Source organism: Cololabis saira, unplaced genomic scaffold (genome assembly GCF_033807715.1).
Source record: "Cololabis saira isolate AMF1-May2022 unplaced genomic scaffold, fColSai1.1 scf163, whole genome shotgun sequence".
Classification (NCBI taxonomy): Eukaryota; Metazoa; Chordata; class Actinopteri; order Beloniformes; family Belonidae; genus Cololabis; species Cololabis saira.
Window position 1 is genome coordinate 1 of NW_026906327.1, and position 61,976 is coordinate 61,976.

Sequence of the window (61,976 nt, forward strand, 5' to 3'; positions counted from 1 at the left end):
GAACAGGATAGAATATTAAAGTATCATCTACATGAACCCTCTCTGGCTTGTTCCTTATGAACAATAAGTTGTTTTTTTAGATATTGGATACAAATTCGCACATAATGACGTCACACTTAATTTGGATGTGAATTTGAAAATTGTGATATGATTTTTTTTTTTCGTTGTCTCAGGTAATCTACAGAAGTTTCATGGTGATTAATTTACTTTTTTTTGCCCTGTTCAGCAGTAATGCATTGCCAGTGGAGTTGATATACTTATTTCTCTATATTGAAGCATTTCAGCAGATTTGAATTCAGCAATACTGAAGAGACTTAACACCCAGATGTTGTATTTACCATGAGTTTTATTCTCCATTCATTAATACATCAATTATCATTAATACATAATTTGCAAAGACTCCACACACGTCTGAATGACCCCTGAAGCGCTTCTTCATCTTTGCCACAGCCTGGGATCGAACCCGCGACCTTCTGCTTCACAGCTCCACCGCTTGGACACCTCCATCCCCAGGATCACCAGGATCACCCACACCCCAGGTTGACCATAGGGACTTGGGGGGGTCATGAGCCATTCCCAGGCGGTCTCCCATCCAAGTACTAACCAGGCCCGACCCTGCTTAGCTTCCGAGATCAGACGAGATCGGGCGCATCCAGGCTGGTATGGCCGTAAGCAGAAGCTGTAGCTTGAAATACCTCTTATATGGAGTTGAAGATAAGTCATAGAATATAAGTCATTGATCTGTTGGTTTTATTTGTTGGAGTTAAAGTGCCTTAACCATGTGCAAAACACTTTAGGACGTGAGCTGTCGCTGTTACCACGTTGAAATATGTGTGGGTAGATTAAGCGAGAGCGCTCTCTGCTGGTTGAAAAAGCTTACAGCACCTGGTATTCCCAGGCGGTCTCCCATCCAAGTGCTAACCAGGCCCGACCCTGCTTAGCTTCCGAGATCAGACGAGATCGGGCGCATCCAGGCTGGTATGGCCGTAAGCTGAAGCTGCAGCTTGAAATACCTCTTATATGGAGTTGAAGATAAGTCATATAATATAAGTCATTGATTTGTTGGTGATAATAATTTAGAAGCGCATATTTGTTGGAGTTAAAGTGCCTTAACCATGTGAAAAACCCTTTAGGACGTGAGCTGTCGCTGTTACCACGTTGAAATATGTGTGGGTAGATTAAGCGAGAGCGCTCTCTGCTGGTTGAAAAAGCTTACAGCAACTGGTATTCCCAGGCGGTCTCCCATCCAAGTACTAACCAGGCCCGACCCTGCTTAGCTTCCGAGATCAGACGAGATCAGGCGCATCCAGGCTGGTATGGCTGTAAGCAGAAGCTGCAGCTTGAAATACCTCTTATATGGAGTTGAAAATAAGTCATAGCATATAAGTCATTGATTTGTTGGTTTTATTTGTTGGAGTTAAAGTGCCTTAACCATGTGCAAAACCCTTTAGGACGTGAGCTGTCGCTGTTACCACGTTGAAATATGTGTGGGTAGATTAAGCGAGAGCGCTCTCTGCTGGTTGAAAAAGCTTACAGCACCTGGTATTCCCAGGCGGTCTCCCATCCAAGTACTAACCAGGGCCGACCCTGCTTAGCTTCCGAGATCAGACGAGATCGGGCGCATCCAGGCTGGTATGGCCGTAAGCAGAAGCTGCAGCTTGAAATACCTCTTATATGGAGTTGAAGATAAGTCATAGAATATAGGTCATAGATTTGTTGGTTTTATTTGTTGGAGTTAAAGTGCCTTAACCATGTGCAAAACACTTAAGGACGTGAGCTGTCGCTTTTACCACGTTGAAATATGTGTGGGTAGATTAAGCGAGAGCGCTCTCTGCTGGTTGAAAAAACTTACAGCACCTGGTTTTCCCAGGCGGTCTCCCATTCAAGTACTAACCAGGCCCGACCCTGCTTAGCTTCCGAGATCAGACGAGATTGGGCGCATCCAGGCTGGTATGGCCGTAAGCAGAAGCTCCTGCTTGAAATACCTCTTATATGGAGTTGAAGATAAGTCATAGAATATAAGTCATTGATTTGTTGGTTTTATTTGTTGGAGTTAAAGCGCCTTAACCATGTGCAAAACACTTTAGGACGTGAGCTGTCGCTGTTACCACGTTGAAATATGTGTGGGTAGATTAAGCGAGAGCGTTCTCTGCTGGTTGAAAAAACTTACAGCACCTGGTATTCCCAGGCGGTCTCCCATCCAAGTACTAACCAGGCCCGACCCTGCTTAGCTTCCGAGATCAAACAAGATTGGGCGCATCCAGGCTGGTATGGCCGTAAGCAGAAGCTGCAGCTTGAAATACCTCTTATATGGAGTTGAAGATAAGTCATAGAATATAAGTCATTGATTTGTTGGTTTTATTTGTTGGAGTTAAAGTGCCTTAACCATGTGCAAAACACTTTAGGACGTGAGCTGTCGCTGTTACCACGTTGAAATATGTGTGGGTAGATTAAGCGAGAGCGTTCTCTGCTGGTTGAAAAAGCTTACAGCACCTGGTACTCCCAGGCAGTCTCCCATCCAAGTACTAACCAAGCCCGACCCTGCTTAGCTTCCGAGATCAGACGAGATCAGGCGCATCCAGGCTGGTATGGCCGTAAGCAGAAGCTGCAACTTGAAATACTTCTTATATGGAGTTGAAGATAAGTCATAGAATATATGTCATTGATTTGTTGGTGATAATAATTTAGAAGCGCTTATTTGTTGGAGTTAAGGTGCCTTAACTATGTGCAAAACACTTTAGGACGTGAGCTGTCGCTGTTACCACGTTGAAATATGTGTGGGTAGATTAAGCGAGAGCGTTCTCTGCTGGTTGAAAAAGCTTACAGCACCTGGTATTCCCAGGCGGTCTCCCATCCAAGTACTAACCAGGCCCAACCCTGCTTAGCTTCCGAGATCAGACGAGATCGGGCGCATCCAGGCTGGTATGGCCGTAAGCAGAAGCTGCAGCTTGAAATACCTCTTATATGGAGTTGAAGATAAGTCATAGAATATAAGTCATTGATTTGTTGGTTTTATTTGTTGGAGTTAAAGTGCCTTAACCATGTGCAAAACACTTTAGGACGTGAGCTGTCGCTGTTACCACGTTGAAATATGTGTGGGTAGATTAAGCGAGAGCACTCTCTGCTGGTTGAAAAAGCTTACAGCACCTGGTATTCCCAGGCGGTCTCCCATCCAAGTACTAACCAGGCCCGACCCTGCTTAGCTTCCTAGATCAGATGAGATCGGGCGCATCCAGGCTGGTATGGCTGTAAGCTGAAGCTGCAGCATGAAATACTTCTTATATGGAGTTGAAGATAAGTCATATAATACAAGTCATTGATTTGTTGGTGATAATAATTTAGAAGCGCTTATTTGTTGGAGTTAAAGTGCCTTAACCATGTGCAAAACACTTTAGGACGTGAGCTGTCGCTGTTACCACGTTGAAATATGTGTGGGTAGATTAAGCTAGAGGGTTCTCTGCTGGTTGAAAAAGCTTACAGCACCTGGTATTCCCAGGCGGTCTCCCATCCAAGTACTAACCAGGCCCGACCCTGCTTAGCTTCCGAGATCAGACGAGATCGGGCGCATCCAGGCTGGTATGGCCGTAAGCAGAAGCTGCAGCTTGAAATACCTCTTATATGGAGTTGAAGATAAGTCATAGAATATAAGTCATTGATTTTTTGGTTTTATTTGTTGGAGTTAAAGTGCCTTAACCATGTGCAAAACACTTTAGGACGTGAGCTGTCGCTGTTACCACGTTGAAATATGTGTGGGTAGATTAAGCGAGAGCGCTTTCTGCTGGTTGAAAATGCTTACAGCACCTGGTATTCCCAGGCGGTCTCCCATCCAAGTACTAACCATTCCCGACCCTGCTTAGCTTCCGAGATCAGACGAGATCGGGCGCATCCAGGCTGGTATGGCCGTAAGCAGAAACTGCTGCTTGAAATACCTCTTATATGGAGTTGAAGATAAGTCATATAATATAAGTCATTGATTTGTTGGTGATATTAATTTAGAAGCGCTTATTTGTTGGAGTTAAAGTGCCTTAACCATGTGAAAAACACTTTTGGAAGTGAGCTGTCGCTGTTACCACGTTGAAATATGTGTGGGTAGATTAAGCGAGAGCGCTCTCTGCTGGTTGAAAATGCTTACAGCACCTGGTATTCCCAGGCGGTCTCCCATCCAAGTATTAACCAGGCCCGACCCTGCTTAGCTTCCGAGATCAGACGAGATCGGGCGCATCCAGGCTGGTATGGCCGTAAGCAGAAGCTGCAGCTTGAAATACCTCTGATATGGAGTTAAAAGAGGCTTGGACATTAAAATAACTGAACAGTGGACACAGTAGTAAATCACAGGAACGGTGATCAGGATGAGTGGACTGGACACGTGTACAAACATACATGCTATCTGGACTGTGAAGGATGAAATTAGACAAATTGCTATGTGGTAAACTATGTATCTTACTGAATTCTGTTGTTGATGTGATCATGAATCTTACATAGAACGGGGCGGGACTTTGATAAGCGTCAGCTTCTCCCGTACCCTTTTCGTCATGTGCTGAGTATGCAATGTATAATGTTCTGGAGATGAAATGTGTCTATATAAACATGCCGAAATAAACGAAAAAATAAAAAAATAAAATAAGATAAGTTATATAATACAAGTCATTGATTTGTTGGTGATAATAATTTAGAAGCGCTTATTTGTTGGAGTTAAAGTGCCTTAACCATGTGCAAAACACTTTAGGACGTGAGCTGTCGCTGTTACCACGTTGAAATATGTGTGGGTAGATTAAGCGAGAGCGCTCTCTGCTGGTTGAAAATGCTTACAGCACCTGGTATTCCCAGGCGGTCTCCCATCCAAGTACTAACCAGGCCCGACCCTGCTTAGCTTCCGAGATCAGACGAGATTGGGCGCATCCAGGCTGGTATGGCCGTAAGCAGAAGCTGCTGCTTGAAATACCTCTTATATGGAGTTGAAGATAAGTAATATAATATAAGTCATTGATTTGTTGGTGATAATAATTTAGAAGCGCTTATTTGTTGGAGTTAAAGTGCCTTAACCATGTGAAAAACACTTTAGGACGTGAGCTGTCGCTGTTACCACGTTGAAATATGTGTGCGTAGATTAAGCGAGAGCGCTCTCTGCTGGTTGAAAATGCTTACAGCACCTGGTATTCCCAGGCGGTCTCCCATCCAAGTACTAACCAGGCCCGACCCTGCTTAGCTTCCGAGATCAGACGAGATCGGGCGCATCCAGGCTGGTATTGCCGTAAGCAGAAGCTCCTGCTTGAAATACCTCTTATATGGAGTTGAAGATAAGTCATAGAATAAAAGTCATTGATTTGTTGGTTTTATTTGTTGGAGTTAAAGTGCCTTAACTATGTGCAAAACACTTTAGGACGTGAGCTGTCGCTGTTACCACGTTGAAATATGTGTGGGTAGATTAAGCGAGAGCGTTCTCTGCTGGTTGAAAAAGCTTACAGCACCTGGTATTCCCAGGCGGTCTCCCATCCAAGTACTAACCAGGCCCGACCCTGCTTAGCTTCCGAGATCAGACGAGATCGGGCGCATCCAGGCTGGTATGGCCGTAAGCAGATGCTGCAGCTTGAAATACCTCTTATATGGAGTTGAAGATAAGTCATAGAATATAAGTCATTGATTTGTTGGTTTTATTTGTCGGAGTTAAAGTGCCTTAACCATGTGCAAAACACTTTAGGACGTGAGTTGTCGCTGTTACCACGTTGAAATATGTGTGGTTAGATTAAGCGAGAGCGCTCTCTGCTGGTTGAAAAAGCTTACAGCACCTGGTATTCCCAGGCGGTCTCCCATCCAAGTACTAACCAGGCCCGACCCTGCGTAGCTTCCGAGATCAGACGAGTTCGGGCGCATCCAGGCTGGTATGGCCCTATGCAGACGCTGCAGCTTGAAATACCTCTTATATGGAGTTGAAGATAAGTCATATAATATAAGTCATTGATTTGTTGGTGATAATAATTTAGAAGCGCTTATTTGTTGGAGTTAAAGTGCCTTAACCATGTGCAAAACACTTTAGGACGTGAGCTGTCGCTGTTACCACGTTGAAATATGTGTGGCTAGATTAAGCAAGAGCGTTCTCTGCTGGTTGAAAAAGCTTACAGCACCTGGTATTCCCAGGCGGTCTCCCATCCAAGTACTAACCAGGCCCGACCCTGCTTAGCTTCCGAGATCAGACGAGATCGGGCGCATCCAGGCTGGTATGGCCGTAAGCAGAAGCTGCAGCTTGAAATACCTCTTATATGGAGTTGAAGATAAGTCATAGCATATAAGTCATTGATTTGTTGGTTTTATTTGTTGGAGTTAAAGTGCCTTAACCATGTGCAAAACACTTTAGGACGGGAGCTGTCGCTGTTACCACGTTGAAATATGTGTGGGTAGATTAAGCGAGACCGCTCTCTGCAGGTTGAAAAAACTTACAGCACCTGGTATTCCCAGGCGGTCTCCCATCCAAGTACTAACCAGGCCCAACCCTGCTTAGCTTCCGAGATCAGACGAGATAGGGCGCATCCAGGCTGGTATGGCCGAAAGCAGAAGCTGCAGCTTGAAATACCTCTTATATGGAGTTGAAGATAAGTCATAGAATATAAGTCATTGATCTGTTGGTTTTATTTGTTGGAGTTAAAGTGCCTTAACCATGTGGAAAACACTTTAGGACGTGAGCTGTCGCTGTTACCACGTTGAAATATGTGTGGGTAGATTAAGCGAGAGCGCTCTCTGCTGGTTGAAAAAGCTTACAGCACCTGGTATTCCCAGGCGGTCTCCCATCCAAGTACTAACCAGGCCCGATCCTGCTTAGCTTCCGAGATCAGACGAGATCGGGCGCATCCAGGCTGGTATGGCCGTAAGCTGAAGCTCCAGCTTGAAATACTTCTTATATGGAGTTGAAGATAAGTCATAGAATATATGTCATTGATTTGTTGGTTTTATTTGTTGGAGTTAAAGTGCCTTAACCATGTGCAAAACACTTTAGGACGAGAGCTGTCGCTGTTACCACGTTGAAATATGTGCGGGTAGATTAAGCGAGAGTCCTCTCTGCTGGTTGAAAAAGCTTACAGCACCTGGTATTCCCAGGCGGTCTCCCATCCAAGTACTAACCAGGCCCGACCCTGCTTAGCTTCCGAGATCAGACGAGTTCGGGCGCATCCAGGCTGGTATGGCCCTAAGCAGAAGCTGCAGCTTGAAATACCTCTTATATGGAGTTGAAGATAAGTCATATAATATAAGTCATTGATTTGTTGGTGATAATAATTTAGAAGCGCTTATTTGTTGGAGTTAAAGTGCCTTAACCATGTGCAAAACACTTTAGGACGTGAGCTGTCGCTGTTACCACGTTGAAATATGTGTGGCTAGATTAAGCGAGAGCGTTCTCTGCTGGTTGAAAAAGCTTACAGCACCTGGTATTCCCAGGCGGTCTCCCATCCAAGTACTAACCAGGCCCTACCCTGCTTAGCTTCCAAGATCAGACGAGATCGGGCGCATCAAGGCTGGTATGGCCGTAAGCAGAAGCTGCAGCTTGAAATACCTCTTATATGGAGTTGAAGATAAGTCATAGCATATAAGTCATTGATTTGTTGGTTTTATTTGTTGGAGTTAAAGTGCCTTAACCATGTGTAAAACACTTTAGGACGGGAGCTGTCGCTGTTACCACGTTGAAATATGTGTGGGTAGATTAAGCGAGACCGCTCTCTGCAGGTTGAAAAAACTTACAGCACCTGGTATTCCCAGGCGGTCTCCCATCCAAGTACTAACCAGGCCCAACCCTGCTTAGCTTCCGAGATCAGACGAGATAGGGCGCATCCAGGCTGGTATGGCCGAAAGCAGAAGCTGCAGCTTGAAATACCTCTTATATGGAGTTGAAGATAAGTCATAGAATATAAGTCATTGATCTGTTGGTTTTATTTGTTGGAGTTAAAGTGCCTTAACCATGTGGAAAACACTTTAGGACGTGAGCTGTCGCTGTTACCACGTTGAAATATGTGTGGGTAGATTAAGCGAGAGCGCTCTCTGCTGGTTGAAAAAGCTTACAGCACCTGGTATTCCCAGGCGGTCTCCCATCCAAGTACTAACCAGGCCCGATCCTGCTTAGCTTCCGAGATCAGACGAGATCGGGCGCATCCAGGCTGGTATGGCCGTAAGCTGAAGCTCCAGCTTGAAATACTTCTTATATGGAGTTGAAGATAAGTATATAATACAAGTCATTGATTTGTTGGTTTTATTTGTTGGAGTTAAAGTGCCTTAACCATGTGCAAAACACTTTAGGACGAGAGCTGTCGCTGTTACCACGTTGAAATATGTGCGGGTAGATTAAGCGAGAGTCCTCTCTGCTGGTTGAAAAAGCTTACAGCACCTGGTATTCCCAGGCGGTCTCCCATCCAAGTACTAACCAGGCCCGACCCTGCTTAGCTTCCGAGATCAGACGAGTTCGGGCGCATCCAGGCTGGTATGGCCCTAAGCAGAAGCTGCAGCTTGAAATACCTCTTATATGGAGTTGAAGATAAGTCATATAATATAAGTCATTGATTTGTTGGTGATAATAATTTAGAAGCGCTTATTTGTTGGAGTTAAAGTGCCTTAACCATGTGCAAAACACTTTAGGACGTGAGCTGTCGCTGTTACCACGTTGAAATATGTGTGGCTAGATTAAGCGAGAGCGTTCTCTGCTGGTTGAAAAAGCTTACAGCACCTGGTAATCCCAGGCGGTCTCCCATCCAAGTACTAACCAGGCCCTACCCTGCTTAGCTTCCAAGATCAGACGAGATCGGGCGCATCAAGGCTGGTATGGCCGTAAGCAGAAGCTGCAGCTTGAAATACCTCTTATATGGAGTTGAAGATAAGTCATAGCATATAAGTCATTGATTTGTTGGTTTTATTTGTTGGAGTTAAAGTGCCTTAACCATGTGCAAAACACTTTAGGACGGGAGCTGTCGCTGTTACCACGTTGAAATATGTGTGGGTAGATTAAGCGAGACCGCTCTCTGCAGGTTGAAAAAACTTACAGCACCTGGTATTCCCAGGCGGTCTCCCATCCAAGTACTAACCAGGCCCAACCCTGCTTAGCTTCCGAGATCAGACGAGATCGGGCGCATCCAGGCTGGTATGGCCGAAAGCAGAAGCTGCAGCTTGAAATACCTCTTATATGGAGTTGAAGATAAGTCATAGAATATAAGTCATTGATCTGTTGGTTTTATTTGTTGGAGTTAAAGTGCCTTAACCATGTGGAAAACACTTTAGGACGTGAGCTGTCGCTGTTACCACGTTGAAATATGTGTGGGTAGATTAAGCGAGAGCGCTCTCTGCTGGTTGAAAAAGCTTACAGCACCTGGTATTCCCAGGCGGTCTCCCATCCAAGTACTAACCAGGCCCGATCCTGCTTAGCTTCCGAGATCAGACGAGATCGGGCACATCCAGGCTGGTATGGCCGTAAGCTGAAGCTCCAGCTTGAAATACTTCTTATATGGAGTTGAAGATAAGTATATAATACAAGTCATTGATTTGTTGGTGATAATAATTTAGAAGCGCTTATTTGTTGGAGTTAAAGTGCCTTAACCATGTGCAAAACACTTTAGGACGTGAGCTGTCGCTGTTACCACGTTGAAATATGTGTGGGTAGATTAAGCGAGAGCGCTCTCTGCAGGTTGAAAAAGCTTACAGCACCTGGTATTCCCAGGCGGTCTCCCATCCAAGTACTAACCAGGCCCGACCCTGCTTAGCTTCCGAGATCAGACGAGATCGGGCGCATCCAGGCTGGTATGGCCGTAAGCAGAAGCTGCAGCTTGAAATACCTCTTATATGGAGTTGAAGATAAGTCATAGAATATAAGTCATTGATCTGTTGGTTTTATTATGTTGGAGTTAAAGTGCCTTAACCATGTGCAAAACACTTTAGGACGTGAGCTGTCGCTGTTACCACGTTGAAATATGTGTGGGTAGATTAAGCGAGAGCGCTCTCTGCAGGTTGAAAAAGCTTACAGCACCTGGTATTCCCAGGCGGTCTCCCATCCAAGTACTAACCAGGCCCGACCCTGCTTAGCTTCCGAGATTAGACGAGACCGGGCGCATCCAGGCTGGTATGGCCGTAAGCAGAAGCTGCAGCTTGAAATACCTTTTATATGGAGTTGAAGATAAACATAGAATATAAGTCATTGATCTGTTGGTTTTATTTGTTGGAGTTAAAGTGCCTTAACCATGTGCAAAACACTTTAGGACGTGAGCTGTCGCTGTTACCGCGTTGAAATATGTGTGGCTAGATTAAGCGAGAGCGTTCTCTGCTGGTTGAAAAAGCTTACAGCACCTGGTATTCCCAGGCGGTCTCCCATCCAAGTACTAACCAGGCCCGACCCTGCTTAGCTTCCGAGATCAGACGAGTTTTGGCGCATCCAGGCTGGTATGGCCCTAAGCAGAAGGTGCAGCTTGAAATACCTCTTATATGGAGTTGAAGATAAGTCATATAATATAAGTCATTGATTTGTTGGTGATAATAATTTAGAAGCGCTTATTTGTTGGAGTTAAAGTGCCTTAACCATGTGCAAAACACTTTAGGACGTGAGCTGTCGCTGTTACCACGTTGAAATATGTGTGGCTAGATTAAGCGAGAGCGTTCTCTGCTGGTTGAAAAAGCTTACAGCACCTGGTAATCCCAGGCGGTCTCCCATCCAAGTACTAACCAGGCCCTACCCTGCTTAGCTTCCAAGATCAGACGAGATCGGGCGCATCAAGGCTGGTATGGCCGTAAGCAGAAGCTGCAGCTTGAAATACCTCTTATATGGAGTTGAAGATAAGTCATAGCATATAAGTCATTGATTTGTTGGTTTTATTTGTTGGAGTTAAAGTGCCTTAACCATGTGCAAAACACTTTAGGACGGGAGCTGTCGCTGTTACCACGTTGAAATATGTGTGGGTAGATTAAGCGAGACCGCTCTCTGCAGGTTGAAAAAACTTACAGCACCTGGTATTCCCAGGCGGTCTCCCATCCAAGTACTAACCAGGCCCAACCCTGCTTAGCTTCCGAGATCAGACGAGATCGGGCGCATCCAGGCTGGTATGGCCGAAAGCAGAAGCTGCAGCTTGAAATACCTCTTATATGGAGTTGAAGATAAGTCATAGAATATAAGTCATTGATCTGTTGGTTTTATTTGTTGGAGTTAAAGTGCCTTAACCATGTGGAAAACACTTTAGGACGTGAGCTGTCGCTGTTACCACGTTGAAATATGTGTGGGTAGATTAAGCGAGAGCGCTCTCTGCTGGTTGAAAAAGCTTACAGCACCTGGTATTCCCAGGCGGTCTCCCATCCAAGTACTAACCAGGCCCGATCTTGCTTAGCTTCCGAGATCAGACGAGATCGGGCACATCCAGGCTGGTATGGCCGTAAGCTGAAGCTCCAGCTTGAAATACTTCTTATATGGAGTTGAAGATAAGTATATAATACAAGTCATTGATTTGTTGGTGATAATAATTTAGAAGCGCTTATTTGTTGGAGTTAAAGTGCCTTAACCATGTGCAAAACACTTTAGGACGTGAGCTGTCGCTGTTACCACGTTGAAATATGTGTGGGTAGATTAAGCGAGAGCGCTCTCTGCAGGTTGAAAAAGCTTACAGCACCTGGTATTCCCAGGCGGTCTCCCATCCAAGTACTAACCAGGCCCGACCCTGCTTAGCTTCCGAGATCAGACGAGATCGGGCGCATCCAGGCTGGTATGGCCGTAAGCAGAAGCTGCAGCTTGAAATACCTCTTATATGGAGTTGAAGATAAGTCATAGAATATAAGTCATTGATCTGTTGGTTTTATTATGTTGGAGTTAAAGTGCCTTAACCATGTGCAAAACACTTTAGGACGTGAGCTGTCGCTGTTACCACGTTGAAATATGTGTGGGTAGATTAAGCGAGAGCGCTCTCTGCAGGTTGAAAAAGCTTACAGCACCTGGTATTCCCAGGCGGTCTCCCATCCAAGTACTAACCAGGCCCGACCCTGCTTAGCTTCCGAGATTAGACGAGACCGGGCGCATCCAGGCTGGTATGGCCGTAAGCAGAAGCTGCAGCTTGAAATACCTCTTATATGGAGTTGAAGATAAACATAGAATATAAGTCATTGATCTGTTGGTTTTATTTGTTGGAGTTAAAGTGCCTTAACCATGTGCAAAACACTTTAGGACGTGAGCTGTCGCTGTTACCGCGTTGAAATATGTGTGGCTAGATTAAGCGAGAGCGTTCTCTGCTGGTTGAAAAAGCTTACAGCACCTGGTATTCCCAAGCGGTCTCCCATCCAAGTACTAACCAGGCCCGACCCTGCTTAGCTTCCGAGATTAGACGAGACCGGGCGCATCCAGGCTGGTATGGCCGTAAGCAGAAGCTGCAGCTTGAAATACCTCTTATATGGAGTTGAAGATAAACATAGAATATAAGTCATTGATCTGTTGGTTTTATTTGTTGGAGTTAAAGTGCCTTAACCATGTGCAAAACACTTTAGGACGTGAGCTGTCGCTGTTACCGCGTTGAAATATGTGTGGCTAGATTAAGCGAGAGCGTTCTCTGCTGGTTGAAAAAGCTTACAGCACCTGGTATTCCCAGGCGGTCTCCCATCCAAGTACTAACCAGGCCCGACCCTGCTTAGCTTCCGAGATCAGACGAGTTCGGGCGCATCCAGGCTGGTATGGCCCTAAGCAGAAGGTGCAGCTTGAAATACCTCTTATATGGAGTTGAAGATAAGTCATATAATATAAGTCATTGATTTGTTGGTGATAATAATTTAGAAGCGCTTATTTGATGGAGTTAAAGTGCCTTAACCATGTGCAAAACACTTTAGTACGTGAGCTGTCGCTGTTACCACGTTGAAATATGTGTGGCTAGATTAAGCGAGAGCGTTCTCTGCTGGTTGAAAAAGCTTACAGCACCTGGTATTCCCAGGCGGTCTCCCATCCAAGTACTAACCAGGCCCTACCCTGCTTAGCTTCCAAGATCAGACGAGATCGGGCGCATCAAGGCTGGTATGGCCGTAAGCAGAAGCTGCAGCTTGAAATACCTCTTATATGGAGTTGAAGATAAGTCATAGCATATAAGTCATTGATTTGTTGGTGATAATAATTTAGAAGCGCTTATTTGTTGGAGTTAAGGTGCCTTAACTATGTGCAAAACACTTTAGGACGTGAGCTGTCGCTGTTACCACGTTGAAATATGTGTGGGTAGATTAAGCAAGAGCGTTCTCTGCTGGTTGAAAAAGCTTACAGCACCTGGTATTCCCAGGCGGTCTCCCATCCAAGTACTAACCAGGCCCGACCCTGCTTAGCTTCCGAGATCAGATGAGATCGGGCGCATCCAGGCTGGTATGGCCGTAAGCAGAAGCTGCAGCTTGAAATACCTCTTATATGTAGTTGAAGATAAGTCATAGAATATAAGTCATTGATTTGTTGGTTTTATTTGTTGGAGTAACCATGTTCAAAACACTTTAGGACGTGAGCGGTCGCTGTTACCACGTTGAAATATGTGTGGGTAGATTAAGCGAGAGCGTTCTCTGCTGGTTGAAAAAGCTTTTTCAGCACCTGGTATTCCCAGGCGGTCTCCCATCCAAGTACTAACCAGGCCCGACCCTGCTTAGCTTCCGAGATCAGATGAGATCGGGCGCATCCAGGCTGGTATGGCCGTAAGCAGAAGTTGCAGCTTGAAATACCTCTTATATGGAGTTGAAGATAAGTCATAGAATATATGTCATTGATTTGTTGGTTTTATTTGTTGGAGTTAAAGTGCCTTAACCATGTGCAAAACACTTTAGGACGAGAGCTGTCGCTGTTACCACGTTGAAATATGTGCGGGTAGATTAAGCGAGAGCCCTCTCTGCTGGTGGAAAAAGCTTACAGCACCTGGTATTCCCAGGCGGTCTCCCATCCAAGTACTAACCAGGCCCGATCCTGCTTAGCTTCCGAGATCAGACGAGATCGGGCACATCCAGGCTGGTATGGCCCTAAGCAGAAGGTGCAGCTTGAAATACCTCTTATATGGAGTTGAAGATAAGTCATATAATATAAGTCATTGATTTGTTGGTGATAATAATTTAGAAGCGCTTATTTGATGGAGTTAAAGTGCCTTAACCATGTGCAAAACACTTTAGTACGTGAGCTGTCGCTGTTACCACGTTGAAATATGTGTGGCTAGATTAAGCGAGAGCGTTCTCTGCTGGTTGAAAAAGCTTACAGCACCTGGTATTCCCAGGCGGTCTCCCATCCAAGTACTAACCAGGCCCTACCCTGCTTAGCTTCCAAGATCAGACGAGATCGGGCGCATCAAGGCTGGTATGGCCGTAAGCAGAAGCTGCAGCTTGAAATACCTCTTATATGGAGTTGAAGATAAGTCATAGCATATAAGTCATTGATTTGTTGGTGATAATAATTTAGAAGCGCTTATTTGTTGGAGTTAAGGTGCCTTAACTATGTGCAAAACACTTTAGGACGTGAGCTGTCGCTGTTACCACGTTGAAATATGTGTGGGTAGATTAAGCAAGAGCGTTCTCTGCTGGTTGAAAAAGCTTACAGCACCTGGTATTCCCAGGCGGTCTCCCATCCAAGTACTAACCAGGCCCGACCCTGCTTAGCTTCCGAGATCAGATGAGATCGGGCGCATCCAGGCTGGTATGGCCGTAAGCAGAAGCTGCAGCTTGAAATACCTCTTATATGTAGTTGAAGATAAGTCATAGAATATAAGTCATTGATTTGTTGGTTTTATTTGTTGGAGTAACCATGTTCAAAACACTTTAGGACGTGAGCGGTCGCTGTTACCACGTTGAAATATGTGTGGGTAGATTAAGCGAGAGCGTTCTCTGCTGGTTGAAAAAGCTTTTTCAGCACCTGGTATTCCCAGGCGGTCTCCCATCCAAGTACTAACCAGGCCCGACCCTGCTTAGCTTCCGAGATCAGATGAGATCGGGCGCATCCAGGCTGGTATGGCCGTAAGCAGAAGTTGCAGCTTGAAATACCTCTTATATGGAGTTGAAGATAAGTCATAGAATATATGTCATTGATTTGTTGGTTTTATTTGTTGGAGTTAAAGTGCCTTAACCATGTGCAAAACACTTTAGGACGAGAGCTGTCGCTGTTACCACGTTGAAATATGTGCGGGTAGATTAAGCGAGAGCCCTCTCTGCTGGTGGAAAAAGCTTACAGCACCTGGTATTCCCAGGCGGTCTCCCATCCAAGTACTAACCAGGCCCGATCCTGCTTAGCTTCCGAGATCAGACGAGATCGGGCACATCCAGGCTGGTATGGCCGTAAGCTGAAGCTCCAGCTTGAAATACTTCTTATATGGAGTTGAAGATAAGTATATAATACAAGTCATTGATTTGTTGGTGATAATAATTTAGAAGCGCTTATTTGTTGGAGTTAAAGTGCCTTAACCATGTGCAAAACACTTTAGGACGTGAGCTGTCGCTGTTACCACGTTGAAATATGTGTGGGTAGATTAAGCGAGAGCGCTCTCTGCAGGTTGAAAAAGCTTACAGCACCTGGTATTCCCAGGCGGTCTCCCATCCAAGTACTAACCAGGCCCGACCCTGCTTAGCTTCCGAGATCAGACGAGATCAGACGAGATCGGGCGCATCCAGGCTGGTATGGCCGTAAGCAGAAGCTGCAGCTTGAAATACCTCTTATATGGAGTTGAAGATAAGTCATAGAATATAAGTCATTGATCTGTTGGTTTTATTATGTTGGAGTTAAAGTGCCTTAACCATGTGCAAAACACTTTAGGACGTGAGCTGTCGCTGTTACCACGTTGAAATATGTGTGGGTAGATTAAGCGAGAGCGCTCTCTGCAGGTTGAAAAAGCTTACAGCACCTGGTATTCCCAGGCGGTCTCCCATCCAAGTACTAACCAGGCCCGACCCTGCTTAGCTTCCGAGATTAGACGAGACCGGGCGCATCCAGGCTGGTATGGCCGTAAGCAGAAGCTGCAGCTTGAAATACCTCTTATATGGAGTTGAAGATAAACATAGAATATAAGTCATTGATCTGTTGGTTTTATTTGTTGGAGTTAAAGTGCCTTAACCATGTGCAAAACACTTTAGGACGTGAGCTGTCGCTGTTACCGCGTTGAAATATGTGTGGCTAGATTAAGCGAGAGCGTTCTCTGCTGGTTGAAAAAGCTTACAGCACCTGGTATTCCCAAGCGGTCTCCCATCCAAGTACTAACCAGGCCCGACCCTGCTTAGCTTCCGAGATTAGACGAGACCGGGCGCATCCAGGCTGGTATGGCCGTAAGCAGAAGCTGCAGCTTGAAATACCTCTTATATGGAGTTGAAGATAAACATAGAATATAAGTCATTGATCTGTTGGTTTTATTTGTTGGAGTTAAAGTGCCTTAACCATGTGCAAAACACTTTAGGACGTGAGCTGTCGCTGTTACCGCGTTGAAATATGTGTGGCTAGATTAAGCGAGAGCGTTCTCTGCTGGTTGAAAAAGCTTACAGCACCTGGTATTCCCAGGCGGTCTCCCATCCAAGTACTAACCAGGCCCGACCCTGCTTAGCTTCCGAGATCAGACGAGTTCGGGCGCATCCAGGCTGGTATGGCCCTAAGCAGAAGGTGCAGCTTGAAATACCTCTTATATGGAGTTGAAGATAAGTCATATAATATAAGTCATTGATTTGTTGGTGATAATAATTTAGAAGCGCTTATTTGTTGGAGTTAAAGTGCCTTAACCATGTGCAAAACACTTTAGTACGTGAGCTGTCGCTGTTACCACGTTGAAATATGTGTGGCTAGATTAAGCGAGAGCGTTCTCTGCTGGTTGAAAAAGCTTACAGCACCTGGTATTCCCAGGCGGTCTCCCATCCAAGTACTAACCAGGCCCTACCCTGCTTAGCTTCCAAGATCAGACGAGATCGGGCGCATCAAGGCTGGTATGGCCGTAAGCAGAAGCTGCAGCTTGAAATACCTCTTATATGGAGTTGAAGATAAGTCATAGCATATAAGTCATTGATTTGTTGGTGATAATAATTTAGAAGCGCTTATTTGTTGGAGTTAAGGTGCCTTAACTATGTGCAAAACACTTTAGGACGTGAGCTGTCGCTGTTACCACGTTGAAATATGTGTGGGTAGATTAAGCAAGAGCGTTCTCTGCTGGTTGAAAAAGCTTACAGCACCTGGTATTCCCAGGCGGTCTCCCATCCAAGTACTAACCAGGCCCGACCCTGCTTAGCTTCCGAGATCAGATGAGATCGGGCGCATCCAGGCTGGTATGGCCGTAAGCAGAAGCTGCAGCTTGAAATACCTCTTATATGTAGTTGAAGATAAGTCATAGAATATAAGTCATTGATTTGTTGGTTTTATTTGTTGGAGTAACCATGTTCAAAACACTTTAGGACGTGAGCGGTCGCTGTTACCACGTTGAAATATGTGTGGGTAGATTAAGCGAGAGCGTTCTCTGCTGGTTGAAAAAGCTTTTTCAGCACCTGGTATTCCCAGGCGGTCTCCCATCCAAGTACTAACCAGGCCCGACCCTGCTTAGCTTCCGAGATCAGATGAGATCGGGCGCATCCAGGCTGGTATGGCCGTAAGCAGAAGTTGCAGCTTGAAATACCTCTTATATGGAGTTGAAGATAAGTCATAGAATATATGTCATTGATTTGTTGGTTTTATTTGTTGGAGTTAAAGTGCCTTAACCATGTGCAAAACACTTTAGGACGAGAGCTGTCGCTGTTACCACGTTGAAATATGTGCGGGTAGATTAAGCGAGAGCCCTCTCTGCTGGTGGAAAAAGCTTACAGCACCTGGTATTCCCAGGCGGTCTCCCATCCAAGTACTAACCAGGCCCGACCCTGCTTAGCTTCCGAGATCAGACGAGTTCGGGCGCATCCAGGCTGGTATGGCCCTATGCAGACGCTGCAGCTTGAAATACCTCTTATATGGAGTTGAAGATAAGTCATATAATATAAGTCATTGATTTGTTGGTGATAATAATTTAGAAGCGCTTATTTATTGGAGTTAAAGTGCCTTAACCATGTGAAAAACACTTTAGGACGTGAGCTGTCGCTGTTACCACGTTGAAATATGTGTGGCTAGATTAAGCAAGAGCGTTCTCTGCTGGTTGAAAAAGCTTACAGCACCTGGTATTCCCAGGCGGTCTCCCATCCAAGTACTAACCAGGCCCTACCCTGCTTAGCTTCCAAGATCAGACGAGATCGGGCGCATCAAGGCTGGTATGGCCGTAAGCAGAAGCTGCAGCTTGAAATACCTCTTATATGGAGTTGAAGATAAGTCATAGCATATAAGTCATTGATTTGTTGGTTTTATTTGTTGGAGTTAAAGTGCCTTAACCATGTGCAAAACACTTTAGGACGGGAGCTGTCGCTGTTACCACGTTGAAATATGTGTGGGTAGATTAAGCGAGAGCGCTCTCTGCAGGTTGAAAAAACTTACAGCACCTGGTATTCCCAGGCGGTCTCCCATCCAAGTACTAACCAGGCCCGACCCTGCTTAGCTTCCGAGATCAGACGAGATCGGGCGCATCCAGGCTGGTATGGCCGTAAGCAGAAGTTGCAGCTTGAAATACCTCTTATATGGAGTTGAAGATAAGTCATAGAATATATGTCATTGATTTGTTGGTTTTATTTGTTGGAGTAAAAGTGCCTTAACCATGTGCAAAACACTTTAGGACGAGAGCTGTCGCTGTTACCACGTTGAAATATGTGCGGGTAGATTAAGCGAGAGTCCTCTCTGCTGGTTGAAAAAGCTTACAGCACCTGGTATTCCCAGGCGGTCTCCCATCCAAGTACTAACCAGGCCCGACCCTGCTTAGCTTCCGAGATCAGACGAGTTCGGGCGCATCCAGGCTGGTATGGCCCTAAGCAGAAGCTGCAGCTTGAAATACCTCTTATATGGAGTTGAAGATAAGTCATATAATATAAGTCATTGATTTGTTGGTGATAATAATTTAGAAGCGCTTATTTGTTGGAGTTAAAGTGCCTTAACCATGTGCAAAACACTTTAGGACGTGAGCTGTCGCTGTTACCACGTTGAAATATGTGTGGCTAGATTAAGCGAGAGCGTTCTCTGCTGGTTGAAAAAGCTTACAGCACCTGGTATTCCCAGGCGGTCTCCCATCCAAGTACTAACCAGGCCCTACCCTGCTTAGCTTCCAAGATCAGACGAGATCGGGCGCATCAAGGCTGGTATGGCCGTAAGCAGAAGCTGCAGCTTGAAATACCTCTTATATGGAGTTGAAGATAAGTCATAGCATATAAGTCATTGATTTGTTGGTTTTATTTGTTGGAGTTAAAGTGCCTTAACCATGTGCAAAACACTTTAGGACGGGAGCTGTCGCTGTTACCACGTTGAAATATGTGTGGGTAGATTAAGCGAGACCGCTCTCTGCAGGTTGAAAAAACTTACAGCACCTGGTATTCCCAGGCGGTCTCCCATCCAAGTACTAACCAGGCCCAACCCTGCTTAGCTTCCGAGATCAGACGAGATCGGGCGCATCCAGGCTGGTATGGCCGAAAGCAGAAGCTGCAGCTTGAAATACCTCTTATATGGAGTTGAAGATAAGTCATAGAATATAAGTCATTGATCTGTTGGTTTTATTTGTTGGAGTTAAAGTGCCTTAACCATGTGGAAAACACTTTAGGACGTGAGCTGTCGCTGTTACCACGTTGAAATATGTGTGGGTAGATTAAGCGAGAGCGCTCTCTGCTGGTTGAAAAAGCTTACAGCACCTGGTATTCCCAGGCGGTCTCCCATCCAAGTACTAACCAGGCCCGATCCTGCTTAGCTTCCGAGATCAGACGAGATCGGGCGCATCCAGGCTGGTATGGCCGTAAGCTGAAGCTCCAGCTTGAAATACTTCTTATATGGAGTTGAAGATAAGTATATAATACAAGTCATTGATTTGTTGGTGATAATAATTTAGAAGCGCTTATTTGTTGGAGTTAAAGTGCCTTAACCATGTGCAAAACACTTTAGGACGTGAGCTGTCGCTGTTACCACGTTGAAATATGTGTGGGTAGATTAAGCGAGAGCGCTCTCTGCAGGTTGAAAAAGCTTACAGCACCTGGTATTCCCAGGCGGTCTCCCATCCAAGTACTAACCAGGCCCGACCCTGCTTAGCTTCCGAGATCAGACGAGATCGGGCGCATCCAGGCTGGTATGGCCGTAAGCAGAAGCTGCAGCTTGAAATACCTCTTATATGGAGTTGAAGATAAGTCATAGAATATAAGTCATTGATTTGTTGGTTTTATTTGTTGGAGTTAAAGTGCCTTAACCATTTGCAAAACACTTTAGGACGTGAGCTGTCGCTGTTACCACGTTGAAATATGTGTAGGTAGATTAAGCGAGAGCGCTCTCTGCTGGTTGAAAAAGCTTACAGCACCTGGTATTCCCAGGCGGTCTCCCATCCAAGTACTAACCAGGCCCGACCCTGCTTAGCTTCCGAGATCAGACGAGATCGGGCACATCCAGGCTGGTATGGCCGTAAGCTGAAGCTGCAGCTTGAAATACCTCTTATATGGAGTTGAAGATAAGTCATATAATATAAGTCATGATTTGTTGGTGATAATAATTTAGAAGCGCTTATTTGTTGGAGTTAAAGTGCCTTAACCATGTGCAAAACACTTTAGGACGTGAGCTGTCGCTGTTACCACGTTGAAATATGTGTGGGTAGATTAAGCGAGAGCGTTCTCTGCTGGTTGAAAAAGCTTACAGCACCTGGTATTCCCAGGCGGTCTCCCATCCAAGTACTAACCAGGCCCGACCCTGCTTAGCTTCCGAGATCAGACGAGATCGGGCGCATCCAGGCTGGTATGGCCGTAAGCAGAAGTTGCAGCTTGAAATACCTCTTATATGGAGTTGAAGATAAGTCATAGAATATATGTCATTGATTTGTTGGTTTTATTTGTTGGAGTTAAAGTGCCTTAACCATGTGCAAAACACTTTAGGACGAGAGCTGTCGCTGTTACCACGTTGAAATATGTGCGGGTAGATTAAGCGAGAGTCCTCTCTGCTGGTTGAAAAAGCTTACAGCACCTGGTATTCCCAGGCGGTCTCCCATCCAAGTACTAACCAGGCCCGACCCTGCTTAGCTTCCGAGATCAGACGAGATCGGGCGCATCCAGGCTGGTATGGCCGTAAGCTGAAGCTGCAGCTTGAAATACCTCTTATATGGAGTTGAAGATAAGTCATATAATATAAGTCATTGATTTGTTGGTGATAATAATTTAGAAGCGCATATTTGTTGGAGTTAAAGTGCCTTAACCATGTGAAAAACCCTTTAGGACGTGAGCTGTCGCTGTTACCACGTTGAAATATGTGTGGGTAGATTAAGCGAGAGCGCTCTCTGCTGGTTGAAAAAGCTTACAGCACCTGGTATTCCCAGGCGGTCTCCCATCCAAGTACTAACCAGGCCCGACCCTGCTTAGCTTCCGAGATCAGACGAGATCGGGCGCATCCAGGCTGGTATGGCTGTAAGCAGAAGCTGCAGCTTGAAATACCTCTTATATGGAGTTGAAAATAAGTCATAGCATATAAGTCATTGATTTGTTGGTTTTATTTGTTGGAGTTAAAGTGCCTTAACCATGTGCAAAACCCTTTAGGACGTGAGCTGTCGCTGTTACCACGTTGAAATATGTGTGGGTAGATTAAGCGAGAGCGCTCTCTGCAGGTTGAAAAAGCTTACAGCACCTGCTATTCCCAGGCGGTCTCCCATCCAAGTACTAACCAGGCCCGACCCTGCTTAGCTTCCGAGATCAGACGAGATCGGGCGCATCCAGGCTGGTATGGCCGTAAGCAGAAGCTGTAGCTTGAAATACCTCTTATATGGAGTTGAAGATAAGTCATAGAATATAAGTCATTGATCTGTTGGTTTTATTTGTTGGAGTTAAAGTGCCTTAACCATGTGCAAAACACTTTAGGACGTGAGCTGTCGCTGTTACCACGTTGAAATATGTGTGGGTAGATTAAGCGAGAGCGCTCTACTGCAGGTTGAAAAAGCTTACAGCACCTGGTATTCCCAGGCGGTCTCCCATCCAAGTACTAACCAGGCCCGACCCTGCTTAGCTTCCGAGATCAGACGAGACCGGGCGCATCCAGGCTGGTATGGCCGTAAGCAGAAGCTGCAGCTTGAAATACCTCTTATATGGAGTTGAAGGGTTAGGGTTAGGGTTAGGGTTAGGGTTAGGATAGGGGCTGAGTGCCACTTTGGAATCTTTGATTCGACCCCCTAAACAGTGGATCATTTGCTTGACACTTCGGCTACCCCCCCATTTTCATGTACCCTGATTCCAGGAATACTAATGAGGAAGGGGTGGGACCTTGTCTTCTCGTCCAATCAGGGTTAGGGTTAGGGTTAGGGTTAGGGTTAGGGTTAGGTTAGGGTTGGGTTGGGTTAGGGTTAGGGTTAGGGTTAGGGTTAGGGTTAGGGTTAGCTTTTTCAGGTTTCTCGATGATCCCCCCACCTCGTCCGTCGACTCGGTGGTTTACAGGGACCAAAGGCAATGCACAGGCCGGCGCACGTCGTCATAGCTCTCTTGACCGTACTATCCACTGAAAGTTAGATTAATAGTGGAGACAACAGGTCAATGAACAGTTTAAGTTTGATTAGTAGTAGAGACAAAAGGTCAGTTACAGATTTGGGTGAGAGGGGTCAGGACCAGGAAGAGTTGCCTTATAGGGGCAGGTCTCTTCCCCGCCTTGACGGGCCGTTATCCTGCCCCTCTCACACTCCCACGCAGAGCGAGGGAGTAAAAGAAGGAGGAGGTGATGGGTGGAGTCATGAATGTCCTCGTAGATCCAGGTTGGGATGGGATCAGGTCCAGGGCGGGGATGAGGAAGCTCCACATCTGGTTGAGAGAGTTCCACATCTGGTTGAGAGGGCTTCACATCTGGTTGAGAGGGGACAGGACCAGGGAGAGTTGCCTTATAGGGGCAGGTCTCTCCCCCGCCTTGACGGGCCGTTATCCTGCCCCCTCTCGCTCCCACGCAGTACGAGGGAAAGAGAGAAGGAGGAGGGTGGTGGGTGGAGTCGTGAACGTCTTCGTAGATCCAGGCTGGGATGTGGTTGGGATAAGGGTTAGGGTCAGGGGTTAGGGTTAGGGTTAGAGTTTAAGGGTTAGGGTTAGGGTTAGGGGTTGGGGTTAGGGTAAGGGTTCTGGGTTAGGGTTTAAGGGTTAAGGTTAGGGTCAGGGGTCAAGGGTTAGGGTTAGAGTTTAAGGGTTAGGGTTAGGGGTTGGGGTCAGGGTAAGGGTTCTGGGTTAGGGTTTAAGGGTTAAGGTTAGGGTCAGGGGTCAAGGGTTAGGGTTAGAGGTTGGGGTTAGGGGTTAAGGGTTAAGGTTAGGGGTCAGGGGTTAGGGTAATGATTAGGGTTTAGGGTTAAGGTTAGGGTTGGGGTTAGGGTTTAGGGTAAGTTGTTGAGGTTCCCTCGAAGAATCCCCTCCTTCATCCAACGACTGGGCAGCTCCACGGCTCTTCTGATCCATTTCTTCACCATCCATTTCAAAAATAAAGTTCATAAAGAAGTGGAAATTCCCTCAGAGTTCTGGAAAAAATCCTTTGTAAAAATGTGAGAATGTCCCTTTAAGTTCTGGAGAAAAAAGTTTCATGTGTGTTTGTAAAATCGTGTGAACCTCCCTCCAGGTTCTGGACATAATATGTGTTTGTAGAAATGTGGGAACCTCACTTAGAGTTCTGGAAATAATGTGTTTGCAAAGATGTGGAGACTTATAATATGTGTTTGTAAAAATTGTGGGAACATCCTTTAGAGTTCTGGAAATAATGTGTATATGTGTTTGTAAAAAAGTGGGAAGCACCATTAGGTTTCTGGAAAGAAAACTTTATTTTTTTATTTTTTCAAAAAATTCAAAAAATTCAAAAAATAAAAAATTAAAAACAAAAAAATATATAGAAAAATATATATAAAAAAATAATAATAAAAGAATTCTTTGTTTGTGAAGCTGTATGAATCTTCCTTGGAGTTCTGGAAAAAATGGCAGCATTTCCTTGTATTTTCAGCATTTCATTGTTGGAAAGTTTTTTTTGTTGTTTAAGTATTGTAACTCTCCACTAAGATAAGGTGGAAAGTTTGTTGTTGTAGAGGTTAGTTTCTTTAATTGTCTAACAATCTTATTTTAAATTCTATTTTATGTCTATTTTAAGTCTATTTATAGGACACATCATCAGTAGTGAACCCCGGGATCACGGGGTGTTTCGGCCATTACCACTAGACACCCTCACCACAGGGTGGGCCCCGCCGGGATGATCAGTTCCCAGGGTGTGTCCATTTTAGTATAAAGATAAGTTAAAATCTAATTTTATGAGTTAATATTACAGAGTTAAAGTTATTATAATTACGGTAGGAAGGCTATGTTTTTTTATATATTATAAAACTTATTATATAATTATTATTATATTTATTATTATTATGAATTTAATTATTATAATTATTATAATTATTATAATTATTATTATTATTATTATTATTTATTTAAATAGTATTATTATTATTATCATTTTTATAAAACAAGGTGAATTTTTCATGAAAAAGGCATACTTACCATTGAATTCCAGCATAGGAGAGTGTGTGACATCACAAGGCAGCCCCCACCTTTTTTTTGGAGCAGGGTGATGAAGAGGAAGGATGAAGAATGGTCCTCTTCACCCATGGCAAAGTAGTTCTGTGTCTCATAAACCGTATGACTACAGAATTTGTGAAAACTCGTTTTTTAGACTGGGCTGTGAGTGGAGGTCATATTTCTTACAGTCCTACTCCGTTATGGTTTCAAAAAAAATGTTCTAAAAACCCTATAATTAGTAAGATCTCATTAAAAGCTGTCCGAAAATACCCCATATGTCCATATTTTTATTTGTAATTACAGAGCTATTAAGATAATTAGGTCCCCCGTAGGTTTACCCAGAATTCAACTGGGTTTTCTAATCGTCTAATATGGTAAAAGTAAAATTGAAATTACTCGGCTCCCCTTACTGCTAGATATTTAAAATTAGGGGGGTCTCTTTGTTATGGAATAAGGGTCCTAATTAAGGCTGTTATGCCCGCTTTTAACCACTAGGGAGTGTTTAATCATTAAAGAACCCCCTGTATTTTTCCACCTTTGATTAAATCTTTTTCTTTTTCTGTTGTATCCAGTTGATCCGGTAATTAAATAAGCATGTTATATATGTATATATTTATTTATTAATTAAAATAATCGCCTGTATTTTCTATCCTGATTAAGTCTTTTCTTTCTCCTTGTATCCAGGTGATCCGGTGAAATTTAAAAGTCTAAATAATCATGTTATATATGTATATATTTAATTATTAAGATAATAAAAGTTCAGTTATTGTTGATTCTTTAGAGACGTAATTATTTTTAGTTCATATTCTGGTCAGGTTAATGACATTAAGCCGGAAAAACGTGGCATGTTTAGGATAGTATAATGGTGGTCCCTATAAAATAGATTCTTTTAAAAAAGACTCTAATTAGTAAGACCTAATTAGTAAGATCTCATTTAGATCTGTCAGAAAATACCCTATATATCTACATTTTCTTCTGTATCCGGGTAATCCGGTGAGATTTAAAAATCTAAACAATCCTGTTATATATGTATATATTTAATTATTAAGATAATAAAAGTTCAGTTATTGTTGATTCTTTAGAGACGTAATTATTTTCAGTTCATATTCTGGTCAGGTTAATGACATTAAGCCGGAAAAACGTGGCATGTTTAGGATAGTATAATGGTGGTCCCTATAAAATAAATTCTTTTTTTTAAAAAAACTCTAAATAGTAAGACCTAATTAGTAAGATCTCATTTAGATCTGTCAGAAAATACCCTATATATCTACATTTTCTTCTGTATCCGGGTAATCCGGTGAGATTTAAAAATCTAAACAATCCTGTTATATATGTATATATTTAATTATTAAGATAATAAAAGTTCAGTTATTGTTGATTCTTTAGAGACGTAATTATTTTTAGTTCATATTCTGGTCAGGTTAATGACATTAAGCCGGAAAAACGTGGCATGTTTAGGATAGTATAATGGTGGTCCCTATAAAATAGATTCTTTTAAAAAAGACTCTAATTAGTAAGACCTAATTAGTAAGATCTCATTTAGATCTGTCAGAAAATACCCTATATATCTACATTTTCTTCTGTATCCGGGTAATCCGGTGAGATTTAAAAATCTAAACAATCCTGTTATATATGTATATATTTAATTATTAAGATAATAAAAGTTCAGTTATTGTTGATTCTTTAGAGACGTAATTATTTTTAGTTCATATTCTGGTCAGGTTAATGACATTAAGCCGGAAAAACGTGGCATGTTTAGGATAGTATAATGGTGGTCCCTATAAAATAGATTCTTTTAAAAAAGACTCTAATTAGTAAGACCTAATTAGTAAGATCTCATTTAGATCTGTCAGAAAATACCCTATATATCTACATTTTCTTCTGTATCCGGGTAATCCGGTGAGATTTAAAAATCTAAACAATCCTGTTATATATGTATATATTTAATTATTAAGATAATAAAAGTTCAGTTATTGTTGATTCTTTAGAGACGTAATTATTTTCAGTTCATATTCTGGTCAGGTTAATGACATTAAGCCGGAAAAACGTGGCATGTTTAGGATAGTATAATGGTGATCCCTATAAAATAAATTCTTTTTTTTAAAAAAACTCTAAATAGTAAGACCTAATTAGTAAGATCCCATTTGGATCTGTCAGAAAGTACCCTATATATCTACATTTTGATTTATAGTTTCAGAGCCATTAGGTCAATTAGGTCTCATGTAGGTGCACTCAGAGTTCCACTTGGTTTTTCTAGTTGTCTAATTGGTTAAAAGTAAATTTGAAATTACTCGGCTCCCCTGTTTGCTAGGTTTTCTTTATATATAAAAAAATCTCTTTGTTTAAGGGATCTAGGTCCTAATTAAGGTTGTTGTGCCTGGTTTTACCCGCTAGGGAGTATTTAATCATTAAAGGCACCACATGTAATTTTTCATCCTTTGATTAAATCCTTCTTTAGAGATGGAATTATTTCCATTCTACATTCTGGTCAGGTTACTGACCTCGTGCAGGAATAGAGCGGCCTGCTGTGGATAGTACATAGTGGTCTGTTGTAAATAGAGCTAGGCTGTCCGAAGGCACGGGCTAGGGTTAGCTTTTTCAGGTTTCTCGATGATCCCCCCACCTCGTCCGTCGACTCGGTGGTTTACAGGGACCAAAGGCAATGCACAGGCCGGCGCACGTCGTCATAGCTCTCTTGACCGTACTATCCACTGAAAGTTAGATTAATAGTGGAGACAACAGGTCAATGAACAGTTTAAGTTTGATTAGTAGTAGAGACAAAAGGTCAGTTACAGATTTGGGTGAGAGGGGTCAGGACCAGGAAGAGTTGCCTTATAGGGGCAGGTCTCTTCCCCGCCTTGACGGGCCGTTATCCTGCCCCTCTCACACTCCCACGCAGAGCGAGGGAGTAAAAGAAGGAGGAGGTGATGGGTGGAGTCATGAATGTCCTCGTAGATCCAGGTTGGGATGGGATCAGGTCCAGGGCGGGGATGAGGAAGCTCCACATCTGGTTGAGAGAGTTCCACATCTGGTTGAGAGGGCTTCACATCTGGTTGAGAGGGGACAGGACCAGGGAGAGTTGCCTTATAGGGGCAGGTCTCTCCCCCGCCTTGACGGGCCGTTATCCTGCCCCCTCTCGCTCCCACGCAGTACGAGGGAAAGAGAGAAGGAGGAGGGTGGTGGGTGGAGTCGTGAACGTCTTCGTAGATCCAGGCTGGGATGTGGTTGGGATAAGGGTTAGGGTCAGGGGTTAGGGTTAGGGTTAGAGTTTAAGGGTTAGGGTTAGGGTTAGGGGTTGGGGTTAGGGTAAGGGTTCTGGGTTAGGGTTTAAGGGTTAAGGTTAGGGTCAGGGGTCAAGGGTTAGGGTTAGAGTTTAAGGGTTAGGGTTAGGGGTTGGGGTCAGGGTAAGGGTTCTGGGTTAGGGTTTAAGGGTTAAGGTTAGGGTCAGGGGTCAAGGGTTAGGGTTAGAGGTTGGGGTTAGGGGTTAAGGGTTAAGGTTAGGGGTCAGGGGTTAGGGTAATGATTAGGGTTTAGGGTTAGGGTTAGGGTTAGGGTTAGGGTTAGGGTTAGGGTTAGGGTTAGGATAGGGGGGTTTAGCCACTTTTGAGCCGGCTCAAAGTTAGCTTAGCCTAGCTTAACAAGCTATAACTTGCTAACCAAGCTATAACTTAGCTTAGCAACGTATATATACGGCTCCTAGGTGACAACTACTTCCAAAATGGTGTCGTTTTCGCGATTGGAGCAAAGGATCATGGGTAAAAAGTGTTTTTTTTGAATAACTTTTGATAGGAAGGTCCTAGAGCTTCGGAACCTGCTCGCGTCAGACATAATTAGGGGTCTAGCTTTCCAACGAGCCCACCCTCGACCTTCTACGACTTTGGGAAGTGGGAGAAAAGGGTTAGGGTTAGGGTTAGGGTTAGATTTTTCAGGTTTCTCGATGATCCCCCCACCTCGTCCGTCGACTCGGTGGTTTACAGGGACCAAAGGCAATGCACAGGCCGGCGCACGTCGTCATAGCTCTCTTGACCGTACTATCCACTGAAAGTTAGATTAATAGTGGAGACAACAGGTCAATGAACAAGTTTAAGTTTGATTAGTAGTAGAGACAAAAGGTCAGTTACAGATTTGGGTGAGAGGGGTTAGGGTTAGGGTTAGGGTTAGGGTTAGGGTTAGGGTTAGGGTTAGGATAGGGGGGTTTAGCCACTTTTGAGCCGGCTCAAAGTTAGCTTAGCCTAGCTTAGCAAGCTAAAACTTGCTAACCAAGCTATAACTTAGCTTAGCATGTATATATAGGGCTCCTAGGTGATAGCTACTTCGCAAACGGTGTCGTTTTCGCGATTGGAGCAAAGGATCATGGGTAAAAAGTGTTTTTTTTTAATAACTTTTGATAGGAAGGTCGTAGAGCTTCGGAACCTGCTCGCGTCAGACATAATTAGGGGTCTAGCTTTCCAACGAGCCCACCCTTGACCTTCTACGACTTTGGGAAGTGGGAGAAAATAAAAAAAATAAAACGAAAAGGGTTAGGGTTAGGGTTAGGGTTAGGGTTAGGGTTAGGGTTAGGGTTAGGGTTAGGGTTAGGATAGGGGCTGAGTGCCACTTTGGAATCTTTGATTTGACCCCCTAAACAGTGGATCATTTGCTTGACACTTCGGCTACCCCCCCATTTTCATGTACCCTGATTCCAGGAATACTAATGAGGAAGGGGTGGGACCTTGTCTTCTCGTCCAATCAGCGAAAAGCAAGTTCAAAGGTCTGTAACTTTTGCTAGGAGTGGATCATTTGCTCATGGCTGGTACCGTTGGAAAGCTCGTGGTCGTATTATGTTCGACGGAAGCAGTTTCCAAGTCTCTACGACCTTCCGTTCGGAAGTTATGACCGGAAATGTGTATCGCATTGAAAATGAATGGAGTGAAAATTTCCTGAAATTTGACTAAGTGTTTTGGTGAAAAAGGTTCACCAGAAAGTAGTTAGGAGCACGTTTCAGGCCATTGGAGTCGATAGGTACCTATATTAAACAAACTTCTTTTGGGGAAAATACTTGTAAATTTTCTAAGATTTTCACTAAGTCAACTGTTTGAGTTCAGGCAAGTCCCCAGGAGATGGTTAGGTTCAGTACAACTGCACAGGGAGAGGTTAAGATAGGGTTAGGGTTAGGGTTAGGGTTAGATGTTTGAAGCTCTCTCGATGAACCCCCTGCTTCGTCCGACGACTGGGCAGTTTGCAGGGTTCAAAGGCAATGCACTGGCCGACGCACGTCGTCCGCATCTCTCCGTTCCATTTTCGCACCATCCCTTAGTTGAAACAAAGTTCATAACAAAATGGAGACTGCCCTCAGAGTACTAGAAAAATTATTTTGTAAAAATATGGGAACTCCCCTTTAAGTTCTGAAAAAAATGTTTTGTGTGTTCCTGTGTGTTTGTAAAATTGTGGGGACCCCCTTAGAGTTCTGGAAATAATATGGGTTAGGGTTAGGGTTAGGGTTAGGGTTAGGGTTAGGGTTAGGGTTAGGGTTAGGGTTAGGATAGGGGCTGAGTGCCACTTTGGAATCTTTGATTGACCCCCTAAACAGTGGATCATTTGCTTGACACTTCGGCTACCCCCCCATTTTCATGTACCCTGATTCCAGGAATACTAATGAGGAAGGGTGGGACCTTGTCTTCTCGTCCAATCAGCGAAAAGCAAGTTCAAAGGTCTGTAACTTTTGCTAGGAGTGGATCATTTGCTCATGGATGGTACCGTTGGAAAGGTCGTGGTCGTATTATGTTCGACGGAAGCAGTTTCCAAGTCTCTACGACCTTCCGTTCGGAAGTTATGACCGGAAATGTGTATCGCATTGAAAATGAATGGAGCGAAAATTTCCTGAAATTTGACTAAGTGTTTTGGTGAAAAAGGTTCACCCAGAAAGTAGTTAGGAGCACGTTTCAGGCCATTTGGAGTCGATAGGTACCTATATTAAACAAACTTCTTTGGGAAAATACTTGTAAATTTTCTAAGATTTTCACTAAGTCAAGGGTTAGGGTTAGGGTTAGGATAGGGGGGTTAGGGTTAGGGTTAGGGTTAGATTAAGGGGGTAAAATGAGGTATGGGCTATAGCCCATTCGCTAATAACTTTTGATAGGAAGGTCCTAGAGGGTTAGGGTTAGGGTTAGGGTTAGGGTTAGGGTTAGGGGTTAGGGTTAGGTTAGGGTTAGGGTTAGGGTTAGGGTAGGGTTAGGGTTAGGATAGGGCTGAGTGCCACTTTGGAATCTTTGATTTGACCCCCTAAACAGTGATCATTTGCTTGACACTTCGGCTACCCCCCATTTTCATGTACCCTGATTCCAGGAATACTAATGAGGAAGGGTGGGGACCTTGTCTTCTCGTCCAATCAGCGAAAAGCAAGTTCAAAGGTCTGTAAACTTTTGCTAGGAGTGGATCATTTGCTCATGGCTGGTACCGTTGGAAAGCTCGTGGTCGTATTATGTTCGACGGGAAGCAGTTTCCAAGTCTCTACGACCTTCCGTTCGGAAGTTATGACCGGAAATGTGTATCGCATTGAAAATGAATGGAGTGAAAATTTCCTGAAATTTGACTAAGTGTTTTGGTGAAAAAGGTTCACCAGAAAGTAGTTAGGAGCACGTTTCAGGCCATTTGGAGTCGATAGGTACCTATTAAACAAACTTCTTTTGGGGAAAATACTTGTAAATTTTCTAAGATTTTCACTAAGTCAACTGTTTGAGTTCAGGCAAGTCCCCAGGAGATGGTTAGGTTCAGTACAACTGCACAGGAGAGAGTTAAGATAGGGTTAGGGTTAGGGTTAGGGTTAGATGTTTGAAGCTCTCTCGATGAACCCCCTGCTTCGTCCGACGACTGGGCAGTTTGCAGGGTTCAAAGGCAATGCACTGGCCGACGCACGTCGTCCGCATCTCTCCGTTCCATTTTCGCACCATCCCTTAGTTGAAACAAAGTTCATAACAAAATGGAGACTCCCTCAGAGTACTAGAAAAATTATTTTGTAAAAATATGGGAACTCCCCTTTAAGTTCTGAAAAAAATGTTTTGTGTGTTCCTGTGTGTTTGTAAAATTGTGGGGACCCCCCTTAGAGTTCTGGAAATAATATGGGTTAGGGTTAGGGTTAGGGTTAGGGTTAGGGTTAGGGTTAGGGTTAGGGTTAGGGTTAGGATAGGGGCTGAGTGCCACTTTGGAATCTTTGATTTGACCCCCTAAACAGTGGATCATTTGCTTGACACTTCGGCTACCCCCCCATTTTCATGTACCCTGATTCCAGGAATACTAATGAGGAAGGGGTGGGACCTTGTCTTCTCGTCCAATCAGCGAAAAGCAAGTTCAAAGGTCTGTAACTTTTGCTAGGAGTGGATCATTTGCTCATGGATGGTACCGTTGGAAAGGTCGTGGTCGTATTATGTTCGACGGAAGCAGTTTCCAAGTCTCTACGACCTTCCGTTCGGAAGTTATGACCGGAAATGTGTATCGCATTGAAAATGAATGGAGCGAAAATTTCCTGAAATTTGACTAAGTGTTTTGGTGAAAAAGGTTCACCCAGAAAGTAGTTAGGAGCACGTTTCAGGCCATTTGGAGTCGATAGGTACCTATATTAAACAAACTTCTTTTGGGAAAAATACTTGTAAATTTTCTAAGATTTTCACTAAGTCAAGGGTTAGGGTTAGGGTTAGGATAGGGGGGTTAGGGTTAGGGTTAGGGTTAGATTAAGGGGGTAAAATGAGGTATGGGCTATAGCCCATTCGCTAATAACTTTTGATAGGAAGGTCCTAGAGGGTTAGGGTTAGGGTTAGGGTTAGGGTTAGGGTTAGGGTTAGGGTTAGGTTAGGGTTAGGGTTAGGGTTAGGGTTAGGGTTAGGGTTAGGATAGGGGCTGAGTGCCACTTTGGAATCTTTGATTTGACCCCCTAAACAGTGGATCATTTGCTTGACACTTCGGCTACCCCCCCATTTTCATGTACCCTGATTCCAGGAATACTAATGAGGAAGGGGTGGGACCTTGTCTTCTCGTCCAATCAGCGAAAAGCAAGTTCAAAGGTCTGTAACTTTTGCTAGGAGTGGATCATTTGCTCATGGCTGGTACCGTTGGAAAGCTCGTGGTCGTATTATGTTCGACGGAAGCAGTTTCCAAGTCTCTACGACCTTCCGTTCGGAAGTTATGACCGGAAATGTGTATCGCATTGAAAATGAATGGAGTGAAAATTTCCTGAAATTTGACTAAGTGTTTTGGTGAAAAAGGTTCACCCAGAAAGTAGTTAGGAGCACGTTTCAGGCCATTTGGAGTCGATAGGTACCTATATTAAACAAACTTCTTTTGGGGAAAATACTTGTAAATTTTCTAAGATTTTCACTAAGTCAACTGTTTGAGTTCAGGCAAGTCCCCAGGAGATGGTTAGGTTCAGTACAACTGCACAGGGAGAGGTTAAGATAGGGTTAGGGTTAGGGTTAGGGTTAGATGTTTGAAGCTCTCTCGATGAACCCCCTGCTTCGTCCGACGACTGGGCAGTTTGCAGGGTTCAAAGGCAATGCACTGGCCGACGCACGTCGTCCGCATCTCTCCGTTCCATTTTCGCACCATCCCTTAGTTGAAACAAAGTTCATAACAAAATGGAGACTCCCTCAGAGTACTAGAAAAATTATTTTGTAAAAATATGGGAACTCCCCTTTAAGTTCTGAAAAAAATGTTTTGTGTGTTCCTGTGTGTTTGTAAAATTGTGGGGACCCCCCTTAGAGTTCTGGAAATAATATGGGTTAGGGTTAGGGTTAGGGTTAGGGTTAGGGTTAGGGTTAGGGTTAGGGTTAGGGTTAGGATAGGGGCTGAGTGCCACTTTGGAATCTTTGATTTGACCCCCTAAACAGTGGATCATTTGCTTGACACTTCGGCTACCCCCCCATTTTCATGTACCCTGATTCCAGGAATACTAATGAGGAAGGGGTGGGACCTTGTCTTCTCGTCCAATCAGCGAAAAGCAAGTTCAAAGGTCTGTAACTTTTGCTAGGAGTGGATCATTTGCTCATGGATGGTACCGTTGGAAAGGTCGTGGTCGTATTATGTTCGACGGAAGCAGTTTCCAAGTCTCTACGACCTTCCGTTCGGAAGTTATGACCGGAAATGTGTATCGCATTGAAAATGAATGGAGCGAAAATTTCCTGAAATTTGACTAAGTGTTTTGGTGAAAAAGGTTCACCCAGAAAGTAGTTAGGAGCACGTTTCAGGCCATTTGGAGTCGATAGGTACCTATATTAAACAAACTTCTTTTGGGAAAAATACTTGTAAATTTTCTAAGATTTTCACTAAGTCAAGGGTTAGGGTTAGGGTTAGGATAGGGGGGTTAGGGTTAGGGTTAGGGTTAGATTAAGGGGGTAAAATGAGGTATGGGCTATAGCCCATTCGCTAATAACTTTTGATAGGAAGGTCCTAGAGGGTTAGGGTTAGGGTTAGGGTTAGGGTTAGGGTTAGGGTTAGGGTTAGGGTTAGGGGTTAGGGTTAGGGTTAGGGTTAGATTAAGGGGGTAAAATGAGGTATGGGCTATAGCCCATTCGCTAATAACTTTTGATAGGAAGGTCCTAGAGGGTTAGGGTTAGGGTTAGGGTTAGGGTTAGGGTTAGGGTTAGGGTTAGGTTAGGTTAGGGTTAGGGTTAGGGTTAGGGTTAGGGTTAGGGTTAGGGTTAGGATAGGGGCTGAGTGCCACTTTGGAATCTTTGATTTGACCCCCTAAACAGTGGATCATTTGCTTGACACTTCGGCTACCCCCCCATTTTCATGTACCCTGATTCCAGGAATACTAATGAGGAAGGGGTGGGACCTTGTCTTCTCGTCCAATCAGCGAAAAGCAAGTTCAAAGGTCTGTAACTTTTGCTAGGAGTGGATCATTTGCTCATGGCTGGTACCGTTGGAAAGCTCGTGGTCGTATTATGTTCGACGGAAGCAGTTTCCAAGTCTCTACGACCTTCCGTTCGGAAGTTATGACCGGAAATGTGTATCGCATTGAAAATGAATGGAGTGAAAATTTCCTGAAATTTGACTAAGTGTTTTGGTGAAAAAGGTTCACCCAGAAAGTAGTTAGGAGCACGTTTCAGGCCATTTGGAGTCGATAGGTACCTATATTAAACAAACTTCTTTTGGGGAAAATACTTGTAAATTTTCTAAGATTTTCACTAAGTCAACTGTTTGAGTTCAGGCAAGTCCCCAGGAGATGGTTAGGTTCAGTACAACTGCACAGGGAGAGGTTAAGATAGGGTTAGGGTTAGGGTTAGGGTTAGATGTTTGAAGCTCTCTCGATGAACCCCCTGCTTCGTCCGACGACTGGGCAGTTTGCAGGGTTCAAAGGCAATGCACTGGCCGACGCACGTCGTCCGCATCTCTCCGTTCCATTTTCGCACCATCCCTTAGTTGAAACAAAGTTCATAACAAAATGGAGACTCCCTCAGAGTACTAGAAAAATTATTTTGTAAAAATATGGGAACTCCCCTTTAAGTTCTGAAAAAAATGTTTTGTGTGTTCCTGTGTGTTTGTAAAATTGTGGGGACCCCCCTTAGAGTTCTGGAAATAATATGGGTTAGGGTTAGGGTTAGGGTTAGGGTTAGGGTTAGGGTTAGGGTTAGGGTTAGGATAGGGGCTGAGTGCCACTTTGGAATCTTTGATTTGACCCCCTAAACAGTGGATCATTTGCTTGACACTTCGGCTACCCCCCCATTTTCATGTACCCTGATTCCAGGAATACTAATGAGGAAGGGGTGGGACCTTGTCTTCTCGTCCAATCAGCGAAAAGCAAGTTCAAAGGTCTGTAACTTTTGCTAGGAGTGGATCATTTGCTCATGGATGGTACCGTTGGAAAGGTCGTGGTCGTATTATGTTCGACGGAAGCAGTTTCCAAGTCTCTACGACCTTCCGTTCGGAAGTTATGACCGGAAATGTGTATCGCATTGAAAATGAATGGAGCGAAAATTTCCTGAAATTTGACTAAGTGTTTTGGTGAAAAAGGTTCACCCAGAAAGTAGTTAGGAGCACGTTTCAGGCCATTTGGAGTCGATAGGTACCTATATTAAACAAACTTCTTTTGGGAAAAATACTTGTAAATTTTCTAAGATTTTCACTAAGTCAAGGGTTAGGGTTAGGGTTAGGATAGGGGGGTTAGGGTTAGGGTTAGGGTTAGATTAAGGGGGTAAAATGAGGTATGGGCTATAGCCCATTCGCTAATAACTTTTGATAGGAAGGTCCTAGAGGGTTAGGGTTAGGGTTAGGGTTAGGGTTAGGGTTAGGGTTAGGGTTAGGGGTTAGGGGTTAGGGGTTAGGGGTTAGGGGTTAGGGTTAGGGTTAGGGTTAGGGTTAGGGTTAGGATAGGGGCTGAGTGCCACTTTGGAATCTTTGATTTGACCCCCTAAACAGTGGATCATTTGCTTGACACTTCGGCTACCCCCCCATTTTCATGTACCCTGATTCCAGGAATACTAATGAGGAAGGGGTGGGACCTTGTCTTCTCGTCCAATCAGCGAAAAGCAAGTTCAAAGGTCTGTAACTTTTGCTAGGAGTGGATCATTTGCTCATGGCTGGTACCGTTGGAAAGCTCGTGGTCGTATTATGTTCGACGGAAGCAGTTTCCAAGTCTCTACGACCTTCCGTTCGGAAGTTATGACCGGAAATGTGTATCGCATTGAAAATGAATGGAGTGAAAATTTCCTGAAATTTGACTAAGTGTTTTGGTGAAAAAGGTTCACCCAGAAAGTAGTTAGGAGCACGTTTCAGGCCATTTGGAGTCGATAGGTACCTATATTAAACAAACTTCTTTTGGGGAAAATACTTGTAAATTTTCTAAGATTTTCACTAAGTCAACTGTTTGAGTTCAGGCAAGTCCCCAGGAGATGGTTAGGTTCAGTACAACTGCACAGGGAGAGGTTAAGATAGGGTTAGGGTTAGGGTTAGGGTTAGATGTTTGAAGCTCTCTCGATGAACCCCCTGCTTCGTCCGACGACTGGGCAGTTTGCAGGGTTCAAAGGCAATGCACTGGCCGACGCACGTCGTCCGCATCTCTCCGTTCCATTTTCGCACCATCCCTTAGTTGAAACAAAGTTCATAACAAAATGGAGACTCCCTCAGAGTACTAGAAAAATTATTTTGTAAAAATATGGGAACTCCCCTTTAAGTTCTGAAAAAAATGTTTTGTGTGTTCCTGTGTGTTTGTAAAATTGTGGGGACCCCCCTTAGAGTTCTGGAAATAATATGGGTTAGGGTTAGGGTTAGGGTTAGGGTTAGGGTTAGGGTTAGGGTTAGGGTTAGGATAGGGGCTGAGTGCCACTTTGGAATCTTTGATTTGACCCCCTAAACAGTGGATCATTTGCTTGACACTTCGGCTACCCCCCCATTTTCATGTACCCTGATTCCAGGAATACTAATGAGGAAGGGGTGGGACCTTGTCTTCTCGTCCAATCAGCGAAAAGCAAGTTCAAAGGTCTGTAACTTTTGCTAGGAGTGGATCATTTGCTCATGGATGGTACCGTTGGAAAGGTCGTGGTCGTATTATGTTCGACGGAAGCAGTTTCCAAGTCTCTACGACCTTCCGTTCGGAAGTTATGACCGGAAATGTGTATCGCATTGAAAATGAATGGAGCGAAAATTTCCTGAAATTTGACTAAGTGTTTTGGTGAAAAAGGTTCACCCAGAAAGTAGTTAGGAGCACGTTTCAGGCCATTTGGAGTCGATAGGTACCTATATTAAACAAACTTCTTTTGGGAAAAATACTTGTAAATTTTCTAAGATTTTCACTAAGTCAAGGGTTAGGGTTAGGGTTAGGATAGGGGGGTTAGGGTTAGGGTTAGGGTTAGATTAAGGGGGTAAAATGAGGTATGGGCTATAGCCCATTCGCTAATAACTTTTGATAGGAAGGTCCTAGAGGGTTAGGGTTAGGGTTAGGGTTAGGGTTAGGGTTAGGGTTAGATTAAGGGGGTAAAATGAGGTATGGGCTATAGCCCATTCGCTAATAACTTTTGATAGGAAGGTCCTAGAGGGTTAGGGTTAGGGTTAGGGTTAGGGTTAGGGTTAGGGTTAGGGTTAGGTTAGGTTAGGGTTAGGGTTAGGGTTAGGGTTAGGGTTAGGGTTAGGATAGGGGCTGAGTGCCACTTTGGAATCTTTGATTTGACCCCCTAAACAGTGGATCATTTGCTTGACACTTCGGCTACCCCCCCATTTTCATGTACCCTGATTCCAGGAATACTAATGAGGAAGGGGTGGGACCTTGTCTTCTCGTCCAATCAGCGAAAAGCAAGTTCAAAGGTCTGTAACTTTTGCTAGGAGTGGATCATTTGCTCATGGCTGGTACCGTTGGAAAGCTCGTGGTCGTATTATGTTCGACGGAAGCAGTTTCCAAGTCTCTACGACCTTCCGTTCGGAAGTTATGACCGGAAATGTGTATCGCATTGAAAATGAATGGAGTGAAAATTTCCTGAAATTTGACTAAGTGTTTTGGTGAAAAAGGTTCACCCAGAAAGTAGTTAGGAGCACGTTTCAGGCCATTTGGAGTCGATAGGTACCTATATTAAACAAACTTCTTTTGGGGAAAATACTTGTAAATTTTCTAAGATTTTCACTAAGTCAACTGTTTGAGTTCAGGCAAGTCCCCAGGAGATGGTTAGGTTCAGTACAACTGCACAGGGAGAGGTTAAGATAGGGTTAGGGTTAGGGTTAGGGTTAGATGTTTGAAGCTCTCTCGATGAACCCCCTGCTTCGTCCGACGACTGGGCAGTTTGCAGGGTTCAAAGGCAATGCACTGGCCGACGCACGTCGTCCGCATCTCTCCGTTCCATTTTCGCACCATCCCTTAGTTGAAACAAAGTTCATAACAAAATGGAGACTCCCTCAGAGTACTAGAAAAATTATTTTGTAAAAATATGGGAACTCCCCTTTAAGTTCTGAAAAAAATGTTTTGTGTGTTCCTGTGTGTTTGTAAAATTGTGGGGACCCCCCTTAGAGTTCTGGAAATAATATGGGTTAGGGTTAGGGTTAGGGTTAGGGTTAGGGTTAGGGTTAGGGTTAGGGTTAGGATAGGGGCTGAGTGCCACTTTGGAATCTTTGATTTGACCCCCTAAACAGTGGATCATTTGCTTGACACTTCGGCTACCCCCCCATTTTCATGTACCCTGATTCCAGGAATACTAATGAGGAAGGGGTGGGACCTTGTCTTCTCGTCCAATCAGCGAAAAGCAAGTTCAAAGGTCTGTAACTTTTGCTAGGAGTGGATCATTTGCTCATGGATGGTACCGTTGGAAAGGTCGTGGTCGTATTATGTTCGACGGAAGCAGTTTCCAAGTCTCTACGACCTTCCGTTCGGAAGTTATGACCGGAAATGTGTATCGCATTGAAAATGAATGGAGCGAAAATTTCCTGAAATTTGACTAAGTGTTTTGGTGAAAAAGGTTCACCCAGAAAGTAGTTAGGAGCACGTTTCAGGCCATTTGGAGTCGATAGGTACCTATATTAAACAAACTTCTTTTGGGAAAAATACTTGTAAATTTTCTAAGATTTTCACTAAGTCAAGGGTTAGGGTTAGGGTTAGGATAGGGGGGTTAGGGTTAGGGTTAGGGTTAGATTAAGGGGGTAAAATGAGGTATGGGCTATAGCCCATTCGCTAATAACTTTTGATAGGAAGGTCCTAGAGGGTTAGGGTTAGGGTTAGGGTTAGGGTTAGGGTTAGGGGTTAGGGGTTAGGGGTTAGGGTTAGGGTTAGGGTTAGGGTTAGGGTTAGGGTTAGGGTTAGGATAGGGGGTAAAAGCCACCTTTGGGCCACCGGCCCAAATCGAAACCTGGCTGACGGTGTCGTTTTCGCGATTGGAGCAAAGGATCATGGGTAAAAAGTGTTTTTTTTAAATAACTTTTGATAGGAAGGTCCTAGAGCTTCGAAACCTGGTCGCGTCAGACCTATTTCGTGGTCTAGCTTTCCAACGAAGCTGTTTTCAAGTCTCTACGACCTTCCGTTCGGAAGTTATGACCGGAAATGTGTATCGCATTGGAAATGAATGGAGCGAAAATTTCCTGAAATTTGACTAAGTGTTTTGGTGAAAAGTGTTCCCCCAGAAAGTGTTTAGGAGCACGTTTCAGGCCATTTGGAGTCGATATGTACCTATAACCCTAACCTTTTTTTTTGGATAAATACTTGTGATTTTTTTCAAGATTTTCACTAAGTCAACTGTTTGAGTTCAGGCAAGTCCCCAGGAGATGGGTTAGGGTTAGGGTTAGGGTTAGGGTTAGGGTTAGGGTTAGGGTTAGGGTTAGGGTTAGGGTTAGGGTTAGGGTTAGGGTTAGGATAGGGGGGTTTAGCCACCTTTGAGCCGGCTCAAAGTTAGCTTAGCCTAGCTTAGCAAGCTAAAACTTGCTAAGCAAGCTATAACTTAGCTTAGCAACGTATATATACGGCTCCTAGGTGACAACTACTTCCAAAATGGTGTCGTTTTCGCGATTGGAGCAAAGGATCATGGGTAAAAAGTGTTTTTTTTGAATAACTTTTGATAGGAAGGTCCTAGAGCTTCGGAACCTGCTCGCGTCAGACATAATTAGGGGTCTAGCTTTCCAACGAGCCCACCCTCGACCTTCTACGACTTTGGGAAGTGGGAGAAAATCTAAAAAAAAAAAAAAAAAAATCGTATTTTTTATCTCAGCTTCCGAAGGTCGTAGAGACTCGTGGTTGGTCTTGTTGGAGAGCTAGACCCCTAAATATATCCGACGGATTCGGGTTTCGAAGCTCTTCGACCTTCTGTTCTGGAGATATAGGGCAAAACGTCCCCCCATAGGAAATGAATGGGCGCGAATTGGTGTAAAAATTACACTAAGTGTTTTGTCCAAAAACGACCCTCCAGAAAGTGTTAAGGAGCACGTTTCAGGCCATTTTGAGTCGTTTGATTCACTTTCTGATGACTGATTTTGTATTTCTTTTACCTCTGGTTAGGGTAAGTATAACAGACATGGTAAGTGTTGGACTCTTTAGTCTGGCCCCAGTGGTCCTTGAGATTCTCCAGAATGGGTGTACCCAGCACAGCTTACTCCTGTGTGGTAAGGGTTAGGGTTAGGGTTAGGGTTAGGGTTAGGGTTAGGGGTTAGGGTTAGGGTTAGGGTTAGGGTTAGGGTTAGGGTTAGGGTTAGGGTTTAGGGTTAGGGTTAGGGTTAGGGTTAGATTTTTCAGGTTTCTCGATGATCCCCCCACCTGGGTTAGGGTTAGGGTTAGGGTTAGGGTTAGGGTTAGGGTTAGGGTTAGGGTTAGGATAGGGGGTAAAAGCCACCTTTGGGCCACCGGCCCAAATCGAAACCTGGCTGACGGTGTCGTTTTCGCGATTGGAGCAAAGGATCATGGGTAAAAAGTGTTTTTTTTAAATAACTTTTGATAGGAAGGTCCTAGAGCTTCGAAACCTGGTCGCGTCAGACCTATTTCGTGGTCTAGCTTTCCAACGAAGCTGTTTTCAAGTCTCTACGACCTTCCGTTCGGAAGTTATGACCGGAAATGTGTATCGCATTGGAAATGAATGGAGCGAAAATTTCCTGAAATTTGACTAAGTGTTTTGGTGAAAAGTGTTCCCCCAGAAAGTGTTTAGGAGCACGTTTCAGGCCATTTGGAGTCGATATGTACCTATAACCCTAACCTTTTTTTTTGGATAAATACTTGTGATTTTTTTCAAGATTTTCACTAAGTCAACTGTTTGAGTTCAGGCAAGTCCCCAGGAGATGGGTTAGGGTTAGGGTTAGGGTTAGGGTTAGGGTTAGGGTTAGGATAGGGTTAGGGTTAGGGTTAGGGTTAGGGTTAGGGTTAGGGTTAGGGTTAGGGTTAGGGTTAGGATAGGGGGGTTTAGCCACCTTTGAGCCGGCTCAAAGTTAGCTTAGCCTAGCTTAGCAAGCTAAAACTTGCTAAGCAAGCTATAACTTAGCTTAGCAACGTATATATACGGCTCCTAGGTGACAACTACTTCCAAAATGGTGTCGTTTTCGCGATTGGAGCAAAGGATCATGGGTAAAAAGTGTTTTTTTTGAATAACTTTTGATAGGAAGGTCCTAGAGCTTCGGAACCTGCTCGCGTCAGACATAATTAGGGGTCTAGCTTTCCAACGAGCCCACCCTCGACCTTCTACGACTTTGGGAAGTGGGAGAAAATCTAAAAAAAAAAAAAAAAAAATCGTATTTTTTATCTCAGCTTCCGAAGGTCGTAGAGACTCGTGGTTGGTCTTGTTGGAGAGCTAGACCCCTAAATATATCCGACGGATTCGGGTTTCGAAGCTCTTCGACCTTCTGTTCTGGAGATATAGGGCAAAACGTCCCCCCATAGGAAATGAATGGGCGCGAATTGGTGTAAAAATTACACTAAGTGTTTTGTCCAAAAACGACCCTCCAGAAAGTGTTAAGGAGCACGTTTCAGGCCATTTTGAGTCGTTTGATTCACTTTCTGATGACTGATTTTGTATTTCTTTTACCTCTGGTTAGGGTAAGTATAACAGACATGGTAAGTGTTGGACTCTTTAGTCTGGCCCCAGTGGTCCTTGAGATTCTCCAGAATGGGTGTACCCAGCACAGCTTACTCCTGTGTGGTAAGGGTTAGGGTTAGGGTTAGGGTTAGGGTTAGGGTTAGGGGTTAGGGTTAGGGTTAGGGTTAGGGTTAGGGTTAGGGTTAGGGTTTAGGGTTAGGGTTAGGGTTAGGGTTAGATTTTTCAGGTTTCTCGATGATCCCCCCACCTGGGTTAGGGTTAGGGTTAGGGTTAGGGTTAGGGTTAGGGTTAGGGTTAGGGTTAGATTTTTCAGGTTTCTCGATGATCCCCCCACCTCGTCCGTCGACTCGGTGGTTTACAGGGACCAAAGGCAATGCACAGGCCGGCGCACGTCGTCATAGCTCTCTTGACCGTACTATCCACTGAAAGTTAGATTAATAGTGGAGACAACAGGTCAATGAACAAGTTTAAGTTTGATTAGTAGTAGAGACAACAGGTCAGTTACAGATTTGGGTGAGAGGGGTCAGGACCAGGAAGAGTTGCCTTATAGGGGCAGGTCTCTTCCCCGCCTTGACGGGCCGTTATCCTGCCCCTCTCACACTCCCACGCAGAGCGAGGGAGTAAAAGAAGGAGGAGGTGATGGGTGGAGTCATGACTGTCCTCGTAGATCCAGGTTGGGATGGGATCAGGTCCAGGGCGGGGATGAGGAAGCTCCACATCTGGTTGAGAGGGCTTCACATCTGGTTGAGAGGGGACAGGACCAGGGAGAGTTGCCTTATAGGGGCAGGTCTCTCCCCCGCCTTGACGGGCCGTTATCCTGCCCCCTCTCGCTCCCACGCAGTACGAGGGAAAGAGAGAAGGAGGAGGGTGGTGGGTGGAGTCGTGAACGTCTTCGTAGATCCAGGCTGGGATGTGGTTGGGATAAGGGTTAGGGTCAGGGGTTAGGGTTAGGGTTAGAGTTTAAGGGTTAGGGTTAGGGTTAGGGTAAGGGTTCTGGGTTAGGGTTTAAGGGTTAAGGTTAGGGTTAGAGGTCAAGGGTTAGGGTTAGGGGTTGGGGTTAGGGTAAGGGTTCTGGGTTAGGGTTTAAGGGTTAAGGTTAGGGTTAGAGGTCAAGGGTTAGGGTTAGGGGTTGGGGTTAGGGGTTAAGGTTAGGGGTCAGGGGTTAAGGTAATGATTAGGGTTTAGGGTTAAGGTTAGGGTTGGGGTTAGGGTTATGGTTAGTTGTTGAGGTTCCCTCGAAGAATCCCCTCCTTCATCCAACGACTGGGCAGCTCCACGGCTCTTCTGATCCATTTCTTCACCATCCATTTCAAAAATAAAGTTCATAAAGAAGTGGAAATTCCCTCAGAGTTCTGGAAAAAATCCTTTGTAAAAATGTGAGAATGTCCCTTTAAGTTCTGGAGAAAAAAGTTTCATGTGTGTTTGTAAAATCGTGTGAACCTCCCTCCAGGTTCTGGACATAATATGTGTTTGTAGAAATGTGGGAACCTCACTTAGAGTTCTGGAAATAATGTGTTTGCAAAGATGTGGAGACTTATAATATGTGTTTGTAAAAATTGTGGGAACATCCTTTAGAGTTCTGGAAATAATGTGTATATGTGTTTGTAAAAAAGTGGGATCCACCATTAGGTTTCTGGAAAGAAAACTTTATTTTTTTATTTTTTCAAAAAATTCAAAAAATTCAAAAAATAAAAAATAAAAAATAAAAAAATATATATAGAAAAATATATATAAAAAAATAATAAAATAATTCTTTGTTTGTGAAACTGTATGAATCTTCCTTGGAGTTCTGGAAAAAATGGCAGCATTTCCTTGTATTTTCAGCATTTCATTGTTGGAAAGTTTTTTTTGTTGTTTAAGTATTGTAACTCTCCACTAAGATAGGGTGGAGAGTTTGTTGTTGTAGAGGTTAGTTTCTTTAATTGTCTAACAATCTTATTTTAAATTCTATTTTATGTCTATTTTATGTCTATTTTAAGTCTATTTATAGGACACATCATCAGTAGTGAACCCCGGGATCACGGGGTGTTTCGGCCATTACCACTAGACACCCTCACCACAGGGTGGGCCCCGCCGGGATGATCAGTTCCCAGGGTGTGTCCATTTTAGTATAAAGATAAGTTAAAATCTAATTTTATGAGTTAATATTACAGAGTTAAAGTTATTATAATTACGGTAGGAAGGCTATGTTTTTTTATATATTATAAAACTTATTATATAATTATTATTATATTTATTATTATTATGAATTTAATTATTATAATTATTATAATTATTATAATAATAATTATTATTATTATTATTATTATTATTATTATTATTTATTTAAATAGTATTATTATTATTATTATTTTTATAAAACAAGGTGAATTTTTCATGAAAAAGGCATACTTACCATTGAATTCCAGCATAGGAGAGTGTGTGACATCACAAGGCAGCCCCCACCTTTTTTTTGGAGCAGGGTGATGAAGAGGAAGGATGAAGAATGGTCCTCTTCACCCATGGCAAAGTAGTTCTGTGTCTCATAAACCGTATGACTACAGAATTTGTGAAAACTCGTTTTTTAGACTGGGCTGTGAGTGGAGGTCATATTTCTTACAGTCCTACTCCGTTATGGTTTCAAAAAAAATGTTCTAAAAACCCTATAATTAGTAAGATCTCATTAAAAGCTGTCCGAAAATACCCCATATGTCCATATTTTTATTTGTAATTACAGAGCTATTAAGATAATTAGGTCCCCCGTAGGTTTACCCAGAATTCAACTGGGTTTTCTAATCGTCTAATATGGTAAAAGTAAAATTGAAATTACTCGGCTCCCCTTACTGCTAGATATTTAAAATTAGGGGGGGTCTCTTTGTTATGGAATAAGGGTCCTAATTAAGGCTGTTATGCCCGCTTTTAACCACTAGGGAGTGTTTAATCATTAAAGAACCCCCTGTATTTTTCCACCTTTGATTAAATCTTTTTCTTTTTCTGTTGTATCCGGTTGATCCGGTAATTAAATAAGCATGTTATATATGTATATATTTATTTATTAATTAAAATAATCGCCTGTATTTTCTATCCTGATTAAGTCTTTTCTTTCTCCTTGTATCCAGGTGATCCGGTGAAATTTAAAAGTCTAAATAATCATGTTATATATGTATATATTTAATTATTAAGATAATAAAAGTTCAGTTATTGTTGATTCTTTAGAGACGTAATTATTTTTAGTTCATATTCTGGTCAGGTTAATGACATTAAGCCGGAAAAACGTGGCATGTTTAGGATAGTATAATGGTGGTCCCTATAAAATAGATTCTTTTAAAAAGACTCTAATTAGTAAGACCTAATTAGTAAGATCTCATTTAGATCTGTCAGAAAATACCCTATATATACATTTTCTTCTGTATCCGGGTAATCCGGTGAGATTTAAAAATCTAAATAATCCTGTTATATATGTATATATTTAATTATTAAGATAATAAAAGTTCAGTTATTGTTGATTCTTTAGAGACGTAATTATTTTTAGTTCATATTCTGGTCAGGTTAATGACATTAAGCCGGAAAAACGTGGCATGTTTAGGATAGTATAATGGTGGTCCCTATAAAATAGATTCTTTTAAAAAAGACTCTAATTAGTAAGACCTAATTAGTAAGATCTCATTTAGATCTGTCAGAAAATACCCTATATATCTACATTTTCTTCTGTATCCGGGTAATCCGGTGAGATTTAAAAATCTAAATAATCCTATTATATATGTATATATTTAATTATTAAGATAATAAAAGTTCAGTTATTGTTGATTCTTTAGAGACGTAATTATTTTTAGTTCATATTCTGGTCAGGTTAATGACATTAAGCCGGAAAAACGTGGCATGTTTAGGATAGTATAATGGTGGTCCCTATAAAATAGATTCTTTTAAAAAAGACTCTAATTAGTAAGACCTAATTAGTAAGATCTCATTTAGATCTGTCAGAAAATACCCTATATATCTACATTTTCTTCTGTATCCGGGTAATCCGGTGAGATTTAAAAATCTAAACAATCCTATTATATATGTATATATTTAATTATTAAGATAATAAAAGTTCAGTTATTGTTGATTCTTTAGAGACGTAATTATTTTTAGTTCATATTCTGGTCAGGTTAATGACATTAAGCCGGAAAAACGTGGCATGTTTAGGATAGTATAATGGTGGTCCCTATAAAATAGATTCTTTTAAAAAAGACTCTAATTAGTAAGACCTAATTAGTAAGATCCCATTTGGATCTGTCAGAAAGTACCCTATATATCTACATTTTGATTTATAGTTTCAGAGCCATTAGGTCAATTAGGTCTCATGTAGGTGCACTCAGAGTTCCACTTGGTTTTTCTAGTTGTCTAATTGGTTAAAAGTAAATTTGAAATTACTCGGCTCCCCTGTTTGCTAGGTTTTCTTTATATATAAAAAAATCTCTTTGTTTAAGGGATCTAGGTCCTAATTAAGGTTGTTGTGCCTGGTTTTACCCGCTAGGGAGTATTTAATCATTAAAGGCACCACATGTAATTTTTCATCCTTTGATTAAATCCTTCTTTAGAGATGGAATTATTTCCATTCTACATTCTGGTCAGGTTACTGACCTCGTGCAGGAATAGAGCGGCCTGCTGTGGATAGTACATAGTGGTCTGTTGTAAATAGAGCTAGGCTGTCCGAAGGCACGGGCTAGGGTTAGATTTTTCAGGTTTCTCGATGATCCCCCCACCTCGTCCGTCGACTCGGTGGTTTACAGGGACCAAAGGCAATGCACAGGCCGGCGCACGTCGTCATAGCTCTCTTGACCGTACTATCCACTGAAAGTTAGATTAATAGTGGAGACAACAGGTCAATGAACAAGTTTAAGTTTGATTAGTAGTAGAGACAACAGGTCAGTTACAGATTTGGGTGAGAGGGGTCAGGACCAGGAAGAGTTGCCTTATAGGGGCAGGTCTCTTCCCCGCCTTGACGGGCCGTTATCCTGCCCCTCTCACACTCCCACGCAGAGCGAGGGAGTAAAAGAAGGAGGAGGTGATGGGTGGAGTCATGACTGTCCTCGTAGATCCAGGTTGGGATGGGATCAGGTCCAGGGCGGGGATGAGGAAGCTCCACATCTGGTTGAGAGGGCTTCACATCTGGTTGAGAGGGGACAGGACCAGGGAGAGTTGCCTTATAGGGGCAGGTCTCTCCCCCGCCTTGACGGGCCGTTATCCTGCCCCCTCTCGCTCCCACGCAGTACGAGGGAAAGAGAGAAGGAGGAGGGTGGTGGGTGGAGTCGTGAACGTCTTCGTAGATCCAGGCTGGGATGTGGTTGGGATAAGGGTTAGGGTCAGGGGTTAGGGTTAGGGTTAGAGTTTAAGGGTTAGGGTTAGGGTTAGGGTAAGGGTTCTGGGTTAGGGTTTAAGGGTTAAGGTTAGGGTTAGAGGTCAAGGGTTAGGGTTAGGGGTTGGGGTTAGGGTAAGGGTTCTGGGTTAGGGTTTAAGGGTTAAGGTTAGGGTTAGAGGTCAAGGGTTAGGGTTAGGGTTAGGGTTAGGGTTAGGGTTAGGGTTAGGGTTAGGGTTAGGGTTAGGGTTAGGGTTAGGGTTAGGGTTAGGGTTAGGGTTAGGGTTAGGGTTAGGGTTAGGGTTAGGGTTAGGGTTAGGGTTAGGGTTAGGGTTAGGGTTAGGGTTAGGGTTAGGGTTAGGGTTAGGGTTAGGGTTAGGGTTAGGGTTAGGGTTAGGGTTAGGGTTAGGGTTAGGGTTAGGGTTAGGGTTAGGGTTAGGGTTAGGGTTAGGGTTAGGGTTAGGGTTAGGGTTAGGGTTAGGGTTAGGGTTAGGGTTAGGGTTAGGGTTAGGGTTAGGGTTAGGGTTAGGGTTAGGGTTAGGGTTAGGGTTAGGGTTAGGGTTAGGGTTAGGGTTAGGGTTAGGATAGGGGCTGAGTGCCACTTTGGAATCTTTGATTTGACCCCCTAAACAGTGGATCATTTGCTTGACACTTCGGCTACCCCCCCATTTTCATGTACCCTGATTCCAGGAATACTAATGAGGAAGGGGTGGGACCTTGTCTTCTCGTCCAATCAGCGAAAAGCAAGTTCAAAGGTCTGTAACTTTTGCTAGGAGTGGATCATTTGCTCATGGATGGTACCGTTGGAAAGGTCGTGGTCGTATTATGTTCGACGGAAGCAGTTTCCAAGTCTCTACGACCTTCCGTTCGGAAGTTATGACCGGAAATGTGTATCGCATTGAAAATGAATGGAGCGAAAATTTCCTGAAATTTGACTAAGTGTTTTGGTGAAAAAGGTTCACCCAGAAAGTAGTTAGGAGCACGTTTCAGGCCATTTGGAGTCGATAGGTACCTATATTAAACAAACTTCTTTTGGGAAAAATACTTGTAAATTTTCTAAGATTTTCACTAAGTCAAGGGTTAGGGTTAGGGTTAGGATAGGGGGGTTAGGGTTAGGGTTAGGGTTAGATTAAGGGGGTAAAATGAGGTATGGGCTATAGCCCATTCGCTAATAACTTTTGATAGGAAGGTCCTAGAGGGTTAGGGTTAGGGTTAGGGTTAGGGTTAGGGTTAGGGTTAGATTAAGGGGGTAAAATGAGGTATGGGCTATAGCCCATTCGCTAATAACTTTTGATAGGAAGGTCCTAGAGGGTTAGGGTTAGGGTTAGGGTTAGGGTTAGGGTTAGGGTTAGGGTTAGGTTAGGTTAGGGTTAGGGTTAGGGTTAGGGTTAGGGTTAGGGTTAGGATAGGGGCTGAGTGCCACTTTGGAATCTTTGATTTGACCCCCTAAACAGTGGATCATTTGCTTGACACTTCGGCTACCCCCCCATTTTCATGTACCCTGATTCCAGGAATACTAATGAGGAAGGGGTGGGACCTTGTCTTCTCGTCCAATCAGCGAAAAGCAAGTTCAAAGGTCTGTAACTTTTGCTAGGAGTGGATCATTTGCTCATGGCTGGTACCGTTGGAAAGCTCGTGGTCGTATTATGTTCGACGGAAGCAGTTTCCAAGTCTCTACGACCTTCCGTTCGGAAGTTATGACCGGAAATGTGTATCGCATTGAAAATGAATGGAGTGAAAATTTCCTGAAATTTGACTAAGTGTTTTGGTGAAAAAGGTTCACCCAGAAAGTAGTTAGGAGCACGTTTCAGGCCATTTGGAGTCGATAGGTACCTATATTAAACAAACTTCTTTTGGGGAAAATACTTGTAAATTTTCTAAGATTTTCACTAAGTCAACTGTTTGAGTTCAGGCAAGTCCCCAGGAGATGGTTAGGTTCAGTACAACTGCACAGGGAGAGGTTAAGATAGGGTTAGGGTTAGGGTTAGGGTTAGATGTTTGAAGCTCTCTCGATGAACCCCCTGCTTCGTCCGACGACTGGGCAGTTTGCAGGGTTCAAAGGCAATGCACTGGCCGACGCACGTCGTCCGCATCTCTCCGTTCCATTTTCGCACCATCCCTTAGTTGAAACAAAGTTCATAACAAAATGGAGACTCCCTCAGAGTACTAGAAAAATTATTTTGTAAAAATATGGGAACTCCCCTTTAAGTTCTGAAAAAAATGTTTTGTGTGTTCCTGTGTGTTTGTAAAATTGTGGGGACCCCCCTTAGAGTTCTGGAAATAATATGGGTTAGGGTTAGGGTTAGGGTTAGGGTTAGGGTTAGGGTTAGGGTTAGGGTTAGGATAGGGGCTGAGTGCCACTTTGGAATCTTTGATTTGACCCCCTAAACAGTGGATCATTTGCTTGACACTTCGGCTACCCCCCCATTTTCATGTACCCTGATTCCAGGAATACTAATGAGGAAGGGGTGGGACCTTGTCTTCTCGTCCAATCAGCGAAAAGCAAGTTCAAAGGTCTGTAACTTTTGCTAGGAGTGGATCATTTGCTCATGGATGGTACCGTTGGAAAGGTCGTGGTCGTATTATGTTCGACGGAAGCAGTTTCCAAGTCTCTACGACCTTCCGTTCGGAAGTTATGACCGGAAATGTGTATCGCATTGAAAATGAATGGAGCGAAAATTTCCTGAAATTTGACTAAGTGTTTTGGTGAAAAAGGTTCACCCAGAAAGTAGTTAGGAGCACGTTTCAGGCCATTTGGAGTCGATAGGTACCTATATTAAACAAACTTCTTTTGGGAAAAATACTTGTAAATTTTCTAAGATTTTCACTAAGTCAAGGGTTAGGGTTAGGGTTAGGATAGGGGGGTTAGGGTTAGGGTTAGGGTTAGATTAAGGGGGTAAAATGAGGTATGGGCTATAGCCCATTCGCTAATAACTTTTGATAGGAAGGTCCTAGAGGGTTAGGGTTAGGGTTAGGGTTAGGGTTAGGGTTAGGGGTTAGGGGTTAGGGGTTAGGGTTAGGGTTAGGGTTAGGGTTAGGGTTAGGGTTAGGGTTAGGATAGGGGGTAAAAGCCACCTTTGGGCCACCGGCCCAAATCGAAACCTGGCTGACGGTGTCGTTTTCGCGATTGGAGCAAAGGATCATGGGTAAAAAGTGTTTTTTTTAAATAACTTTTGATAGGAAGGTCCTAGAGCTTCGAAACCTGGTCGCGTCAGACCTATTTCGTGGTCTAGCTTTCCAACGAAGCTGTTTTCAAGTCTCTACGACCTTCCGTTCGGAAGTTATGACCGGAAATGTGTATCGCATTGGAAATGAATGGAGCGAAAATTTCCTGAAATTTGACTAAGTGTTTTGGTGAAAAGTGTTCCCCCAGAAAGTGTTTAGGAGCACGTTTCAGGCCATTTGGAGTCGATATGTACCTATAACCCTAACCTTTTTTTTTGGATAAATACTTGTGATTTTTTTCAAGATTTTCACTAAGTCAACTGTTTGAGTTCAGGCAAGTCCCCAGGAGATGGGTTAGGGTTAGGGTTAGGGTTAGGGTTAGGGTTAGGGTTAGGGTTAGGGTTAGGGTTAGGGTTAGGGTTAGGGTTAGGGTTAGGGTTAGGATAGGGGGGTTTAGCCACCTTTGAGCCGGCTCAAAGTTAGCTTAGCCTAGCTTAGCAAGCTAAAACTTGCTAAGCAAGCTATAACTTAGCTTAGCAACGTATATATACGGCTCCTAGGTGACAACTACTTCCAAAATGGTGTCGTTTTCGCGATTGGAGCAAAGGATCATGGGTAAAAAGTGTTTTTTTTGAATAACTTTTGATAGGAAGGTCCTAGAGCTTCGGAACCTGCTCGCGTCAGACATAATTAGGGGTCTAGCTTTCCAACGAGCCCACCCTCGACCTTCTACGACTTTGGGAAGTGGGAGAAAATCTAAAAAAAAAAAAAAAAAAATCGTATTTTTTATCTCAGCTTCCGAAGGTCGTAGAGACTCGTGGTTGGTCTTGTTGGAGAGCTAGACCCCTAAATATATCCGACGGATTCGGGTTTCGAAGCTCTTCGACCTTCTGTTCTGGAGATATAGGGCAAAACGTCCCCCCATAGGAAATGAATGGGCGCGAATTGGTGTAAAAATTACACTAAGTGTTTTGTCCAAAAACGACCCTCCAGAAAGTGTTAAGGAGCACGTTTCAGGCCATTTTGAGTCGTTTGATTCACTTTCTGATGACTGATTTTGTATTTCTTTTACCTCTGGTTAGGGTAAGTATAACAGACATGGTAAGTGTTGGACTCTTTAGTCTGGCCCCAGTGGTCCTTGAGATTCTCCAGAATGGGTGTACCCAGCACAGCTTACTCCTGTGTGGTAAGGGTTAGGGTTAGGGTTAGGGTTAGGGTTAGGGTTAGGGGTTAGGGTTAGGGTTAGGGTTAGGGTTAGGGTTAGGGTTAGGGTTAGGGTTTAGGGTTAGGGTTAGGGTTAGGGTTAGATTTTTCAGGTTTCTCGATGATCCCCCCACCTGGGTTAGGGTTAGGGTTAGGGTTAGGGTTAGGGTTAGGGTTAGGGTTAGGGTTAGGATAGGGGGTAAAAGCCACCTTTGGGCCACCGGCCCAAATCGAAACCTGGCTGACGGTGTCGTTTTCGCGATTGGAGCAAAGGATCATGGGTAAAAAGTGTTTTTTTTAAATAACTTTTGATAGGAAGGTCCTAGAGCTTCGAAACCTGGTCGCGTCAGACCTATTTCGTGGTCTAGCTTTCCAACGAAGCTGTTTTCAAGTCTCTACGACCTTCCGTTCGGAAGTTATGACCGGAAATGTGTATCGCATTGGAAATGAATGGAGCGAAAATTTCCTGAAATTTGACTAAGTGTTTTGGTGAAAAGTGTTCCCCCAGAAAGTGTTTAGGAGCACGTTTCAGGCCATTTGGAGTCGATATGTACCTATAACCCTAACCTTTTTTTTTGGATAAATACTTGTGATTTTTTTCAAGATTTTCACTAAGTCAACTGTTTGAGTTCAGGCAAGTCCCCAGGAGATGGGTTAGGGTTAGGGTTAGGGTTAGGGTTAGGGTTAGGGTTAGGATAGGGTTAGGGTTAGGGTTAGGGTTAGGGTTAGGGTTAGGGTTAGGGTTAGGGTTAGGGTTAGGATAGGGGGGTTTAGCCACCTTTGAGCCGGCTCAAAGTTAGCTTAGCCTAGCTTAGCAAGCTAAAACTTGCTAAGCAAGCTATAACTTAGCTTAGCAACGTATATATACGGCTCCTAGGTGACAACTACTTCCAAAATGGTGTCGTTTTCGCGATTGGAGCAAAGGATCATGGGTAAAAAGTGTTTTTTTTGAATAACTTTTGATAGGAAGGTCCTAGAGCTTCGGAACCTGCTCGCGTCAGACATAATTAGGGGTCTAGCTTTCCAACGAGCCCACCCTCGACCTTCTACGACTTTGGGAAGTGGGAGAAAATCTAAAAAAAAAAAAAAAAAAATCGTATTTTTTATCTCAGCTTCCGAAGGTCGTAGAGACTCGTGGTTGGTCTTGTTGGAGAGCTAGACCCCTAAATATATCCGACGGATTCGGGTTTCGAAGCTCTTCGACCTTCTGTTCTGGAGATATAGGGCAAAACGTCCCCCCATAGGAAATGAATGGGCGCGAATTGGTGTAAAAATTACACTAAGTGTTTTGTCCAAAAACGACCCTCCAGAAAGTGTTAAGGAGCACGTTTCAGGCCATTTTGAGTCGTTTGATTCACTTTCTGATGACTGATTTTGTATTTCTTTTACCTCTGGTTAGGGTAAGTATAACAGACATGGTAAGTGTTGGACTCTTTAGTCTGGCCCCAGTGGTCCTTGAGATTCTCCAGAATGGGTGTACCCAGCACAGCTTACTCCTGTGTGGTAAGGGTTAGGGTTAGGGTTAGGGTTAGGGTTAGGGTTAGGGGTTAGGGTTAGGGTTAGGGTTAGGGTTAGGGTTAGGGTTAGGGTTTAGGGTTAGGGTTAGGGTTAGGGTTAGATTTTTCAGGTTTCTCGATGATCCCCCCACCTGGGTTAGGGTTAGGGTTAGGGTTAGGGTTAGGGTTAGGGTTAGGGTTAGGGTTAGATTTTTCAGGTTTCTCGATGATCCCCCCACCTCGTCCGTCGACTCGGTGGTTTACAGGGACCAAAGGCAATGCACAGGCCGGCGCACGTCGTCATAGCTCTCTTGACCGTACTATCCACTGAAAGTTAGATTAATAGTGGAGACAACAGGTCAATGAACAAGTTTAAGTTTGATTAGTAGTAGAGACAACAGGTCAGTTACAGATTTGGGTGAGAGGGGTCAGGACCAGGAAGAGTTGCCTTATAGGGGCAGGTCTCTTCCCCGCCTTGACGGGCCGTTATCCTGCCCCTCTCACACTCCCACGCAGAGCGAGGGAGTAAAAGAAGGAGGAGGTGATGGGTGGAGTCATGACTGTCCTCGTAGATCCAGGTTGGGATGGGATCAGGTCCAGGGCGGGGATGAGGAAGCTCCACATCTGGTTGAGAGGGCTTCACATCTGGTTGAGAGGGGACAGGACCAGGGAGAGTTGCCTTATAGGGGCAGGTCTCTCCCCCGCCTTGACGGGCCGTTATCCTGCCCCCTCTCGCTCCCACGCAGTACGAGGGAAAGAGAGAAGGAGGAGGGTGGTGGGTGGAGTCGTGAACGTCTTCGTAGATCCAGGCTGGGATGTGGTTGGGATAAGGGTTAGGGTCAGGGGTTAGGGTTAGGGTTAGAGTTTAAGGGTTAGGGTTAGGGTTAGGGTAAGGGTTCTGGGTTAGGGTTTAAGGGTTAAGGTTAGGGTTAGAGGTCAAGGGTTAGGGTTAGGGGTTGGGGTTAGGGTAAGGGTTCTGGGTTAGGGTTTAAGGGTTAAGGTTAGGGTTAGAGGTCAAGGGTTAGGGTTAGGGGTTGGGGTTAGGGGTTAAGGTTAGGGGTCAGGGGTTAAGGTAATGATTAGGGTTTAGGGTTAAGGTTAGGGTTGGGGTTAGGGTTATGGTTAGTTGTTGAGGTTCCCTCGAAGAATCCCCTCCTTCATCCAACGACTGGGCAGCTCCACGGCTCTTCTGATCCATTTCTTCACCATCCATTTCAAAAATAAAGTTCATAAAGAAGTGGAAATTCCCTCAGAGTTCTGGAAAAAATCCTTTGTAAAAATGTGAGAATGTCCCTTTAAGTTCTGGAGAAAAAAGTTTCATGTGTGTTTGTAAAATCGTGTGAACCTCCCTCCAGGTTCTGGACATAATATGTGTTTGTAGAAATGTGGGAACCTCACTTAGAGTTCTGGAAATAATGTGTTTGCAAAGATGTGGAGACTTATAATATGTGTTTGTAAAAATTGTGGGAACATCCTTTAGAGTTCTGGAAATAATGTGTATATGTGTTTGTAAAAAAGTGGGATCCACCATTAGGTTTCTGGAAAGAAAACTTTATTTTTTTATTTTTTCAAAAAATTCAAAAAATTCAAAAAATAAAAAATAAAAAATAAAAAAATATATATAGAAAAATATATATAAAAAAATAATAAAATAATTCTTTGTTTGTGAAACTGTATGAATCTTCCTTGGAGTTCTGGAAAAAATGGCAGCATTTCCTTGTATTTTCAGCATTTCATTGTTGGAAAGTTTTTTTTGTTGTTTAAGTATTGTAACTCTCCACTAAGATAGGGTGGAGAGTTTGTTGTTGTAGAGGTTAGTTTCTTTAATTGTCTAACAATCTTATTTTAAATTCTATTTTATGTCTATTTTATGTCTATTTTAAGTCTATTTATAGGACACATCATCAGTAGTGAACCCCGGGATCACGGGGTGTTTCGGCCATTACCACTAGACACCCTCACCACAGGGTGGGCCCCGCCGGGATGATCAGTTCCCAGGGTGTGTCCATTTTAGTATAAAGATAAGTTAAAATCTAATTTTATGAGTTAATATTACAGAGTTAAAGTTATTATAATTACGGTAGGAAGGCTATGTTTTTTTATATATTATAAAACTTATTATATAATTATTATTATATTTATTATTATTATGAATTTAATTATTATAATTATTATAATTATTATAATAATAATTATTATTATTATTATTATTATTATTATTATTATTTATTTAAATAGTATTATTATTATTATTATTTTTATAAAACAAGGTGAATTTTTCATGAAAAAGGCATACTTACCATTGAATTCCAGCATAGGAGAGTGTGTGACATCACAAGGCAGCCCCCACCTTTTTTTTGGAGCAGGGTGATGAAGAGGAAGGATGAAGAATGGTCCTCTTCACCCATGGCAAAGTAGTTCTGTGTCTCATAAACCGTATGACTACAGAATTTGTGAAAACTCGTTTTTTAGACTGGGCTGTGAGTGGAGGTCATATTTCTTACAGTCCTACTCCGTTATGGTTTCAAAAAAAATGTTCTAAAAACCCTATAATTAGTAAGATCTCATTAAAAGCTGTCCGAAAATACCCCATATGTCCATATTTTTATTTGTAATTACAGAGCTATTAAGATAATTAGGTCCCCCGTAGGTTTACCCAGAATTCAACTGGGTTTTCTAATCGTCTAATATGGTAAAAGTAAAATTGAAATTACTCGGCTCCCCTTACTGCTAGATATTTAAAATTAGGGGGGGTCTCTTTGTTATGGAATAAGGGTCCTAATTAAGGCTGTTATGCCCGCTTTTAACCACTAGGGAGTGTTTAATCATTAAAGAACCCCCTGTATTTTTCCACCTTTGATTAAATCTTTTTCTTTTTCTGTTGTATCCGGTTGATCCGGTAATTAAATAAGCATGTTATATATGTATATATTTATTTATTAATTAAAATAATCGCCTGTATTTTCTATCCTGATTAAGTCTTTTCTTTCTCCTTGTATCCAGGTGATCCGGTGAAATTTAAAAGTCTAAATAATCATGTTATATATGTATATATTTAATTATTAAGATAATAAAAGTTCAGTTATTGTTGATTCTTTAGAGACGTAATTATTTTTAGTTCATATTCTGGTCAGGTTAATGACATTAAGCCGGAAAAACGTGGCATGTTTAGGATAGTATAATGGTGGTCCCTATAAAATAGATTCTTTTAAAAAGACTCTAATTAGTAAGACCTAATTAGTAAGATCTCATTTAGATCTGTCAGAAAATACCCTATATATACATTTTCTTCTGTATCCGGGTAATCCGGTGAGATTTAAAAATCTAAATAATCCTGTTATATATGTATATATTTAATTATTAAGATAATAAAAGTTCAGTTATTGTTGATTCTTTAGAGACGTAATTATTTTTAGTTCATATTCTGGTCAGGTTAATGACATTAAGCCGGAAAAACGTGGCATGTTTAGGATAGTATAATGGTGGTCCCTATAAAATAGATTCTTTTAAAAAAGACTCTAATTAGTAAGACCTAATTAGTAAGATCTCATTTAGATCTGTCAGAAAATACCCTATATATCTACATTTTCTTCTGTATCCGGGTAATCCGGTGAGATTTAAAAATCTAAATAATCCTATTATATATGTATATATTTAATTATTAAGATAATAAAAGTTCAGTTATTGTTGATTCTTTAGAGACGTAATTATTTTTAGTTCATATTCTGGTCAGGTTAATGACATTAAGCCGGAAAAACGTGGCATGTTTAGGATAGTATAATGGTGGTCCCTATAAAATAGATTCTTTTAAAAAAGACTCTAATTAGTAAGACCTAATTAGTAAGATCTCATTTAGATCTGTCAGAAAATACCCTATATATCTACATTTTCTTCTGTATCCGGGTAATCCGGTGAGATTTAAAAATCTAAACAATCCTATTATATATGTATATATTTAATTATTAAGATAATAAAAGTTCAGTTATTGTTGATTCTTTAGAGACGTAATTATTTTTAGTTCATATTCTGGTCAGGTTAATGACATTAAGCCGGAAAAACGTGGCATGTTTAGGATAGTATAATGGTGGTCCCTATAAAATAGATTCTTTTAAAAAAGACTCTAATTAGTAAGACCTAATTAGTAAGATCCCATTTGGATCTGTCAGAAAGTACCCTATATATCTACATTTTGATTTATAGTTTCAGAGCCATTAGGTCAATTAGGTCTCATGTAGGTGCACTCAGAGTTCCACTTGGTTTTTCTAGTTGTCTAATTGGTTAAAAGTAAATTTGAAATTACTCGGCTCCCCTGTTTGCTAGGTTTTCTTTATATATAAAAAAATCTCTTTGTTTAAGGGATCTAGGTCCTAATTAAGGTTGTTGTGCCTGGTTTTACCCGCTAGGGAGTATTTAATCATTAAAGGCACCACATGTAATTTTTCATCCTTTGATTAAATCCTTCTTTAGAGATGGAATTATTTCCATTCTACATTCTGGTCAGGTTACTGACCTCGTGCAGGAATAGAGCGGCCTGCTGTGGATAGTACATAGTGGTCTGTTGTAAATAGAGCTAGGCTGTCCGAAGGCACGGGCTAGGGTTAGATTTTTCAGGTTTCTCGATGATCCCCCCACCTCGTCCGTCGACTCGGTGGTTTACAGGGACCAAAGGCAATGCACAGGCCGGCGCACGTCGTCATAGCTCTCTTGACCGTACTATCCACTGAAAGTTAGATTAATAGTGGAGACAACAGGTCAATGAACAAGTTTAAGTTTGATTAGTAGTAGAGACAACAGGTCAGTTACAGATTTGGGTGAGAGGGGTCAGGACCAGGAAGAGTTGCCTTATAGGGGCAGGTCTCTTCCCCGCCTTGACGGGCCGTTATCCTGCCCCTCTCACACTCCCACGCAGAGCGAGGGAGTAAAAGAAGGAGGAGGTGATGGGTGGAGTCATGACTGTCCTCGTAGATCCAGGTTGGGATGGGATCAGGTCCAGGGCGGGGATGAGGAAGCTCCACATCTGGTTGAGAGGGCTTCACATCTGGTTGAGAGGGGACAGGACCAGGGAGAGTTGCCTTATAGGGGCAGGTCTCTCCCCCGCCTTGACGGGCCGTTATCCTGCCCCCTCTCGCTCCCACGCAGTACGAGGGAAAGAGAGAAGGAGGAGGGTGGTGGGTGGAGTCGTGAACGTCTTCGTAGATCCAGGCTGGGATGTGGTTGGGATAAGGGTTAGGGTCAGGGGTTAGGGTTAGGGTTAGAGTTTAAGGGTTAGGGTTAGGGTTAGGGTAAGGGTTCTGGGTTAGGGTTTAAGGGTTAAGGTTAGGGTTAGAGGTCAAGGGTTAGGGTTAGGGGTTGGGGTTAGGGTAAGGGTTCTGGGTTAGGGTTTAAGGGTTAAGGTTAGGGTTAGAGGTCAAGGGTTAGGGTTAGGGTTAGGGTTAGGGTTAGGGTTAGGGTTAGGGTTAGGGTTAGGGTTAGGGTTAGGGTTAGGGTTAGGGTTAGGGTTAGGGTTAGGGTTAGGGTTAGGGTTAGGGTTAGGGTTAGGGTTAGGGTTAGGGTTAGGGTTAGGGTTAGGGTTAGGGTTAGGGTTAGGGTTAGGGTTAGGGTTAGGGTTAGGGTTAGGGTTAGGGTTAGGGTTAGGGTTAGGGTTAGGGTTAGGGTTAGGGTTAGGGTTAGGGTTAGGGTTAGGGTTAGGGTTAGGGTTAGGGTTAGGGTTAGGGTTAGGGTTAGGGTTAGGGTTAGGGTTAGGGTTAGGGTTAGGGTTAGGGTTAGGGTTAGGGTTAGGGTTAGGGTTAGGGTTAGGGTTAGGGTTAGGGTTAGGGTTAGGGTTAGGGTTAGGGTTAGGGTTAGGGTTAGGGTTAGGGTTAGGGTTAGGGTTAGGGTTAGGGTTAGGGTTAGGGTTAGGGTTAGGGTTAGGGTTAGGGTTAGGGTTAGGGTTAGGGTTAGGGTTAGGGTTAGGGTTAGGGTTAGGGTTAGGGTTAGGGTTAGGGTTAGGGTTAGGGTTAGGGTTAGGGTTAGGGTTAGGGTTAGGGTTAGGGTTAGGGTTAGGGTTAGGGTTAGGGTTAGGGTTAGGGTTAGGGTTAGGGTTAGGGTTAGGGTTAGGGTTAGGGTTAGGGTTAGGGTTAGGGTTAGGGTTAGGGTTAGGGTTAGGGTTAGGGTTAGGGTTAGGGTTAGGGTTAGGGTTAGGGTTAGGGTTAGGGTTAGGGTTAGGGTTAGGGTTAGGGTTAGGGTTAGGGTTAGGGTTAGGGTTAGGGTTAGGGTTAGGGTTAGGGTTAGGGTTAGGGTTAGGGTTAGGGTTAGGGTTAGGGTTAGGGTTAGGGTTAGGGTTAGGGTTAGGGTTAGGGTTAGGGTTAGGGTTAGGGTTAGGGTTAGGGTTAGGGTTAGGGTTAGGGTTAGGGTTAGGGTTAGGGTTAGGGTTAGGGTTAGGGTTAGGGTTAGGGTTAGGGTTAGGGTTAGGGTTAGGGTTAGGGTTAGGGTTAGGGTTAGGGTTAGGGTTAGGGTTAGGGTTAGGGTTAGGGTTAGGGTTAGGGTTAGGGTTAGGGTTAGGGTTAGGGTTAGGGTTAGGGTTAGGGTTAGGGTTAGGGTTAGGGTTAGGGTTAGGGTTAGGGTTAGGGTTAGGGTTAGGGTTAGGGTTAGGGTTAGGGTTAGGGTTAGGGTTAGGGTTAGGGTTAGGGTTAGGGTTAGGGTTAGGGTTAGGGTTAGGGTTAGGGTTAGGGTTAGGGTTAGGGTTAGGGTTAGGGTTAGGGTTAGGGTTAGGGTTAGGGTTAGGGTTAGGGTTAGGGTTAGGGTTAGGGTTAGGGTTAGGGTTAGGGTTAGGGTTAGGGTTAGGGTTAGGGTTAGGGTTAGGGTTAGGGTTAGGGTTAGGGTTAGGGTTAGGGTTAGGGTTAGGGTTAGGGTTAGGGTTAGGGTTAGGGTTAGGGTTAGGGTTAGGGTTAGGGTTAGGGTTAGGGTTAGGGTTAGGGTTAGGGTTAGGGTTAGGGTTAGGGTTAGGGTTAGGGTTAGGGTTAGGGTTAGGGTTAGGGTTAGGGTTAGGGTTAGGGTTAGGGTTAGGGTTAGGGTTAGGGTTAGGGTTAGGGTTAGGGTTAGGGTTAGGGTTAGGGTTAGGGTTAGGGTTAGGGTTAGGGTTAGGGTTAGGGTTAGGGTTAGGGTTAGGGTTAGGGTTAGGGTTAGGGTTAGGGTTAGGGTTAGGGTTAGGGTTAGGGTTAGGGTTAGGGTTAGGGTTAGGGTTAGGGTTAGGGTTAGGGTTAGGGTTAGGGTTAGGGTTAGGGTTAGGGTTAGGGTTAGGGTTAGGGTTAGGGTTAGGGTTAGGGTTAGGGTTAGGGTTAGGGTTAGGGTTAGGGTTAGGGTTAGGGTTAGGGTTAGGGTTAGGGTTAGGGTTAGGGTTAGGGTTAGGGTTAGGGTTAGGGTTAGGGTTAGGGTTAGGGTTAGGGTTAGGGTTAGGGTTAGGGTTAGGGTTAGGGTTAGGGTTAGGGTTAGGGTTAGGGTTAGGGTTAGGGTTAGGGTTAGGGTTAGGGTTAGGGTTAGGGTTAGGGTTAGGGTTAGGGTTAGGGTTAGGGTTAGGGTTAGGGTTAGGGTTAGGGTTAGGGTTAGGGTTAGGGTTAGGGTTAGGGTTAGGGTTAGGGTTAGGGTTAGGGTTAGGGTTAGGGTTAGGGTTAGGGTTAGGGTTAGGGTTAGGGTTAGGGTTAGGGTTAGGGTTAGGGTTAGGGTTAGGGTTAGGGTTAGGGTTAGGGTTAGGGTTAGGGTTAGGGTTAGGGTTAGGGTTAGGGTTAGGGTTAGGGTTAGGGTTAGGGTTAGGGTTAGGGTTAGGGTTAGGGTTAGGGTTAGGGTTAGGGTTAGGGTTAGGGTTAGGGTTAGGGTTAGGGTTAGGGTTAGGGTTAGGGTTAGGGTTAGGGTTAGGGTTAGGGTTAGGGTTAGGGTTAGGGTTAGGGTTAGGGTTAGGGTTAGGGTTAGGGTTAGGGTTAGGGTTAGGGTTAGGGTTAGGGTTAGGGTTAGGGTTAGGGTTAGGGTTAGGGTTAGGGTTAGGGTTAGGGTTAGGGTTAGGGTTAGGGTTAGGGTTAGGGTTAGGGTTAGGGTTAGGGTTAGGGTTAGGGTTAGGGTTAGGGTTAGGGTTAGGGTTAGGGTTAGGGTTAGGGTTAGGGTTAGGGTTAGGGTTAGGGTTAGGGTTAGGGTTAGGGTTAGGGTTAGGGTTAGGGTTAGGGTTAGGGTTAGGGTTAGGGTTAGGGTTAGGGTTAGGGTTAGGGTTAGGGTTAGGGTTAGGGTTAGGGTTAGGGTTAGGGTTAGGGTTAGGGTTAGGGTTAGGGTTAGGGTTAGGGTTAGGGTTAGGGTTAGGGTTAGGGTTAGGGTTAGGGTTAGGGTTAGGGTTAGGGTTAGGGTTAGGGTTAGGGTTAGGGTTAGGGTTAGGGTTAGGGTTAGGGTTAGGGTTAGGGTTAGGGTTAGGGTTAGGGTTAGGGTTAGGGTTAGGGTTAGGGTTAGGGTTAGGGTTAGGGTTAGGGTTAGGGTTAGGGTTAGGGTTAGGGTTAGGGTTAGGGTTAGGGTTAGGGTTAGGGTTAGGGTTAGGGTTAGGGTTAGGGTTAGGGTTAGGGTTAGGGTTAGGGTTAGGGTTAGGGTTAGGGTTAGGGTTAGGGTTAGGGTTAGGGTTAGGGTTAGGGTTAGGGTTAGGGTTAGGGTTAGGGTTAGGGTTAGGGTTAGGGTTAGGGTTAGGGTTAGGGTTAGGGTTAGGGTTAGGGTTAGGGTTAGGGTTAGGGTTAGGGTTAGGGTTAGGGTTAGGGTTAGGGTTAGGGTTAGGGTTAG

At 43.6% G+C, this 61,976-nt stretch overlaps 63 non-coding genes and 3 pseudogenes across 63 annotated transcripts; all 66 read right to left on the minus strand.

Moving 5' to 3' along the window:
• Positions 1-551: 551 nt before the first annotated feature.
• Positions 552-674, minus strand: LOC133439388 (5S ribosomal RNA; annotated as a pseudogene).
• A 199-nt stretch (positions 675-873) lies between these two features.
• Positions 874-992, minus strand: LOC133439424 (5S ribosomal RNA). Its single transcript, XR_009782153.1, has one exon. It is a non-coding gene; the product is annotated as a 5S ribosomal RNA (ribosomal RNA).
• A 217-nt stretch (positions 993-1,209) lies between these two features.
• LOC133439435 (5S ribosomal RNA) lies at positions 1,210-1,328 on the minus strand. Its single transcript, XR_009782163.1, has one exon. It is a non-coding gene; the product is annotated as a 5S ribosomal RNA (ribosomal RNA).
• A 199-nt stretch (positions 1,329-1,527) lies between these two features.
• On the minus strand, positions 1,528-1,646 carry LOC133439410 (5S ribosomal RNA). The gene has a single exon (XR_009782140.1). It is a non-coding gene; the product is annotated as a 5S ribosomal RNA (ribosomal RNA).
• A 199-nt stretch (positions 1,647-1,845) lies between these two features.
• On the minus strand, positions 1,846-1,964 carry LOC133439372 (5S ribosomal RNA). Its single transcript, XR_009782105.1, has one exon. It is a non-coding gene; the product is annotated as a 5S ribosomal RNA (ribosomal RNA).
• Positions 1,965-2,163: 199 nt separating this feature from the next.
• LOC133439384 (5S ribosomal RNA) lies at positions 2,164-2,282 on the minus strand. The gene has a single exon (XR_009782116.1). It is a non-coding gene; the product is annotated as a 5S ribosomal RNA (ribosomal RNA).
• A 199-nt stretch (positions 2,283-2,481) lies between these two features.
• LOC133439371 (5S ribosomal RNA) lies at positions 2,482-2,600 on the minus strand. Its single transcript, XR_009782104.1, has one exon. It is a non-coding gene; the product is annotated as a 5S ribosomal RNA (ribosomal RNA).
• Positions 2,601-2,817: 217 nt separating this feature from the next.
• On the minus strand, positions 2,818-2,936 carry LOC133439420 (5S ribosomal RNA). The gene has a single exon (XR_009782149.1). It is a non-coding gene; the product is annotated as a 5S ribosomal RNA (ribosomal RNA).
• Positions 2,937-3,135: 199 nt separating this feature from the next.
• Positions 3,136-3,254, minus strand: LOC133439422 (5S ribosomal RNA). The gene has a single exon (XR_009782151.1). It is a non-coding gene; the product is annotated as a 5S ribosomal RNA (ribosomal RNA).
• Positions 3,255-3,471: 217 nt separating this feature from the next.
• On the minus strand, positions 3,472-3,590 carry LOC133439389 (5S ribosomal RNA). The gene has a single exon (XR_009782119.1). It is a non-coding gene; the product is annotated as a 5S ribosomal RNA (ribosomal RNA).
• A 199-nt stretch (positions 3,591-3,789) lies between these two features.
• LOC133439383 (5S ribosomal RNA) lies at positions 3,790-3,908 on the minus strand. Its single transcript, XR_009782115.1, has one exon. It is a non-coding gene; the product is annotated as a 5S ribosomal RNA (ribosomal RNA).
• A 217-nt stretch (positions 3,909-4,125) lies between these two features.
• Positions 4,126-4,244, minus strand: LOC133439411 (5S ribosomal RNA). Its single transcript, XR_009782141.1, has one exon. It is a non-coding gene; the product is annotated as a 5S ribosomal RNA (ribosomal RNA).
• Positions 4,245-4,802: 558 nt separating this feature from the next.
• On the minus strand, positions 4,803-4,921 carry LOC133439423 (5S ribosomal RNA). The gene has a single exon (XR_009782152.1). It is a non-coding gene; the product is annotated as a 5S ribosomal RNA (ribosomal RNA).
• Positions 4,922-5,138: 217 nt separating this feature from the next.
• Positions 5,139-5,257, minus strand: LOC133439404 (5S ribosomal RNA). The gene has a single exon (XR_009782134.1). It is a non-coding gene; the product is annotated as a 5S ribosomal RNA (ribosomal RNA).
• Positions 5,258-5,456: 199 nt separating this feature from the next.
• LOC133439390 (5S ribosomal RNA) lies at positions 5,457-5,575 on the minus strand. The gene has a single exon (XR_009782120.1). It is a non-coding gene; the product is annotated as a 5S ribosomal RNA (ribosomal RNA).
• Positions 5,576-5,774: 199 nt separating this feature from the next.
• Positions 5,775-5,893, minus strand: LOC133439385 (5S ribosomal RNA). The gene has a single exon (XR_009782117.1). It is a non-coding gene; the product is annotated as a 5S ribosomal RNA (ribosomal RNA).
• A 217-nt stretch (positions 5,894-6,110) lies between these two features.
• LOC133439391 (5S ribosomal RNA) lies at positions 6,111-6,229 on the minus strand. Its single transcript, XR_009782121.1, has one exon. It is a non-coding gene; the product is annotated as a 5S ribosomal RNA (ribosomal RNA).
• A 199-nt stretch (positions 6,230-6,428) lies between these two features.
• On the minus strand, positions 6,429-6,547 carry LOC133439377 (5S ribosomal RNA). Its single transcript, XR_009782110.1, has one exon. It is a non-coding gene; the product is annotated as a 5S ribosomal RNA (ribosomal RNA).
• A 199-nt stretch (positions 6,548-6,746) lies between these two features.
• On the minus strand, positions 6,747-6,865 carry LOC133439432 (5S ribosomal RNA). The gene has a single exon (XR_009782160.1). It is a non-coding gene; the product is annotated as a 5S ribosomal RNA (ribosomal RNA).
• Positions 6,866-7,064: 199 nt separating this feature from the next.
• On the minus strand, positions 7,065-7,183 carry LOC133439425 (5S ribosomal RNA). The gene has a single exon (XR_009782154.1). It is a non-coding gene; the product is annotated as a 5S ribosomal RNA (ribosomal RNA).
• Positions 7,184-7,400: 217 nt separating this feature from the next.
• Positions 7,401-7,519, minus strand: LOC133439412 (5S ribosomal RNA). Its single transcript, XR_009782142.1, has one exon. It is a non-coding gene; the product is annotated as a 5S ribosomal RNA (ribosomal RNA).
• Positions 7,520-7,718: 199 nt separating this feature from the next.
• On the minus strand, positions 7,719-7,837 carry LOC133439378 (5S ribosomal RNA). Its single transcript, XR_009782111.1, has one exon. It is a non-coding gene; the product is annotated as a 5S ribosomal RNA (ribosomal RNA).
• A 199-nt stretch (positions 7,838-8,036) lies between these two features.
• On the minus strand, positions 8,037-8,155 carry LOC133439375 (5S ribosomal RNA). The gene has a single exon (XR_009782108.1). It is a non-coding gene; the product is annotated as a 5S ribosomal RNA (ribosomal RNA).
• Positions 8,156-8,353: 198 nt separating this feature from the next.
• On the minus strand, positions 8,354-8,472 carry LOC133439426 (5S ribosomal RNA). Its single transcript, XR_009782155.1, has one exon. It is a non-coding gene; the product is annotated as a 5S ribosomal RNA (ribosomal RNA).
• A 217-nt stretch (positions 8,473-8,689) lies between these two features.
• Positions 8,690-8,808, minus strand: LOC133439374 (5S ribosomal RNA). The gene has a single exon (XR_009782107.1). It is a non-coding gene; the product is annotated as a 5S ribosomal RNA (ribosomal RNA).
• A 199-nt stretch (positions 8,809-9,007) lies between these two features.
• LOC133439406 (5S ribosomal RNA) lies at positions 9,008-9,126 on the minus strand. The gene has a single exon (XR_009782136.1). It is a non-coding gene; the product is annotated as a 5S ribosomal RNA (ribosomal RNA).
• A 199-nt stretch (positions 9,127-9,325) lies between these two features.
• LOC133439399 (5S ribosomal RNA) lies at positions 9,326-9,444 on the minus strand. The gene has a single exon (XR_009782129.1). It is a non-coding gene; the product is annotated as a 5S ribosomal RNA (ribosomal RNA).
• A 216-nt stretch (positions 9,445-9,660) lies between these two features.
• LOC133439392 (5S ribosomal RNA) lies at positions 9,661-9,779 on the minus strand. The gene has a single exon (XR_009782122.1). It is a non-coding gene; the product is annotated as a 5S ribosomal RNA (ribosomal RNA).
• A 200-nt stretch (positions 9,780-9,979) lies between these two features.
• On the minus strand, positions 9,980-10,098 carry LOC133439430 (5S ribosomal RNA). The gene has a single exon (XR_009782159.1). It is a non-coding gene; the product is annotated as a 5S ribosomal RNA (ribosomal RNA).
• Positions 10,099-10,296: 198 nt separating this feature from the next.
• LOC133439386 (5S ribosomal RNA) lies at positions 10,297-10,415 on the minus strand (annotated as a pseudogene).
• A 217-nt stretch (positions 10,416-10,632) lies between these two features.
• LOC133439376 (5S ribosomal RNA) lies at positions 10,633-10,751 on the minus strand. The gene has a single exon (XR_009782109.1). It is a non-coding gene; the product is annotated as a 5S ribosomal RNA (ribosomal RNA).
• A 199-nt stretch (positions 10,752-10,950) lies between these two features.
• On the minus strand, positions 10,951-11,069 carry LOC133439407 (5S ribosomal RNA). Its single transcript, XR_009782137.1, has one exon. It is a non-coding gene; the product is annotated as a 5S ribosomal RNA (ribosomal RNA).
• A 199-nt stretch (positions 11,070-11,268) lies between these two features.
• LOC133439421 (5S ribosomal RNA) lies at positions 11,269-11,387 on the minus strand. The gene has a single exon (XR_009782150.1). It is a non-coding gene; the product is annotated as a 5S ribosomal RNA (ribosomal RNA).
• Positions 11,388-11,603: 216 nt separating this feature from the next.
• On the minus strand, positions 11,604-11,722 carry LOC133439393 (5S ribosomal RNA). Its single transcript, XR_009782123.1, has one exon. It is a non-coding gene; the product is annotated as a 5S ribosomal RNA (ribosomal RNA).
• A 200-nt stretch (positions 11,723-11,922) lies between these two features.
• Positions 11,923-12,041, minus strand: LOC133439433 (5S ribosomal RNA). Its single transcript, XR_009782161.1, has one exon. It is a non-coding gene; the product is annotated as a 5S ribosomal RNA (ribosomal RNA).
• Positions 12,042-12,239: 198 nt separating this feature from the next.
• On the minus strand, positions 12,240-12,358 carry LOC133439436 (5S ribosomal RNA). The gene has a single exon (XR_009782164.1). It is a non-coding gene; the product is annotated as a 5S ribosomal RNA (ribosomal RNA).
• Positions 12,359-12,556: 198 nt separating this feature from the next.
• LOC133439427 (5S ribosomal RNA) lies at positions 12,557-12,675 on the minus strand. Its single transcript, XR_009782156.1, has one exon. It is a non-coding gene; the product is annotated as a 5S ribosomal RNA (ribosomal RNA).
• Positions 12,676-12,892: 217 nt separating this feature from the next.
• LOC133439413 (5S ribosomal RNA) lies at positions 12,893-13,011 on the minus strand. Its single transcript, XR_009782143.1, has one exon. It is a non-coding gene; the product is annotated as a 5S ribosomal RNA (ribosomal RNA).
• A 217-nt stretch (positions 13,012-13,228) lies between these two features.
• LOC133439369 (5S ribosomal RNA) lies at positions 13,229-13,347 on the minus strand. Its single transcript, XR_009782103.1, has one exon. It is a non-coding gene; the product is annotated as a 5S ribosomal RNA (ribosomal RNA).
• Positions 13,348-13,537: 190 nt separating this feature from the next.
• LOC133439380 (5S ribosomal RNA) lies at positions 13,538-13,656 on the minus strand. The gene has a single exon (XR_009782112.1). It is a non-coding gene; the product is annotated as a 5S ribosomal RNA (ribosomal RNA).
• A 199-nt stretch (positions 13,657-13,855) lies between these two features.
• On the minus strand, positions 13,856-13,974 carry LOC133439419 (5S ribosomal RNA). The gene has a single exon (XR_009782148.1). It is a non-coding gene; the product is annotated as a 5S ribosomal RNA (ribosomal RNA).
• Positions 13,975-14,191: 217 nt separating this feature from the next.
• Positions 14,192-14,310, minus strand: LOC133439414 (5S ribosomal RNA). Its single transcript, XR_009782144.1, has one exon. It is a non-coding gene; the product is annotated as a 5S ribosomal RNA (ribosomal RNA).
• A 217-nt stretch (positions 14,311-14,527) lies between these two features.
• LOC133439397 (5S ribosomal RNA) lies at positions 14,528-14,646 on the minus strand. The gene has a single exon (XR_009782127.1). It is a non-coding gene; the product is annotated as a 5S ribosomal RNA (ribosomal RNA).
• A 190-nt stretch (positions 14,647-14,836) lies between these two features.
• Positions 14,837-14,955, minus strand: LOC133439381 (5S ribosomal RNA). The gene has a single exon (XR_009782113.1). It is a non-coding gene; the product is annotated as a 5S ribosomal RNA (ribosomal RNA).
• A 199-nt stretch (positions 14,956-15,154) lies between these two features.
• Positions 15,155-15,273, minus strand: LOC133439400 (5S ribosomal RNA). Its single transcript, XR_009782130.1, has one exon. It is a non-coding gene; the product is annotated as a 5S ribosomal RNA (ribosomal RNA).
• Positions 15,274-15,489: 216 nt separating this feature from the next.
• Positions 15,490-15,618, minus strand: LOC133439370 (5S ribosomal RNA; annotated as a pseudogene).
• A 200-nt stretch (positions 15,619-15,818) lies between these two features.
• On the minus strand, positions 15,819-15,937 carry LOC133439434 (5S ribosomal RNA). The gene has a single exon (XR_009782162.1). It is a non-coding gene; the product is annotated as a 5S ribosomal RNA (ribosomal RNA).
• Positions 15,938-16,135: 198 nt separating this feature from the next.
• Positions 16,136-16,254, minus strand: LOC133439438 (5S ribosomal RNA). Its single transcript, XR_009782165.1, has one exon. It is a non-coding gene; the product is annotated as a 5S ribosomal RNA (ribosomal RNA).
• Positions 16,255-16,452: 198 nt separating this feature from the next.
• Positions 16,453-16,571, minus strand: LOC133439428 (5S ribosomal RNA). The gene has a single exon (XR_009782157.1). It is a non-coding gene; the product is annotated as a 5S ribosomal RNA (ribosomal RNA).
• A 217-nt stretch (positions 16,572-16,788) lies between these two features.
• On the minus strand, positions 16,789-16,907 carry LOC133439416 (5S ribosomal RNA). Its single transcript, XR_009782145.1, has one exon. It is a non-coding gene; the product is annotated as a 5S ribosomal RNA (ribosomal RNA).
• A 217-nt stretch (positions 16,908-17,124) lies between these two features.
• LOC133439408 (5S ribosomal RNA) lies at positions 17,125-17,243 on the minus strand. Its single transcript, XR_009782138.1, has one exon. It is a non-coding gene; the product is annotated as a 5S ribosomal RNA (ribosomal RNA).
• Positions 17,244-17,433: 190 nt separating this feature from the next.
• Positions 17,434-17,552, minus strand: LOC133439382 (5S ribosomal RNA). The gene has a single exon (XR_009782114.1). It is a non-coding gene; the product is annotated as a 5S ribosomal RNA (ribosomal RNA).
• Positions 17,553-17,751: 199 nt separating this feature from the next.
• Positions 17,752-17,870, minus strand: LOC133439373 (5S ribosomal RNA). The gene has a single exon (XR_009782106.1). It is a non-coding gene; the product is annotated as a 5S ribosomal RNA (ribosomal RNA).
• A 217-nt stretch (positions 17,871-18,087) lies between these two features.
• Positions 18,088-18,206, minus strand: LOC133439417 (5S ribosomal RNA). The gene has a single exon (XR_009782146.1). It is a non-coding gene; the product is annotated as a 5S ribosomal RNA (ribosomal RNA).
• A 199-nt stretch (positions 18,207-18,405) lies between these two features.
• LOC133439401 (5S ribosomal RNA) lies at positions 18,406-18,524 on the minus strand. The gene has a single exon (XR_009782131.1). It is a non-coding gene; the product is annotated as a 5S ribosomal RNA (ribosomal RNA).
• Positions 18,525-18,723: 199 nt separating this feature from the next.
• On the minus strand, positions 18,724-18,842 carry LOC133439429 (5S ribosomal RNA). The gene has a single exon (XR_009782158.1). It is a non-coding gene; the product is annotated as a 5S ribosomal RNA (ribosomal RNA).
• Positions 18,843-19,059: 217 nt separating this feature from the next.
• Positions 19,060-19,178, minus strand: LOC133439418 (5S ribosomal RNA). Its single transcript, XR_009782147.1, has one exon. It is a non-coding gene; the product is annotated as a 5S ribosomal RNA (ribosomal RNA).
• A 199-nt stretch (positions 19,179-19,377) lies between these two features.
• On the minus strand, positions 19,378-19,496 carry LOC133439409 (5S ribosomal RNA). Its single transcript, XR_009782139.1, has one exon. It is a non-coding gene; the product is annotated as a 5S ribosomal RNA (ribosomal RNA).
• A 199-nt stretch (positions 19,497-19,695) lies between these two features.
• On the minus strand, positions 19,696-19,814 carry LOC133439387 (5S ribosomal RNA). Its single transcript, XR_009782118.1, has one exon. It is a non-coding gene; the product is annotated as a 5S ribosomal RNA (ribosomal RNA).
• A 216-nt stretch (positions 19,815-20,030) lies between these two features.
• LOC133439394 (5S ribosomal RNA) lies at positions 20,031-20,149 on the minus strand. The gene has a single exon (XR_009782124.1). It is a non-coding gene; the product is annotated as a 5S ribosomal RNA (ribosomal RNA).
• Positions 20,150-20,348: 199 nt separating this feature from the next.
• Positions 20,349-20,467, minus strand: LOC133439402 (5S ribosomal RNA). Its single transcript, XR_009782132.1, has one exon. It is a non-coding gene; the product is annotated as a 5S ribosomal RNA (ribosomal RNA).
• A 216-nt stretch (positions 20,468-20,683) lies between these two features.
• LOC133439395 (5S ribosomal RNA) lies at positions 20,684-20,802 on the minus strand. Its single transcript, XR_009782125.1, has one exon. It is a non-coding gene; the product is annotated as a 5S ribosomal RNA (ribosomal RNA).
• A 199-nt stretch (positions 20,803-21,001) lies between these two features.
• LOC133439396 (5S ribosomal RNA) lies at positions 21,002-21,120 on the minus strand. Its single transcript, XR_009782126.1, has one exon. It is a non-coding gene; the product is annotated as a 5S ribosomal RNA (ribosomal RNA).
• A 217-nt stretch (positions 21,121-21,337) lies between these two features.
• Positions 21,338-21,456, minus strand: LOC133439398 (5S ribosomal RNA). The gene has a single exon (XR_009782128.1). It is a non-coding gene; the product is annotated as a 5S ribosomal RNA (ribosomal RNA).
• A 199-nt stretch (positions 21,457-21,655) lies between these two features.
• On the minus strand, positions 21,656-21,774 carry LOC133439405 (5S ribosomal RNA). The gene has a single exon (XR_009782135.1). It is a non-coding gene; the product is annotated as a 5S ribosomal RNA (ribosomal RNA).
• Positions 21,775-21,974: 200 nt separating this feature from the next.
• Positions 21,975-22,093, minus strand: LOC133439403 (5S ribosomal RNA). Its single transcript, XR_009782133.1, has one exon. It is a non-coding gene; the product is annotated as a 5S ribosomal RNA (ribosomal RNA).
• Positions 22,094-61,976: the final 39,883 nt, after the last annotated feature.